We start from the raw sequence: 72,089 nt of genomic DNA, 5'->3' as shown, positions 1-72,089 counted from the left end.
TACCCAATGTCCCACCAGACCACATCTCAAGGCGCGAAAAGGAAATAGGGTGGATAGTCTTCCTAAGTCTTTTAAACATTTCTTATATAACTATACATATAGAGGCATGCAATTTATAATAAAATAAAAGCATAAGTAAGTTTTGTAAAACATTTGAAACAGAAATATTATTTTAAGAGAAGATCGACTTGATGTCAATCTATAAAACAATTTGAAGGCATAAGTATAATAAAACAGTTTTGAGTATAAAGAAACATTTGTTTGAAACACAGTTGTAAATAAGTTTGAAGTATGATAAACAGAGTAAGAATTACAGTGTAAGAAGTAGTTTGAAAACATATAAAATGTTTATAAAAATCATTTGAAGGAAACTGTTTGGTAAAACGGCTAATGAGTAGCCAAATCTTTTGAATGTTGTATATTAATCACATGTGATTGATGTAATAAGTAATATAATCCTACTTACTAATCACATGCGATTGACATAAGAAGTAGCATGATTCTACTTGTATCCCCCCCATAAAACATTTAAAACAGTTTAAAACATTAGTTAAGGGGTATGAACTCACCTGCAGTATGTGACTGGAATTGAACGGCTGTTATCGTATGGAAGGATCGGACAAGTGCTTGGTGTCAAGTGGAGACTTAGACACACACAATGATCCTAATTACATATGAAGACATATGTATATAAATAATTAGAGATTAAATCACTAATTATACAAGTATACACATTTAAGCGCGAGGACAACACTTTTGGTCAAGTGCTAGGAGGCTAATGGGTTGCAACAAAGGAGTGCAATGCCCCTAATGGAAGTTTAAGGTCAAAAGAACATATTCTTTAGAGTTTACGGCCCAAAGACCCTTTTCCCTTGGAGTCTACGGCCGTAAACTCCCTTGGGAGGGTTCTTATTGTCCTTTCAAGTCTCTAATATTTCTAGGAACAAGTCTAGGCTTCAACCATTGGCTTAAGGAAGATTTATGGCACTAAATGGGACCATTTGATGGAGTTTACGGCCATAGAACTCTTTGGGCTGTAAACTCCCTCACACATGAGGTCCTAAGAATTTTAACTAGTCCATATCTCATCTAGGTACTTGCCCTAAAAGTCTCTTGGCCTAAGGAAGTGTCTAGGGTGTCCTTTGACCCCATTAAAGGAGTTTACGGCCCAAGAAATACTCTTGGCCGTAAACTCTTCAACACTTGAGCTTTTCATGATTTTTCTAGGTCCTAAACACATTAAGGTACTAGCCAAAAATGAAGACTAAGCCTTAGGAAGAGTTTGAAGTGGTTTTGGCACTTAATCTTGGAGTTTACGGCCTAAGGAGCATCTTGGCCGTAAACTCCCTTCCAAAGTTGGTTTCTAATTGTTTTGTGGGTCTAAAACACTTGCTTAAGGCTTCTAGGTTCTTGTTCTAAGGCTAAAGGATCACTAGGCAATCATTTGTGCCCTTTACTTGGAGTTTACGGCCCAAGAGGTTGTTCCTTGGCCGTAAACTCCTCAAACTACTTGCTTTTGATTTGTTTCTAGCCTCTAATGATCATACACTAAGTCCTTAGTTAGATGCCTAACACAGAAATGGGACTAGGTGGCCTTTAGGCTTGATTTTGGAGTTTACTCCCCAAGAACGTTCTTGGGCGGTAAACTCCCGGGTCTTGTGTTTTGGACATGTAAACAATGTTATAAGGCATATAACAAGTATTAAAACACATTTAGAGAAGTAGACTCACAATCTGGGATGAAAACCCGAAGATCCGTGAGAGAGAAATTGACTTTTCTCTATTTGGAATTCAACTAATGAACCAATTTGGTTCAGAATTCTATTTATAGTCCTGAGATTTTTGGCAGAAAATATTTCTTTTCTCGGAATGGATTCTAATGACCTAGAGTAATGGAATTACAGTGTTGCACAAAATCCTAGTGCACCCACTCTCCTAATAACTCCTTAGGTGTAAAACCCTAAAACTGCCAAACTTATTCCAAGAGTTTGAATTTTCACTGAAACTGCTCTACTTCTATTGGATTGATGTGGTTTGATTTAGAACAGAAATTTCGGGTTGTCACAATATATATATATATATATATATATATATATATATATATATATATATATATATATATATATGTCTTCATATGTTATTAGGATCATTGTGTGTGTCTAAGTCTTCACTTGACACCAAGCACTTGTCCGACACTTCCATCCGATCCGCTCACTGCAGGTGAGTTCATACCCCTTAAATTACCCTTTTAAATGTTTCTAAATATTTTAAAATTCTTTATGGGGGGAATACAAGTTGAATCATGCTAGTTATTATATCAATCACATGTGATTAATAACAAACATGCAAATGGATTTACTATACGTTAACTGTTTTACCATATAGATTTCTTCAAATGATTTTCTTAAACGTTTTTATATGTTTAAAACACTTTATTAAACTGTCTTACATACTGTATGTATAGTTTAAAACTCTGTTGCAAATGTGTTTCAAACAAAGGTTTTTCTTATACTTAAACTGTCTTATCAAACAAACGGCTTTCAAACCATTTTTATAAACTGACATCAAGTCAATCATTTCTTTGTTATTAATCTTTTCAAAGGTTTTATAAAACTTCTTTTATGCTTTTATATTATCAATTGCATGCCCATATATGTATAGTTATATAAGTAATGTTTAAAGGACTTAGGAAGGCTAACTCACTTTATTTCCTTTTCCTCGTTTGGATGTGGCTTTAGGTTATCGGTTAGTCGTCCGAATGTCGTCTAAATATTAGTTATATATCATGTATACATATATAGACATAAAAGTTCCCTCAGTCAGTTCAGTACCTTTGGATAGCAAAGGCATACTTTCGGTTATACACGTACATTATTAGTGAATATCATAGGTATATTTAGGAGATACTACTTACCATTCCAAGTATAAGGAATCACACAAGAGTCAGTTCATTCATGAGTCTATACTAATACATTACATGTTACATGATTACGCTTACATGATTACGTTTACATAGATACGCTTACATGAATACGTTTACATAAATACGCTTACAATACACGATAACAGAACAGACATAACAAGGTGCTATAGCATGGAACAATTTCAGGATCTAACTATACCAATGAATCACTAACGCATTGTGATAGTTATATTGGGTATACATGATCATAGTAATGTGGATGTTCGCGGCTTGCAATCATGCAGGGGTCACGTGTGGGTCCCAAAATCTTTTGACAGGGGAGCGTTTAGCCTGGGATCTAGCCATCACATTATGCGTTAACCCTCAATTAAGGCAAAATAGTACAAAAGTAGTCACTTATTACAAATACTACAGTACTTACGACAGTTACAAAAGCATATAAAACTCCAGTTTATATATTATTAATACCTTTACTATGTGTCATATTCACATAATCGATGAGGTAGACTAGATAATAATAATAATAGTCGTACAGTCAGGTCTTGGTAGAAGGCTACTTTCAAAACAGTCGGGTCTTAGTAGAAGACTACTTTCAAAACAGTCGGGTCTGGGTAGAAGACTACTTTCAAAATGGTCGGGTCTTGGTAGAAGACTACTTTCAAAACAGATAGGTCTTGGTAGAAGATTACTTATTATACTAGTAGGAAATATGAGATTTTCTAGGGTTTTCAAACGTTTACAATTACTTACAAACATTTTCATACTTATACAAACTTCCTTTCAAAACAATTTCAAGTCTTTCATTACAAGTTTTACAAATCAATGACACTAAAATACTTATGAATTCACCAGCTTTTTCGCTAATACTCGCTTTCAAAATAACTTGTATTCTCAGGTCACAGTTAGACAGGTACGACGACCATGTTTTGTGAAGACGGAGGAGTCAAGACTCGTCTTTTATTTTGATTATTCATTATGTTGTTTATTGCTATGAAATAACACACTTGTAATTAAAATTATACTATTAATGCAATGGATGATGTTATTGCTTGTTTACTACTTTACATGTTGTGATACTTTACATGACGTCTTCCGCCCCAGAACATTTCCACCGTTCTCGGTTTTGGGGTGTGACAACTTCCTTCTTCACTTTTTCTTTGATTATTAAAACATCAATATGTGACCCAGTCACATCATGTAATAAGAATCTCAGAATAGAAACTTAACAGAGTTTGATAGTGAACATTACCTGAAGATCTTTCAAGTAAATTTGGCAGCTTCCTAACCAATGCCCCTTACCATGTACCATTGTAAATGTCCATGGAAGTTTGGGAAGTTGATCTTCTAATCAAATTTGCTTTAATAGTCCTCCTAATCATTTCTGATTTAGAAGCACCAAGCAAATAAATAAGATCATTAAGGATCATGTCATAGTTTGTTCCATAGTAGTCCCAAAGGAACTCACTATGTGACATAGAAAGTGATTGAACATCCAAATTTCTCAAGACTATGACACCCAACTCTCCCGGCTTGTCAATATGTGACTTTATCTTCAAGATGTGAGCACACATAGACTTTGCTTTCCAGTAGGGATTGAGTGACCTTGAACTTGTAGGTTAGGGAGAATATTTGGAGGAGATGGAGGAAGCGAAGTTCCAAAAGATTTGGGAAGATCATAGATGTCTGAATTCGACATCTTTTAGGAGATATTCAAGATAATTGATTTAAAGTCCTAATATAACACCCAATATGAAATATTAAGGCTAGGACCCAACAAAATATTTTATAACTTAGAAGAGGGATGTCATAATCCAAACTATAAAATATTTGAAGGTAAGTGAATGACGATTCACCAATTTCCACCAAGATAAACGAAATGTATTATTAGGTTTTAATTGGTTTTGAAACTCCTAGATTCTTTTGAGACTCATTGAACTTTTCAATGGCATGTTTCAATCTTGAGTGTGCCCTTCAGGTTTTGTGACTGGGATGCCGACGATCACAAAACAAGGTGTGAAGTAACCATGCAAATTACTTGGTACCCTTAAGTGTTTACCCCTCAATCGATGTGTCGGTTAACCATACACGATCCCTCGATACTATGATAAATATTAAGTTACCCTTTGCCTACCTTGTTAAATACGAGTTAGTGTGCCGGTTAACCACACACGCTCCACTAACCGACTTAAACAAAGTGAAAAGTGTAATTTCATGGATTAGCACCTTATTCACATTTTCCTAAAGTAACTAAGATTGGGAATTATAAAACATTTTAGTTACTTTATATTTATCATTAATACTTTTAATGAAGGGAGAATTATAGTCTTTGTCCTACCCGTTCGGCTAACGACCCTCCACCAGTCAAGGAAGCGGTGGGTGAGAGTGGACACCCATTAAACTGTCATTTTATAGGAAGTAACCTTATACCCCCCTTATAGACCGGCTTCGTGAATGAGACCTACTAATGGTAAGAAGACTTGCACTTATACATATATATAAATATTATTAACTTATAATATTATAAAGTATAAGGGTTGAATTTTAACTTTTAATATTCTAACGGATTAACTTGGAATTAAAGTATTCATGGGAAAACTTTACAAATTCCAAAACTTGAGGGCAAGTTTTGAAACTATTCAAAACTTTTCATTTCATAACTTATGAGTTTAGTGGTTCATTAAAATGAAGACTCTTCATTTTTTATGTAACCTCTTATTATTTAATAACACTTTTAAAGAAGTGACTCTTAAACATCCACAACTTGAGGACAAGTTATGGAGTCATAATACTATTTAATGAAAAAAACTCTTCATTTTTATGTAACCTATGACACTTTTATGAGTTTTAATATTCATAAATGTGACCTTTTATGTAAGTTGAGGACAAGTTACAAAAACACATTTTATGAACTACCTCTAGATTAATTGGGATTGAAAACAACTAAAAAACATTTTTTTTTTCCATTAATCTAAACTAACTCATAAACCAAGGAAACATAAAACTTTTGGTAATCCATAACCTACGGAGTAAAATGCTTGTTTTATGATGAAACTTTTCATGTTCCATAACTTAAGAATAAGTTATGGAATTCTTTAAAACATTAACACCAAATTTTGTAACTCCATAAAAAAACTTTGAATCAATTTTCTTTAAAACCTTTTCATATCCATAACTTATGGAGGTTAAAAAAAACACTCTTTAGATCAAACTTTTAAAACTAATAAAATAATCATATCATTTTATCTTTTACTAAATTTGACCTAATTCAACTCATATAGCAAATGATTCAAATTTTACAAATAATTAGTTTTTCACAAAAACAAGTAATTATCTTAAAATTTGACAAACATCATGTTTTTTTTCCCTTTTTTTCAACTTTGAAAATAAAACATTTGCATCAATATAACAGAAAACAACTCATGGCTATGATACCACTGTTAGGTTTTTTGAGCATTCTAACACTCCTAAGTGTACATGCAACCCTAAATACCTTGGATCTATGTTTTCTCTATTATACATACAAATATGAATATCCAAGGTATTATCCTAGCTAGCATACCAAAAACATTGATACTAGGGTAATAAAATAGATAGAATACATACCTTGTTGTTGTAACTTGTCTTCATGAAACTTGAGTGCCTAGTGCCATAAGTGTGACACCTCAAATGGTTCACACAACACCATGAACACTTGGAATAACCTTGAGAATAAGGATACTTGGTTCTCTCTAGTGAAATCGACTAGCCCTCTTAGTGTACCCACACTTGTGTGTCAATTTCACCAACCAATGACATCTTTATATAGTGTGGAGATTAGGGTTAAACCCTAATACCCATGACTTTTCATTTCTTATGATCCATGGGTTAAACACTCCATGGACTATCCATGAAAGCTTAGCCCAACCTAAATGAACTTGGCCCATCACATATATATATCTAAGAGTCCATATTTAATTAGTTCCTTTTGATCACTTAATTAATTCTAAATTAACTCTTGATCAATACTAATTAAATAATATGATTATATATTAATATATTAGAACTTATAATATATTAATATAAATCACTAGTATCCTTTTTCTTCATCTTGTCTATCCAATTGTCCCGATGCCATGCAACCCAAATGGACCATGTCAGGTCGGGTCAAGTCTTACCAATTATAGTTATGGACTTAGACATTAATCCAACAGAAATTCCCTCTATCGGGGGGGGGGATGATGTGACAACCCGAGCCTTTTTCCGTTACCGTTAGCCAATTTCCGTTAATAAAATTTGAATTTTTATTGAGTTCCGTCAAATTCCTTTGGTTTGGAAAATCGTTTAATTATATAGTTAAAACTTTATATATATATATATATATATATATATATATATATATAGAGAGAGAGAGAGAGAGAGAGAGTCGGGACCAAAACCACGCGAAATTCCGAGTTTTCCTTCGAACAAAACAACCGTAAACCCATTCGCGGCCGTAAACCTGTTTACGGTTGGTGACAGGTGGCCCCCACCACCGACCATGGAAACCCCCTATAAATATGAGCATCTACCCCTCATTTACACTCTTATGGCCGAAAACTCTCTCAAACTCTCTCTAACCTCTCAATTGTAAACACCAAAAACACCTTCTTTTCTTTCGAAAATCATCAAGAATCATCCTTGGAGGTTGTTTAGGAGCATCTAAAACACGTTTTCATCGAATCCATCATACTTTTTCTTGAGTTTACGGCCGTACACACTTCAAACCTTCAAATGTCGTAAACCCTTCAAGAGACTGTTCATGGCTATAAACAGTTCACGACTGTAAACCCCCTTCACGGCCGCAAACCCTCCCTAAGTGGTGAATTAGACTGAAAACCCGTTTTCCCCGATTCAATCAAGTCCCGGTAACATTCCTTAACCGAAAGCAAGTGTTTTTCTAACACTTTATCTAACAAAATCGCTAATTTAGATAAATATATGTATTTAATTGTTATTAGAATTCCGTTAAGTGCCACATACAGCAACTCGAGGGTCTTCATTTCCAATTCATTGATTCGACGTTTGCACACAACTATCAGTGAGTTCATACCCCTACACTTTTATGAATTTTAACGTTAGGGGGAATGCAAGCCAAATACAAATGATTTTGTGAACCAAATCAAAAGGATTTCAACGAGTTTAAAACTTATGCAATTGATACAGTCAAACGATTTCCCACATTTTATAAAATATTTAGGTATTTTATCCATTTTGTACTATGCTGAGCATAAGGGACACTTTCAACTTGAAAACATAATTGCATAGTTTTCAGAACAATTCACAAACCAAGTACATAACATTTCAAGCAAACTATAATGGGAATAGTTTGAGGAATTCATTACACAGTTTTTATTGATTTAGACTATATACATGGGTAAACATATAAACTATGACAACTTTAAATTATGCTATACATTACTACTTTCGGATCTCAAGGGTACAACATTAGATAATTATTTAATTATAATTATTGTTACATTACAAGTATACAAACGGATGCAAATACAAGAGAATAATTCAGAACCACGCGTAAACTAGTTAATACAAGATTGTGAGACATCTCTTCAATTGTACCCTTCGAGGTACATAATAAATCTTATCATTTAGTATAACCAGAGTCTCCTGGAGGGAGAGCGTGAGATTTGTGAATAGATATATTCGGGACTGACAATCCCACACATGAACTGCTAGCTACAGTTAGGCTGTAACATCCGGATCCCCAAGTATATTATTTTATTAATTTATTTTGGAGTTTGTGGAGGGACTCGGCGAGTTGGTGTTCAGACTCGCCGAGTAGGGTCGCGAATTCTTATCCGGATCATGACCGGACTCGGCGAGTTCATGGGTGGACTCGGCGAGTCCGCGCTGTTTAATGAAACCCTAATCTCTCGGGTTTGGGACCTATTCAAAGGCCCGTATGGTCGTCATTTGCGGCCATCAGCCCCTTGATAGAAACCCTAGAGTGCTTGAGCGTTTTGAGAGAGAGGGAGGGAGCCATTGTTGACCCTTGAAGTGTTTTTTAGCAAGAAGAAGGAGGTTCTAGCCAAGAGGAAGCAAAGAAGGTTGCCATTCTGTGGATTTGGAGCTCAGGATATCACATTTGAGGTAGTAATTCGGCTTCCCTTCTGTTGTTATGATGATCAATTGGATTTAGGGTTCTTGGACCCTTTATTGGTTAGATTTGATGTCCATTTAGTCCCTTATTGTGATGAGGCTTCAGATATGGATCAATAGAGGTCCAGAGAGCATTACTCATCAAGCCTTATGAAGATCAATGGGGGTTTTGACCTTGGGTTATGACATTTGGGGCTAAAGCATCTTATAGGATCATATAGATGTTGCATGTGCATCAAGATATGAACTTTACGTGATTATCATGCTTGGGAAGGTCGGATATATGGATTAATGGAACAGATCTGACCTCAGGAGGTAATTTGGGTTTATACATGACATGGACTCGCCGAGTCCAAGAGCAGACTCAACGAGTAGGGTTAGGGTTTCCCTGTGAATCACACAGTTAGTGACTCGCCGGGTTGGGGATTGACTTGGTGAGTCAGAAGGGATCTAGAGGTCGAGAGTACACGGTTGAACTCGTCGAGTCCATGGCATACCAATGCTTGAATGATGGCTATTGTTGTAGGAAAACTCTGCCAAGGTCAAATACGTGTCCCAACTCCCGCCGAAATCCAACACACATGCTCGTAGCATGTCCTCGAGTGTCTGAATCGTCCGCTCGCTCTTCCCGTCAGTCTGTGGGTGGTATGTGGTACTAAAATGCAGCCTCGTACCCAATTCCTCATGAAATTTCTTCTAGAATCTGGAAGTGAAATGCACATCTCGATCTGAGACAATTGAGATCGGCACTCCATGCCGCGATACCACCTCCCTCACGTACATCTCTGCCAACCTCTCAGCGAAAGAGCTCTCACTGATAGCAAGGAAATGAGCGCTCTTCGTCACCCTGTCTACAATCACCCAAATTGCATCGACGCCCCTCGCCGTCTTCGGCAATTTGGTGATAAAATCCATAGTAATCTATTCCCACTTCCACTCGGGAATCTCTAACGGTTGCAGCTTACCATGTGGACGTTGGTGCTCGGCCTTAACCCTGCGATAGGTCAAGCATCTCTCTACAAACCATGCGACATCCCTCTTCATACAGGGCCACCGATACTCTCTCTTCAGGTCCAAATACATCTTAGTGGCCCCGGGATGGATCGAGAACCTCGATTGATGTGCCTCTTCCATCAAAATGGTACGCGTTCTGCCCACAAACGGTACCCAAATCCGACCCTGAAATGTCATAAGCCCCTGACTATCGGTAACGCACTCTGATACCTGCCCAACAACTCGCTCTCTCTTCTGGTTTTCTGATCTCACGGCCTCAGCTTGGGCCCCTCGAATGGTGTCCAACACCGGAGTCATCACAGTCAATCTCAAAAAAAAACGTCTCGAATCAGGGCACTTTCTGCCCTACGACTCAGGGCATCGGCTACCACATTAGCCTTGCTCGGGTGGTACAGGATCTCACAATCATAATCCTTTACCACATCCAACCATATCCTATGTCGCATGTTCAAGTAGGGCGAATCCATTAAGTACTTCAAACTCTTGTGGTCCGTGTATATGGTACACCGAACCCCATACAGATAGTGGCGCCAGATCTTGAGGGCGAACACTACTGCCCCCAACTCCAGATCGTGAGTGGGATATATCACCTCATGAGGCTTCAACTGCCTCGATACATACGCTATCACATGCCCCCTCTGCATGAGCACTGCACCTAACCCGGATATAGATGCGTCACAGAAAACCACGAAATCATCAACTCCCCTAGAAGGGATAACACCGGGGCTTCACACAACTTCTAGCGAAGAGTCTCAAACGAGGTCTGCTGCTCCGGACCCCATGAGAAAGCAACACCCTTCCGGGTCTAACTAGTGAGTGGCACTGCAATCCTGGAAAAATCCTGAATAAAAATCTCCGATAATACCCGGCCAACCCCAGAAAACTCCTGATCTCGGAGGTAGACTTCGGTACCTCCCAGTTCATCACCGCTTCAATCTTGGCCGGATCGACCAAAATCTCATTCTGGTTAACAAGATGTCACAGGAACTAGACCTCTCGTAACCAAAAATCACACTTGGAGAATTTGGCATAGAGTCTCTCTGATCTCAAAACCCCGAGGATCTCCCTCAAATGCTCCTCATGCTGCTCTCTAGACATCGAACACACCAACATATTGTCGATGAACACGATCACCGAGCGATCCAACATCGGTCTGCACACTCTGTTCATGAGATCCATGAACGCTGCTGATGCATTGGTGAGCCCGAAAAGCATCACCACGAACTCATAATGCCCGTATCGTGTCCCTAACGCCGTCTTCTGGATATCCTCATCACGCACCCTTATCTGGTGATATCCAGACCTCAAATCAATCTTGGAGAACCAAGATGCCCCCTGAAGCTGATCAAATAAGTCATCAATCATTTGCAGCGGATAACGGTTCTTCACCGTTAATTTGTTCAACTCCCGGTAATCTATACACATCCGGTGTGAACCATCCTTCTTCTTGACGAAGAGAATCGACGCTCCCCACGGTGAGCTGCTCGGACGAATGAACCCCTTCCCCAACAGCTCCTGCAACTGTGAGGATAACTCTTGCATCTCTGGCGATGCTAGGCGATATGGCGCCTTAGCGATAAGCGCAACCCCGGGAATCAAATCAATGTGAAATTCCACCTGCCTCTCGGAAGGCACACCCGACAAATCCTCGGGAAATACGTCTGGGAACTCACGCACTATCGGAACATCATCAACTGAGCTCGGCCTCCCAGTGGCCTCACGCGTATCCATCACATAGGCTACGAATCCCTTGCAGCCCTGCTGCAAACTCTGTCTCGCTCTGGCAGCCGAACAGAATGCTGAATCACTACAAGTCCCCTCACCATAAACTTTCAGCACTCCCCCACTAGGATCTCGGATCGTCACCAGCTGCTGCTCACAGTCTATACGTGCCCCAACACAGCTCAACCAATCCATACCCACGATAACACATACGTCCCCCATCGCAGTCGGGACCAGATCTATCGGAAACCCAACGCCGAAGATCTCAAGTACACATCCCTAAATCACATATGTGGCATACACTCCTCGCTCGTCAACTATGGAAACACGCAAAGGTCGACTCATCACCTCTCGCTGAATACCGATGTGCCTACTGAAAGCTAATGATACAAAGGATCGACTCGCACCCGAGTCAAATAACACCAAGGCTGGTACAGAATTCACAAGGAAGGTACCTACGCACATCATGATATAAGCATAATATCTCAACATAAAAATAAATACATGAAAGAATACATACCAGCCACGACATCAGGTGTTGCACGGACCTCCTCCGCTGTCAGCTGGAACGCCCTCCTTCGCGCCTTCGGCGCCTCGACCTTCACCGTCCGACTCTCACTAACTCTCGCAGCAGCAGGAGCAGATCCCTGAGATGCTCCCTATGCCGACCCTCGTAACTGTGGACACTCCAGCTTCCGGTGCCCAATCTAGTTGCAATGAAAGCAGACCATGAATCCCTTGGGGCAATCCTTGGCGATATGCCCCTCCTTGCCACACTTGTAGCAAGCACCAGCCCTACAAACTCCATCATGACCCTTGCCGCACTTCCCGCAAGTACGGCCCTTTTGACCCCCAGACCTCGAATCGGCGGGCTTGGCCTGCTTGGCTGTCGGCTGAGACTGTGCCGGTCGCCGATCCACCCTCTGAGACTCGGCCTCCTCCCTGGCCTGCGTCTCCAACTCAATCTCCCTCTTCCGAGCATTTGCCTGAAGCTCGGCAAATGTCCGGTATGATGAGTTCGCCACAAACACACGAATGTCTCTCCTCGAAATGCTCAGATATCGGCTCATACATGACTGCTTGGTCGACACGTGCTCAGGGCAGAACATCGCCCTCTCATGAAACATTCGGGTAATCGCAGTAACTGACTCAGTCCCCTGCTTGAGGGTCAAGAACTCCTGAGCCAAACGCTCCCGTTCCACCGGGGGAACGTACTCATCACGAAACACAACGTTGAACCTTTCCCAGGTCACCGCAGCAAGCTCTGCTGGAGAATAGTGCGCCGTCACGAACTTCCACTAGTCCTTAGCCCCCAAGCGAAGCTGGTTCAGCGCGAACCGAACTCTCAGATGCTCCGGACATGAACATATGTAGAAGCACCCCTCTATGTCAGAGACCCACCTCATCGTGGCTATCGGATCCTGTGTCCCGTCAAAATCTGGTGGCTTCGTGTTGCTGAACTCCCGGTACAACAACGAGTCACCCCCTGCGGCTTGGCAACAACAATGGCCGCAGTGGCTGCTGAAACAGTAACATCAGAAAGAGCAGCATATCGCTCATCAAAAGTCTCAATCAAGGTGGTCTTAATAGACCCGAACATCTCCGGAATCTCAGCCTTGATGGCCGCAACCACCTCATCGTGGATGATCCTACGGATCTCCTCATCACTCGTCCCACTGCTCTTTGGTGTGTGGCGTGTCCCAACCATGATCTACCTCTGAAATACAACATAAAAATATCAGGGACTCTCTCGAGTATACTTACACTCGATAAACCCACCCTACTTGTTCCTTTGGTACCCTAAGGATTCTTACATAGACTGTGCACTGACTCGGTGTCTTCGATAGTACGTGCCCAATACTACCGTCCACACTGCATCAGCATCCACCCCAAGTCCTCCTCCGAGGATCCCAAATCACAAGTACTTTATCTCTTTTCACACATAAACTACCCTTCGGTAGACTCTCATAGCACCTCACTGCTACCTACTTACTCTAAAGCATCTCATGGCAGCAGAAATCTTCCTAGGCTAAGGCATCACAAATCAGGCCACTCTAGTCCTAATATGAATACCTAGCCTACTCTAGCATGCATATCACAATTCAATATATCTCATAACACAAAATGTAAGGGTATTTTGGGAAATCACCGTTCGGGCGCTGGTTGATCGTACACACTGCTTCCTTGCGTATCTCTTCAATTATTTTACTTTTCAGAAAAAATGTTTATCTTATGAAAAATTTCTCAAATCCTCAGTTTGAGTTCAAATACACCCGAAGGTGAATCCGATCCCTCAAACCATGGCTCTGATACCAATTTGTAACACCGAAAATTTAAAACAATTTTTCATTTAACTTTTAGCAAAATATTTCATTATTATTTCATCCAAAAATCAGATATCCAATGTTTCCTCAAAATACATAACATAATCCATAACCCCAGATCTCAAAAACATGACATCTGTAAGTGTGTACTGATCAAGCTGGCGCCTTCCCGCGATCCTCGCTAGTACCAGAAACAAGTAACACACAACACTATAAGCACGAATGCTCAGTGAGTTCCCCAAAATATCACATATCATACATTCGCCTTTCCAGGCCATAGGATCTTCTGATCCAAGTGTCTCGGGGGATTTCCATCCCAGACTCCGTTGACCTTCCGGTCTATACCATCTTGACCTTCCGGTCCACACCATCATACTCATATCACAACATATTACATATAGCACACATCACATATACATTATACACATAAGACCTTCTGGTCACACATAATTACCCCATCGGGTAAGGCATAGTGAGAAGACTCACCTTGCTGATATCGGATAATCACTCGTGCCCGATCTCCCGACCTATCGTCCTCCTATATCATAAGTATAACCCTCATTAATACTTTCCTGACTTTGTTTAACTGACACTATCAGGTCAACACTAGTCAACCTTGGTCAACTCTGGTCAACAGTCAACCCTTTGACCCGACTCGTCGAGTGCACTCGGGCAACTCAGCGAGTTCACCCGTGTCTACCCGAACCCCTCTAGTCCTGCTTAACACGTCGAGTCTTTCCCCTACTCGACGAGTGACACCTGACTTGAATCACGGGGCCACCCTGACTCAACTTGTCGAGTCCAACTATGGACTCAGCGAGTTCAACCGTGTACTCTCGACCTCTAGATCCCTTCTGACTCATTGAGTCATTCCCCAACCCGGCGAGTCACCAACTATGTGATTCACAGAGAAACCCTAACCCTACTCGTCGAGTCTGCTCTTGGACTCGGTGAGTCCATGTCATGCACAAACCCAAATGACCTCCTGAGGTCATATCTGTTCCATTAATCCATAGATCCGACCTTCCCAAGCATGATAATCACGTAAAGTTCATATCTTGATGCACATGCAACATCTATATGATCCTATAAGATGCTTTAGTCCCAAATGTCATAACCCAAGGTCAAAACCCCCATTGATCTTCATAAGGCTTGATGAGTAATGCTCTCTGGACCTCTATGGATCCATATATGAAGCCTCATCACAATAAGGGACTAAACGGACATCAAATCTAACCAATAAAGGGTCCAAGAACCCTAAATCCAATTGATCATCATAACAACAGAAGTGAAGCCGAATTACTACCTCAAATGTGATATGTTGAGCTCCAAATCCACTTATTGGCAACCTTCTTTGCTTCCTCTTGGCTAGAACCTCCTTCTTCTTGCTAAACAACACTTCAAGGGTCAACAATGGCACCCTCCCTCTCTCTCAAAACGCTCAAGCACTCTAGGGTTTCTCTTAAGGGGCTGATGGCCGCAAATGATGACCATAAGGGCCTTTAAATAGGTCCCAAACCCGATAGATTAAGGTTTCATTAAACAGCGCGGACTCGCCGAGTCCACCCATGAACTTGTCGAGTCCGGTCATGATCCGGATAATAATTCGCGACCCTACTCGGCGAGTCTGAGCACCAACTCGCCGAGTCCCTCCACAAACTCCAAAATAAATTAATAAAATAATATACCTGGGGATCCGGATGTTACAATTCTCCCCCACTAGAATCAGACTTCGTCCTCGAAGTCTTACTCTGCAAATAACTCTGGATGCTGCTCAAGCATCTCACGCTCCGGCTCCCAAGTCGACTCTGACCCCTTACGATGTTGCCACTGGACCTGCACCAGAGGCACTTCCTTGTTCCTTAGAACCTTGATCTTCTTATCCTTAATAGCCACCGGCCTCTCAACATAGTTCAGGCTTGCATCCACCTGAATATCCTCTAATGGTACCACTACCGAATCGTCGGCTATACACTTCCTCAGTTGTGACACATGGAAAGGTGTCATGAATCTGGCCCAACTCTGCAGGTAGTTCCAACCGGTAGGCTACCCTGCCTATCCTCGCGATCACTCTGAAAGGACCAATATATCGGGGCCCCAGCTTTCCCCTCTTCCTAAATCGGATCACTCCTTTCCAAGGAGAGACTTTTAGGAGTACAAAGTCGCCGACCTGAAATTCAAGCTCGGACCGGCACCTGTCCGCATAACTCTTCTGGCAACTCTGAGCAGTCAACAGCCTCTGCATAACACTCGAGGACATGCTCCGAGCATGTGTGTTGGATTTCGGCGGGAGTTGGGACACGCATTTGCCCTTGGCAGAGTTTTCCTACAACAACAGCCATCATTCGAGCATTGGTATGCCACCCTTTGAGCTGTTGTATGGGAGGAGGTGTTGGACCCACATTTGTTGGGGAGAGGTAGGGCAGCGTGTGATGGGTAGTACAGAGATAGTTCTTCAGGCGACAAAGCAAATACAACAGGTCAAGGAAAGGCTATTGACCGCTCAGAGTCGCCAGAAGAGTTATGCGGACAGGCGCCGGTCCGAGCTCGAATTTCAGGTCGGCGACTTTGTACTCCTGAAAGTCTCTCCTTGTAAAGGAGTGATGCGATTTAGGAAGAGGGGCAATCTGGGGCCCCGATATATTGGTCCTTTCAGAGTGATTGCGAGGATAGGCAGGTTAGCCTACCGGTTGGAGCTACCTGTAGAGTTGGGCCAGATTCATGACACCTTCCACGTGTCACAGCTGAGGAAGTGTATAGCCGACGAGTCGGCAGTGGTACCATTAGAGGATATTCAGGTGGATGCAAGCCTGAACTATGTTGAGAGGCCGGTGGCTATTAAGGATAAGAAGATCAAGGTTCTAAGGAACAAGGAAGTGCCTCTGGTGCAGGTCCAGTGGCAACATCGTAAGGGGTCAGAGTCGACTTGGGAGCCGGAGCGTGAGATGCTTGAGCAGCATCCAGAGTTATTTGCAGAGTAAGACTTCGAGGACGAAGTCTGATTCTAGTGGGGGAGAATTGTAACATCCGTATCCCTAGGTATATTATTTTTTTAATTTATTTTGGAGTTTGTGAAGGGACTCGGCGAGTTGGTGCTCAGACTCGCCGAGTAGAGTCGCGGATTCTTATCCGAATCATGACCGGACTCGGCGAGTTCATGGGTGGACTCGGCGAGTCCGTGTTGTTTAATGAAACCCTAATCTCTCGGGTTTGGGACCTATTTAAAGGCCCTTATGGCCATCATATGCGGCCATCAGCCCCTTGAGAGAAACCCTAGAGTGCTTGAGCGTTCTAAGAGAGAGAGAGGGAGCCATTGTCGACCCTTGAAGTGTTGTTTAGCAAGAAGAAGGAGGTTCTAGCCAAGAGGAAGCAAAGAAGGTTGCCATTCTGTGGATTTGGAGCTCAGGATATCACATTTGAGGTAGTAATTCGGCTTCCCTTCTGTTGTTATGATGATCAATTGGATTTAGGGTTCTTGGACCCTTTATTGGTTAGATTTGATGTCCATTTAGTCCCGTATTGTGATGAGGCTTCAGATATGGATCCATAGAGGTCCAGAGAGCATTACTCATCAAGCCTTATGAAGATCAATGGGGGGTTTTGACCTTGGGTTATGACATTTGGGACTAAAGCATCTTATAGGATCATATAGATGTTGCATGTGCATCAAGATATGAACTTTACGTGATTATCATGCTTGGGAAGGTCGGATCTATGGATTAATGGAACGGATCTGACCTCAGGAGGTCGTTTGGGTTTGTGCATGACATGGACTCGCCGAGTCCAAGAGCAGACTCGACGAGTAGTGTTAGGGTTTCCCTGTGAATCACACAGTTGGTGACTCGCCGGGTTGGGGAATGACTCGGTGAGTCAGAAGGGATCTAGAGGTCGAGAGTACACGGTTGAACTCGTCGAGTTCATAGTTGGACTCGATGATTTGAGTCGGGGTGGCCCCGCGATTCAAGTCATGTGTCACTCGTCGAGCTGGGGAAAGACTCGACGTGTTAAGCAGGACTAGAGGGGTTCGGGTAGACACGGGTGAACTTGTCGAGTTGCCCAAGTGCACTTGACGAGTCGGGTCAAAGGGTTGACCGTTGCCCAGCATTGACCAGGGTTGACTAGTGTTGACCTGATAGTGTCAGTCAAACAAAGTCAAGAAAGTATTAATGAGGGTTATACTTATGATATAGGAGGACGATAGGTCGGGAGATCGGGCACGAGTGATTATCCGACATCAGCTGCCTTACCCGATGGGGTAATTATGTGTGACCAGAAGGTCTTATGTGTATAATGTATATGTGATGTATGCTATATGTGATATGTTGTGATATGAGTATGATGATGTGGACCGAAAGGTCAAGATGGTATGGACCGGAAGGTCAACGGAGTCTAGGATGGAAATCCCCCGATACACTTGGATCGGAAGATCCTATGGCCTGGAAAGGCGAATGTATGATATGTGGTATTTTGGGGAACTCACTAAGCATTCGTGCTTAAAGTGTTGTGTGTTACGTGATTCAGGTACTAGCGAGGATCGCGGGAAGACGCCAGCTTGATCAGTACACACTTACAGATGTCATGTTTTTGAGATCTTGGGTTATGGATTATGTTATGTATTTTGAGGAAACATTGGATATCTGATTTTTGGATGAATTAATAATGAAATATTTTGCTAAAAGTTAAATGAAAAATTGTTTTAAATTTTCGTTGTTACATAGGCAAGCATGTCTAGTGTGACAAATGTCATATATTCGACACTTGAAGAACGTTGTGAAGGTCACTAGGTCATATCAAGCATGGTTATATGACTCACAATAGTATAAACTTACCTTTATTTACGGGATTTAATTTTTCATTAGTTTTATTTTAATTAATAGAACTACTATACATTACACTGGAGGATTTCTAGGGATGCAATACTTGATTTTATTTTAAATAATAAAACTATTATACATACTGGTGGTAGCCAGGGTTTTCAAACAGAACATACTATACATATTGGTGGTAGCCAGGGTTTCCAAACAAAACGTACTATACATACAAGTGGTAGTCAAGGTTTTTGAACATAATACAGTAATAAACATACATGTTAGAAAATATTGGATTTTCGTAGGAAACATGCATTCATTTTTATAGAATTCAATGTCTGGTTTACACTACAAAAACTTTTTTATGAACTCACCAGCTTTATGCTAATACTCTTTCAAAAATCGCTTGTATTCTCAGGAAATCAGTAATCAGGTCCGCCTGCAACATTTTGAGAAGACGGGGTGTATGGAGCCATGTTTTTTACTTATTTTGTCATGCTTTTGATGTATATAATCTATGTATCAAACATATGTAATTATTCATATCTTAATGTAATGGTTGTGTTTACTTTGATTACTAAAATGCAATTGTTGTGATACTATACATGACGTCCTCCACCCCCGAACGTTTACATTGTTTCGGTTTGGGGTGTGACAAATATCTTTTAACTACTCGCGGTATGGGAAATTTGGTTTGAAGGGCCGCATAGGGTTGTTGGATTTCACAAGTGTTATAATGCCAAAATGGTCCTGCCCTCCGGTGTTTCATGTTTGGCCCTTGTCTGTACATAGTGGTTGAAAAGTATTGTTTAACACTTATAAAATAATAACGCTCAATATTAGACTAAAATCTAGTGGTAATAATACTATGTTTCGTCGAAGGAAATTGTATTGTTAAGAAGCGAAGCGTTATCCAAGTTGGAATCACCACTTTAACAAGTGTGTGCATAGTTACTTTCATCTTACACATAGATATGAAGTATTTAATATAAAATACACACTATGTGTGCATATTATATGTGTTTATGATATCTATGCTGGATGAACAAAATATACATGTTTTATTCGATTTAAACTGTATATATATTTTATACCTATAAATTACAATGGGTAAAGATGGGTAGATGAAAGATGAGACGGGTGATGAGAGATGAAAGGTGATATAGATCATGAGATGAGGGTGAGAGGTGAAAAAAATGATGAGAAGTCTTGACCCAAGCGTTGGCCCCTTCATCTAGCAGAGTATGGATGACAACCACGGACTATTCTATACGGTCCGGTGGAACACAAGCAGGCTCGCAACATGTAGGTGTTGTTAAAGATATGTTCACCCGGTGTGCTCTAAAAACCTTGGTAGCTATGGACTTACTGCCTCATAAACAAACATTGGCAACTATGAATTTAGTGCCTTACAAATGAATGTTGGTAGCTACGGATTTAGTACCCTACAGATGAACATTGTGTTGGGTTTTGAGCAAACTAACACTCCTAAGGTGTTCATGCAACCCTAAAACCTTGGATCTATTTTTTTTTACTATGAATACATGCAACTTTGACTTTTCCAAGGTTCATAACCTATCTAGCATGGCATGGGGAACATTAAACATAATGGATAGAATAATTACATACCTTTTGATGTGAGTTGATTCCTTGGAGTTTGAGAGCCTAGCACCAATAATGTGGATGCCTCAAATGGAAATCACAAATCACCACAAACTTGGAAAAACCTTATGAGAGTGTATGTAGCTTATAGAAATCGGCCACCACTTTTTTCCACACACAACGAGTGCCATTTCAAGCATCACAAGCTCCTTTATATAGTGTGGAGGATTAGGGTTAGATCCATGTAAACCCTAATACCCATGACTCTTCCTTTCCAAGGATCCATAGGTTAAAAACTCCATGGACTATCCATGGACTCCCATGCATGCCAATCCCATTCCAAATGAGTAATAGCCCACACTTATATAAATACAAGAGCCCATATTTAATTAGTCATCTTTTTGATCACCAAATTAATTCTAAATTAATTTATGATCAATCCTAATTAAATAATATGATTTCATATTAATATATTATAACTTATAATATATTAACAAATCATAAACATACAATTCTCACAGGTTTAATCATAAATAGTTTGGGTGAAGTGCAACCCAAATGGACCATGTCAGGTCGGGTCAAGTATATACCAAATAAAGTTATGGACTTAGACACCTTATCCAACACATTGGTAGTTATGGATTTAGTACCTTACACTGGCAGTTATGGACTTAGTGCCTTATAGATAACATCGGTAGCTATGGACTTAATGCCTGTTAAATAAACCCTGGCAGCTTTCGTGGCTATTCCTTAGGACAATCCTTATGGAATGAGTGGATGGTAGGTGATTCATAGAGTAGATCGTTAAGAACTAAAGAAGATAATGGGAATGGGTAATTGAGTTAATTGTTTGCAGATAAAACAAAATAACTTTATTATAGTGGGATGAAAACCCTATGTACTCACCAGGTTTCCCAACCTGACCCACTCAGTCTATTTGTATCACAGGTGTCGATATGAAGCTACATTACACTGAGAGAATAAGGAGATCACTAGTGTAAATAAATGCAAGGTTTGTTTATGCTTATGTTCCTGTATTGACGATGACATCCCAATGTTTTAAAATGAATAAAATACATTTCTTCAAAAATGCTTTGATAACATATTTATCGTGTTTTTCTGGGAACAAATTCTGTAACATTTTTCTTTAAAAGGATAATTTGATTTTAAAAATAAAACATAAACAAATCAGTCTTTTCTGGTCGTGGAAACGAGGATGTCACATTTGGTACCAGAACATTAGTTTAAGCGAACTAGGAATATGGATTTATTTCTAGACTTAAACATAAAATGCTAAGCGATGATCGTGAGGAGTGTGTCTAATATATTTTAGGAAGTACACTTGAATATACATGAGCACTAGCTCATTTAGGGAAGATACCTAAATTGCTTTATGTGCTAAATGATTTGTGATTCTTTATGATGCCATTATTTAATTGGATCTATGGTCTGTTACCGACTGGATCTGGAAACTTTATGTGTTCAAATTTCTAAACGTTTAATTACGGTATTAGAACTGGAATTTAACTTTTTAGAGTGATAAGGAGATTTATACGTCTGATTCTCGTATCTAAACTCTCGTCACTACACACCGAACGTCTAATTTGGGTGTATAGATCGACATGGTGAGTACTCAAAGCGGATTCGAAAACGGTAACTCGCACCCTGAGCCACAAGTGATTGAGCGTGCACCATAAGCAGCGGTTTCACCCAAGCCAATCACGATGGCAGGAGTACAAGCAATGATGCAGATGATGTTGGATCATCAGATAGAAGAGACAAGGCGTTTACTTCAACAAAATAAGGACGGACTTACTGTGCAAGGGATCAGGATTAATGATCTATATATCTGAAAATCAAGATATAAAGTAGCCATATAGATAGTTCTATGTGGTGTAGCCTAATATAAGAGGCATAGTGTAGGGTGAACTTGAATATCTATGTAATCTTTTCAAGAAATAATATAAACCTTAGTTATGTTATCTGATGTGTTAAATGATCATGTGAAATTCTTGTATGGTGACTTGGACAACTGAGAGGCAATACTTGGGACGAATATGAGTAGGTGTGAAAGGTAGTAGAGGCCTATACTACCGAAAGCACATGACTCACACTTGGATCAGGGAAAGTCACAAGGTTACCAAGGCTAGTAACTGATTCTGTTTTGTTCATGTATGTCATTATTGTTACCATCATTTCGGTAATGACTAAGAAGATGATTGTTATTCCGACCCTAGTGGTCATATCAAATCTAATCCGGATAAGATAAGTATGTTACGTGGTTCAGAGAACCAAGTTCGATGTAACATCTAATGTAAGCTAGAAGATTGAAGTAAAAGATAATCAAAGCGATCAACAGAAGTATCGCGATCATCGTTAAAATAAGAAGCTTATAGTTATAAGTGCTACATGCTAGAATGCTTCTAACTGATCCGGAGCAATGTCAGCCCGGAAAGCCATGAGTCGCTCCTCCATATGCTCCATAATACCCTCCTTGATGGTATTGAACATCATAGGAGTAGGATCCAAGATACCATGAGTAACCTCAACTACTATGAGCTCTCGCAGCCTCCCATTAATTAGTCATGCGCCAAAGCCAAAACCATAACCTAAATTTGAGCCATAACCTATTCCTCGGGTGATCACAACCATCCTTAAACTGAAATACAATCATATAAATAGTCAGCACAAGACTCGAGGGAACTCTCAATATACAAGTCTCCTTAGAGTCTTCAGGTCTTTCTTGTCTCAAGTATAGATCATGTGCTTCCAGTAGTATGGGCCCAATACTACCTTTCACATCTATATGTACCTTCCTCAAGAGCTGTCACGATTCCCCTAAGTCACCATACTATAACTATATACCAATTCTATGCTAAAAAGCATACATATCCTAGACTTTCTCAAGAATCCTCAATTCCCACCGCTCGTAATACTGAGAACCTCAATCAACACCGTTGGTTGCCTTATGCATGCAAGTTATACACAAAATGGGATCACATAGACTGTCAAATGAAGATTCTGCCCTAAATCCACAACCAAAGGGAACAGGAAATGAGGCTAAATCGATCATTCTAGAGCTATATGATCCTAATTGTATACAACTTTGAAAGCATACACTTAGCAATTAACTGAGCCGATATCGATTCCAAGTAATACATAACATCCAATCCTCTTAGGATATATGGCATCACACAAATAAAGTAATTCTATCAAATGATTCCTGAAGGTATCCTTAGCCATAATATAGTATGCAATTCACATATCAAGCATACTAATGACAATACATAGGTATGGGTAATTTGGGAACCACTTACTTGAGCTCGGCTGATTACATGCATCATACCCCCTTTTAATTAGTAAAAATCTTTTTAAAAATCCATTTTTTTTTCTTTTGAAAAGATTATCATTTCCTTAGTTTGAGTTCTAACACACCCAAAAGTATACCCGAATCCCTTAAACCAAGGCTCTGATACCAACTTGTAATGTAACGTCCCAAAATTCAAGACTAAAAAATTTCTTTTAATAAAGTATCACTTAAAGTAAAATCATCATTTCAAAACATAAACAGAGTATTAGTTTTCAAAACACATGTTCATTATCAGAGTGAAACATTCCCAGGCTGACTAATCTATGGTGTGTGCCATGCGATCATCCCGAGCTCCATCATCCGCTACCGGAAGTACCTGAAACCAAAACTGAAAGTCATAAGCACGAAGCTAAGTGAGTTCCCCAGATACCACATACCATACAAACCATTCATAGCCAAGAACCATACATAACCGACTTATCCATAATCAAATAAGGTGCTATGTGCCAAACATAGTCTTGCCATTATGCCACGGGCCGCGCGTGGTCTTCCTGGTCAAGCCTGGGCCGCTCCCTGGGTCTTACAGACAAGTGCCAAGGGCCACCCCTGGTCTTACAAACATGTGCCAAGGGCCACCCCCTGGTTTTTTATGCAAGTATCATAAAGACAACTGTACATACTACTCTACTTAGCTAAACAACATACAGTGTGCCAGAAGCCACCTCCTGGTCTTTCATATATAATAGCATACAATGCGCCAGGAGCCACCTCTTGGTCTTTCATACATATTGCCTAGGGCTAACCACAGGGTCTTCTTATCATCCATAATAACATACAGTGTGCCAGGAGCCGCCCCCTAGTCTTTCATGCATATTGCCTAGGGCTAACCCCCGGGTCTTCCTACCATACATAATAACATACTGTGTGCCAGGAGCCGCCCCCTGGTCTTTTATGCATATTGCCTAGGGCTAACCCCCGGGTCTTCCTACCATACATAATAACATACTGTGTGCCAGGAGCCACCCCCTGGTATTTTATGCATATTCTAAATGGGCCGACATTGGTGCCTTAGATCCATACAAACAGTGAGGAGACTCACCTCGCACTGCTGAACTCTGCTGATAACCTCTGACTGCTGACCGAGAACTCTCTGAACTCCTGCTCCACTCGCTCCCCGAGCTACCAATGTCAAAGCAACACTGAGTCTAACTGACCCCTGAAAGACAACCAAGTCAACTCAGGTCAAAGTCAACCTTCCAGGTCAACCCTACTCGTCGAGTCACCCTACTGACTCGCCGAGTTCATAAGTCTAGAGTCCTTCCACTCGCGACTCTACTCGCCGAGTCAGTCCATGACTCGCCGAGTCTACCGATTTCCGAGTCCTGACCTGTCCAACTCACCGAGTCTCTAATCGACTCACTGATTCGAGTCTAAACTCGAAGGGTTTGGGGGTTTCGCGACTTGACTCGCCGAGTCCAAGAACAGACTTGCCGAGTCCAAGACAATCTTCATCCAACTCGCCGAGTTCATGCCCAACTTCATCCGACTCGACGAGCTGTTCATCCCACTCGTCGAGTTCTTCCTCGTCTTCAAGCTACTCGCCGAGTCCACTCAAAGGACTCGCTGAGTCCATCCGGTCCTTCATACATGCAGAGGACTTTTGAGTCATGCAGGGACTCAAATCTGTAGATCTACCCTTCCCAAGCCTATTCCTCACGTAAAGTTGCAAACTTAACGTGTAGAGAAAGAGATCTAAGCAAATTACACCATAAACTAGGGTTTAAGGCCAAGGGGCTTCAACATTGACTCAAGGGTTGATACTTTATGCTTCTCTAGTCCATAACACACTTGGATCTGAAGTAGCAACTCCAGATCCGACTTCTAACTCGAATGGGTGTCAAACCATGGCTTAAAAGCCCTAATCTCACAACCATGGAAGATCTAAAGGAGAGAGAGACGACTTATTACCTTTAATATCTCAGAAAGGCTCCACAAACTCCAGATCTATAGTCCTTTCTTGCTCCCCCAAGTTCCTTCTTCCTTCTCCAAGCTTTAATGCACCTTCCAAGGCAACAAATGGCTTAATCAAAGGTTATGACGGCTAGGGTTTGGTATCCAGGTCTGAAGAGGCAGTAAGGGAACCCTAGGAAGAAGATTAAGACGTTTATATAGGCTCCAAGTCCCGAATTTAGGGTTTTCCACGCGCAGACCAGACTCGCCGAGTCACCTTGGCCTACTCGCCGAGTCGGTCACTTACTCCTCGGCCCGAATCTCGCTTGGACTCGCCGAGTCGACCCCTAAACTTAGGGTTTTCTTTCCTTTCTTGGCCTTCAAAACTTTGGGTGTTACATGTAACAACCCAAAAATCGTGATAAAATTTTCCATTTTAAAAATCAATAGTTTCGATCATCAAATTGTTCCAAAACATCCACAAAGTACAATATCAAAATCATCAGAGTAATAGTATCGAAAATGTGCAGAAATCATGAGGGGAAGATGTTGTGCCATCACATCGGGCTCTTCCCATTTGTACCGGAAGTACCTGAAACCATAAACATAAATTGTAAGCACAAGGCTTAGTGAGTTCCTCTAAAGTACCACATACAAAAATATACAACTGGGCCTAGCCTTAGGGTATATTTAAACCCAATAAAAAAATATGGGCCCTGCCCTGGGGTATATTTCAACCCAAACATGTCATAGTTGGCCTCACCCTCAGGTATATTTCAACCCGACATGCAATAGTAGGCCCCACCCTGGGGTGTATTTCAACGTTGTGAGGCCTTAGATTTCACATCATGACTTCAGTCTGAAGCCAAAAGTCAAGGTTTTAAGTCCTTATTCCATTAAGCCATTGAATCCATCTCATCCATAAGCTAAAAGGACCCTAAGGCCCATAAAAATGTTTGCTTTATGGTCATGCTTGCACCATGCATGACCCAGTCCATTATAGGTTAAAAAGTGGAAAAATATGCACCGAACTCTCAAGCATGGCTCTTATACCTCCCGACTTCCAGATCCGGACAACATGATGATCAAGGAGCCCTTAGAATCCATAAAGTTGCTAACTTTATGGATTTACTTTACTCAAGCATGCTTAACATGAAGAAATATGGACAAAACCCTAGATCTATCCATAATATGCAATAAAGTTTGAACCTTTGATACTTACAAAGGTCCAAAAACAAGACGAGATGATGACGATGATGATGCTTTGCCCACTCCACCACTAGAGCACGTCTTTCCTCGTCTTTTCCTTATTCAAGCTAGAAAATGCACCAAAATTACTAAGGACCTCAAGGATGATTGATATCAGGGTTTCTGGAGGCTTAGAGTGCTAGGGAGGCTAATGATGGACAACCCTAGCCCTCTTATTCCATTAAATACCGAAAAAATTAGGGTTTTGGTCACTGACCGCTCTCACGTTGTGAGCAACAAGGGATCACGTCATGAGACTCAAGGAATGCAGGTCAACAAGTCAACCATGGCTCATGACATGAGGGGCATTGCTCACGTCATGACCTCATCCAAATGCTAAAGAAAACATTGAAATCATGTATCCATGTCTCGTTTCCATATAATATCTTAAAGAAAGAAGTGATAGTTGACCACTTATTATAGCGATGACGCCTGATTTGATAAGAGTTTGACCGTGTCTCTGGAAATCAATATTTACTGGTTATTCAAAGTTATACTTGCAAATGTAGTTGGCAACTTATACAAGTGTGAGACTATTGGATTAGGGTGTCTAAGGTCTTAACTAAATTGATTTAATTTACAAAATAAAATTAATTGTTTTTTGGATTGCATTCATAACCAGGAAATAGCTTGGATTGATCATGAGAGAGAGAGATAAAATGATTTATTAATATATTGTATGATTAATATATTAATTAGAAATAACAATAATTAATTAAGAATTAATATGAAATTAAATTTGGGTTAATTAGAATTAATTAAAGGTATAAGTACTGGACTATAATTGCTCAAAAGTTGAGCAAATAAGAGAATTCATAACCTTCCCAGGGTGGCCAATTTTGGAGCTCCTCCAGAAGGGTTATAGAAGCCTCCTAGTCATATAAGGAATCTAGATATGTATTAGATTACAATATTATTATTTTAAATTTAAATATAGGATTTCATGAATTATCTGACATCTATATAAAGGGCCATAACCCCTCATGACAACCGATTCTACTCCTCACATATATAGAATCTGGATTCCCTACATCTCTCATCTCCCTTATATTAGATCCTAGGGTTTCCTAGGCTTTTGGTGTGATACATTAAATGTTACCACACTATTGGAGCTAGGCTTTCCAAGGAGATTTCAAGAAGACTTGTTTGGCTTAATTCAATTTAAGCAAATGTATGTTTTCTTACTTGTAATTTTCGATTACAATAGGGTTAAAAGTTTTGTTTCATAAAGTATGTTGCTATAATAATAAAAATGTCATAAATCCTTTTAGGTTGCATATACCTATAAGTGTTTATGTGATATTCTGCAAATACATTGTTTTTGTAATTTAGAAAACCCATCAGTTTCTGTCCTTATGTGTAACTCAAAAGGATTTTGTTGTTGTTATTATTATTATTAATAGTATAACCAACTATTATAGATGTGGACATTATGTCCAACAATTGAACTCATTATGACTAATGTATTTCCTTCACCTGATGTATTGTAGTTGGTATTACAATTAAATGAAATTTATATTAGTATTAAATATAGTTGGTATTATATTATCATAGTGCCTAATATCAATAGTACAATGCTATTACCAAAACCAGAGCAAGTAACACATGATTTCAGTATTCAGACGACCCACGTATGAAAACACATCATTAATTATTATTCCACGTAGAATGTCACATTAGCAAACCTGAAGAAACTTATCATAATGACTGAATATATACAAAAACAACAAAGACTTATTTTGTATAAAAACATTAAAGATTAAATGTATACAAACTAACAACCTAACATACAGTAGTCGGTCATAATGACTGAATGTGTACAAAACAATAACTTAAAGAACTTATTTAAAAAAAATAATGATGACTAAACATGTATAACAACGGAATATGTAAAAAACAATAAACTAATAAGTAAAATATAAAAACCTAAAACTATGTTACTTTAAAGATCATTTTCGGTATTTAGGATTGTGAATCTACGTTCTAACGCTATCAGCCACCGCCCCTATACATGTTACATGTACACGTTTGAAAGATGATTAGAACGTAGTGCTTGAAAAAGTAATTATTAGTATTATTGTATTTAATAAAGTAATCCCCCAAATTGAAGAGAGGAGCTCTCTTCAATAATCCCAAGAGCTCCTCTTGATCTTCATCGTCTTCATCAGTTAATCACTTACTCCATCCAGTTAGGGTTTCATTTTCCCTTTTACCCTCATGTTCTTTCACTTTCTCTCTCACTTCCATCTGCAGCAACTTCCCAAATTTCACCAGGTGCTGTGTTTTTCTTTCTAGGGTTCTTCGATCCGACTAATTACTATAACTTCTAGTAGTAGTTGTTACTCAATAAAGAAATCAAAAAGAAAAGAGTAAAAGAAATGTCGTCAGCTGGGCTTCCTAGATCTTCGAGTGCTCCTTTGAAAGACGGCATCCCTCCTAAAGAACTCCTCGACGATCTCTGCAGGTATCCATGTTAATATATGTATGCATATAGTTTGTTTCTGTATCAGATTGAATTTATGCTGTGGAATTGAAATTAGGGTTTTGAAAACTGATACCCACCTTTAGGATTTGTTTCATTTTTTTTTGTTTCTTACACTTGTAGCGTTGTTTGTTTCAGTTAAGTTATAATTCACGCATTCGACTTTCTTACAATGAACCCTAATAATCTTTTCTCCTGAAATTACAGTCGCTTTGTTCTGAATGTGCCCAAAGAAGATCAACAATCATTTGAAAGGATCTTGTTTCTTGTGGAGTATGCACATTGGTTCTATGAAGACAATTCTGTAGAAAATAATCCATCTTTGAAGTCATTCACTCTTAAGGAATTTACATCTTTAAGTATCCTTCATTACTAATTTTTTTCGTTCTTAATGATATTAATCTCTATGACTTGACTTCCTTAAACCTGCTATAGTGTTCAACAGTTGTGATGTTCTAAAGCCTTATGTCCCACATATAGATGACATATTCAAAGATTTCACATCATACAAGGTTCGAGTTCCTGTAACAGGGGCAATTATTTTGGATCAAACATACGAAAGGGTATGTTTATGTTTTATAAATTAATCTTTTTTTCTTTCTTTTTGATATATCTTGTTCTTTGATCCTTGAATCTTGATATTTGTTGTGTATGCAGTGTGTACTAGTAAAAGGATGGAAAGGAACAAGTTGGAGTTTTCCAAGAGGGAAAAAGAACAAAGATGAGGAAGATGATGCTTGTGCTATCAGAGAAGTAAATAAAATCAAATAATCATTGTTTCTTGCATAATATTAATATAATCTCTTTTCAAGATTTGAAGAATGTTTCTTTTTGATTGGATGTAGGTTCTTGAAGAAACAGGATTTAATGTTTCAAAACTTATTAACAAAGATGAGTTCATTGAAATGACATTTGGGCCCCAAAGGGTGCGACTTTACATAGTTGGAGGTGTGAAAGATGATACAACATTTGCCCCTCAAACCAAAAAAGAGATCAGTGTAAGTAATCTTTTGATTTACATAACAAAAATAAATGAAAAATAAAAATAAAAATAAAAAACCCTTTTTATTTTGAATGTGTTGCAGGAAATTGCATGGCAGAGGCTTGATGAACTTCAACCAGCAAATCGAGATGTAATTTCACGAAGTGTAGCTGGTCTTAAGCTTTACATGGTTGCTCCATTTTTAAAGTAAGTAAAAAGTTTTAAATTAATAATGTGTTCAATATGTTATAGATTATATGTTTACATATATATTTCATGTAACTAATTTATGAAAATTGGGTTCAATCAGATCTTTGAGATCATGGATTTCTTCACATCAGCCTCCAATTGCACCAAAACCAGATACACCTGCTAGAGGTTCATTTTCTCTCCACAAGTTTTCCAAATATACCCTTATATGCTCATTTCCTGCTAATGTCTTTTTATGTCATTCTACATTTGAATCTGACTTATTAGTTAGTTTTTACCAAATGTTGTTACTTTGGCTATGTTTGGTGTTATAGCTGAAAAGCTAGCTGTTAAATAAAAAACTAGCTGATAGATGAAAAGCTAGCTTATAAAACATGGCGTTTGGTAAAACTAACTGAAAGATATAAAATGACAAAAGGGCATTTAAATTTAAAAGAATATGTTTCCTTAATTAATTAAGGGGTATATTTGGAAAATTAAAAAAAGACTCCTAAAAAGCTAGTCTAAGGCTATGTTTGGCGTAATAGCTGAAAAGCTAGTTGTTAGCTGAAAACTAGTTGATAGCTGAAAAGTCAGCTGATAAATAACAAGCTAGTTGATAAAACATGTCGTTTGGTAAAACTAGTTGAAAAATATATAATGACATAAAAGGACATTTAAAAGAATGTGTTTCTATAATTAATTAAGGGGTATATTTGAAAATTAAAAAAAAAAAACTCCTAAAAAGCTTGTCTAAGTAGTTTTTTAAAAAGCAGCTTAAAAGCTATTTTTTGTCTTGTCAAACATGACAACTTAAAAAAGATGGCTTATCAGCTAGCTATGACACACCAAACATAACCTTTATCAGCTATCAGTTAGGTTTTCAGTTAGTCTGTCAAACAGAGCCAAAATGAATATAGAATTATTTTATATATTGACTTGATGTTATTTTGTGAAGCAATGAGTGTGTGGAAGGCAAGGGGGAGTTCTTCGGGGACCAATTTAGTGATGACAGAGACTCCATCAAACAATAACCCGGTTTCGGTTTCGGTTTCGGTTTCAAATTCATCAGAGAAGGTGGGCCCGGGTCGAAGCTTCAGGAGCTTTCAATTCAATAGTGGGCCCATATTGCAAGCGATTGAAAGTGCCTTCTTGTGAATTGGTTGGATTATTTTGTGCTAAAATTGTTAAGGTGTAAATTGCAAGGAGTATGTATATTTTGTATAGACTATTAGTCTATTATGGGGAGTTTTATTAGCAAACTTGCTTTATGAATGGATATGTTGTTTAGATTCTGCTTTTATATGAACTCAAAATATGGTAATGGTGGAATTGAAGCGTAGGTAATGGTTGTGTTGTTGTGGTCTTCAGTTGATCAACTAATAGGTAACATATGAAGTGGGAAATTGTTGATTGTGATCAGAACGAGTGTTGTCAACGTTAAAAACACAGGATTTTTTTAATTTTTATAACGTAAATGAACTGTATTTATTATACACTTATAATTAAAAAAAACATCAAATACGTATAAGTTCCAAAAAAAAAATAAGTTGCAAGTTTTGAGAATTGAAACTGAAACAACACATTTTTAGTTTCCAGAACACGTAATGGTTCTAGATCCAAAGATGGATATCTGGTTCTGATGGCCACACCTAAAATTTTAAAATAGGGTTGTTCATTATTCGGTTAAAGCCGAATCGTTTAATTAGACAATTTGGTTTAAATATTCAGATTTTTAGATTGATTTTAAGCTAAACCAAATTATTATTTTGGATTTCGGATTAATTTTGGTTTATAAAATAAGAACCGAATAGTAAAAAAAAAACTGAATAACCATTATTTATTTTTAATATATGTCTTAAAATATTTATAAATTTACTAATTATTTTTTAATTATTAGAAACTTTCATCCAATATAATAACTTAATACTAGCCAATATACACTGACGAGTACCATTTTCCGTAAAATTATCCAAGATATGGAAATGCATCTCGACATGACGACTTGATATAACGGTTTTTCAGTGCTTACGTGTATCACAGGCTCAAGATTTTCTTATAGCTATCCCTATAGATGTGTTTGACCAACATATGTCTCTTGTGGAGTATCGTACTATCCTCAAATATCAACCCATGATTCCAATATTCCTAGCTGATGAGATATATCTGATGTGTCGCAATGCATGTTTGGACTCTTTTGGAGAGCATGCAGTTCACTGTATAGAACTCATTGAGTTTAAATACAAACACAATATGGTTAAGGATGTTTTGTTTGACATATTTAAGCATTCCAGGGTTTTTGCCAAGAAAGAGGCATCTGTGAATTTTTTGACTGACCCGGTAGAAGGAAAGTCAACCCTTGGACCGACTGACGTTTTGATTTTTGGATGGGTCGGAGGGAAATACACATGTGTGGACCTTACAGGGGTATCCCCTCTTGTGGGCTTGAGGACTAGGGGTTTCACGGAGGGGCAGACTGCTTTAAAAGCTGCTACAGTCAAAGTCACCAAACATGAGAAATCGTGCATGTAAAATCAACATGTGTTCATACCATTTGCATTTTATATCTTTGGTTTCCTCGCACCGGATACGGTAAAACTTCTTAATAGAATACAACGGATTATGCATAACAATGTTATATTCCCTATATCTATGGATGTATTCAAAAGAATTAGCTTTACCATAAAAAAAAGACTTAACGACACAACTTATTGTCCGTTTGTTATCTCACTCGTTATACGATGATAATTAAATTAATGGAAACCAGTAAATTGCAAATAATTAATCTATAATCAATTTTTGTTAATAGTTGTTTATAATTATAATTCATAACTAAAAGGTTTTTGTAGTTACTTTTATAGAGTTGACTAAGATTTAAGTTATATATTTTTTCAAATGTCTTGCCATTTTAAAAACCATCCAACCCGGATCAAATTTGAATTTAGTTTCGATTATTCAGATCTATATTTTGAAAACCAAAATTTCTTTGGATTTACTTGTTCGGATAGAATCAAACCCAATCCATCAAAACGAACACCCCTAGCCCAAAATATCCCTAAACCAAAATGAGGAAAGCGCACGTGATGTAAATCCTTGGGGGATATGGGTACTTACTTGGTCCCCTTAAGGGATGGTTGAAATTGAAAGGAACATGTTTTGAAATTGAAAGGAAATGTTTATTTATGATACACATTTTGCCACTTTAAAATCATAAAATGATTATTCCTATGTCTTCATATTGATAGGCTTGGGGTGTGTCATGAAGCCAGAAATTTGATTTTTTGGTTACTCGCTACATTATGTGTAGCTTACATTTCTAATGATTACAGGTACACATAAGCATTAGCATTAACATATCCCGTTGGTCAATGAACCAGATGCTGACCACTTGTTTTAATCGATCCAAATATGAACTGTAATCAGCTTAATTAACACAAAAACAAGTACCCCCAAAATATCCAACGAAAAAAAAAAAAAGGTAACCACTACAAAATCCTAAAACACATTCCTCCTTTTTTTTTTTTTCTTCAAATCTGTAGCCCCTTAAATCCAGGCTCTAGCGACTTGCTAACACTAGCCTCTTCATTTCCTGTTGGAGCTTCTCCTAATTTACTTTTACTCTCTTTATCTTCTGTCACTAATGCTGACATGGCAACCGGCTTCATCACAGAAGCTCCAACATTCTCCTTCGATTCACCCGAGAACGCAGGAACCGCCTGTCGGATGGTGACCGGCGGTGCTCCACCTCCACCGCCACACATAGCTGGCGGCCTCCCAAACTGCGGCGGTGCTCCGGGCATACGTGGCGGCGGAAGCGGCGGAGCGGAGAAGACGGGGATCGTGTTGCGGATAGTCACCGGTGGCGCGATTCCGCAATGAGTCGGCCGGAAGTGACGGACAGGGATATACGGTGCGGCTCCGATCGCCGGAAACTTGTGCACGCGGTGGTCCGGTGGCGGTGGCGGTGATGGTGACGGTGACAGTTCGTTGGTGGTGGGAACTCCAAATTGCTTTTGAGGGGCGTTATTGTCTTTTCGACGGGTTTGAGCCATTTTGGGGCAAATTAAAGGAAGGATTTTTGAAGTTGTGGAGGGAGGAGGTTGTGTGGAGTGTGTTTTTGGTTTTGGAACTGGAAAACGGATTGGGAAGGGTATATTAGTCATTCTAGCTTTTAATCTGAATTTTTGTAAAGCACGTGCCACAATAACATGCTCTTGCTCTTCTGTGTTTCCTTTTTGCAATGACAAGCTTTCTGATTGCTGTGTTACTGAAAGAGGATAAAATATAGAGGGTTAAATAGGTAATTATGCATATGATATGAAGAATTAAGAATAGAAATTGGATGACTTACAAAGTTTTAGAGAAGACCATGCTGACATGGCAGCATTCTTTTCAGCTTGTTTCTTGTTTTTGGCTGGTTCTCCTGTAAATATACAGCCAGCCAATTCTACAGTGCAGGTGAAAACAGGCAAATGGCCAAGGCCTGATCTAAAAGTTGTGTATGTTGGTAATGACGCCCCTACCCTTTGAGAAACCTCTTGCAAAAGATTCTTGTACACTCCGGTTTCATCCTGCAACAACAAATCAGTAAAGGGTAATTACGTCATTTGCCATTTCCATCGTTTTTTTTCCCCTTTTATGTCATATAGATTTGCCTAAGAGTATTCGTTCAGAAATGGTTGAGAGTAGCAACAGATAAATTTTGATTTTAAAGTTCCTAGATTGACATTAAAAGTTCCTAATTTGATGTTCAAAATCATATCAATCATGAAAACCGAATGCCATATGATACTCTCTATAATCCCTAAATGCACACCACATCACATTTCTAACATTTTCCCCATGTTCAGCTAATATGGCCTCTGTAACATCCATAAATTAGAAAATCAATGGTGGTCGAGAAAGACGGGTTCTCATATAACAAAAATCAACTTGATGATGCCCAAATCTAAAATCGCAAGTTTATCCTATCGGAAGCCAACTAAAAAAGGAAACCCCCAAGAGAATTTTTAAAAACAATGATAGCAACACTCCTCTTCGCAGTTGAGTTTTTCTTTCTAAATTGAGAATAATTTCAAACTTGTAAACCTTCCCGTCATCATGACTAGAAACATCGATTTCAGAAATAGAAATTGAAGAAAAAAAAAATCCAGAAGTTTAAAACTTACAAACCCTAGAAAGTGTTGAAGACTCACCAGTATCCTAGCAGCCAAAGAATTAGAAGGACCTCGACACGCAAGTTCATTAAGAGCCACCTCCGCGGCAGAGTGCTCCGCCTGCCTCAAAGTCGTGCAGTAGTTAGGGCTCTCATACGTCTCGCCGTTAAAATTAACAGCCGCCTTGAACCGCGGTGCGTGATCTGGACCTTCTCTTATGCAGGTATACGACGGCAAATTAAAGCAGCTCCTCTGGGCCAGCTCTTGCAGCTGGTTCTTATACATCTCTCCCCTCTCTGAGATCAAACGCCGTTAAAGCTACGAAAACAAGTCCGATTAGCTTCGACCAAACCGTTGATTGATAATGCCGATCATAGATTCCGATTCATAGATTCTCCAAACACGATCCAATGTGTTCTAGGGTTTTGATTTCACTAACAATGCATGTATATTCATATATCTGTATGTATATGTTTGGTGTAGAGAGAGAGAGAGAGAGAGAGAGAGAGAGAGAGAGAGAGAGTAAAACAACGATGTGATGAGAGAGAGTGGAAGAAGTACAGTGTGTTGTAAATTTGGGTAGGAAGTGGTCGCCCTCATGATAAGATAATTGACTGCTTGACTTGGGGACCTCGGATTTTCAAATGTTTGTGCATTTGCTTAACCACTGTCATTTTGAGGATCTAATCTGAACCGCTGGTTACTTCTAGGATGCAGGAATTTTTCATTATACACACCATTACTTTGACGTAATTGACATTTTTATTCCATAATTATAGAACTATTCACTAAAATATAGTCATTACAATAAATTTACAAAAATAACTTATAGCATATTTTAATAGAGGGTGTACTCTTCGTTGCTTCTCATTTTTACTCACTTAAGTGTAACTTAATGGGATAAGAGTGTCTAATTGGAGGGGTGAATGAATGGAAACGTCTAAGTTAAAGGGGTGAATGAGTAGGAGCGGCTAATTTGGGTTAATAAGCAACTATATGTGAAATATAGATGTAAAAGAAATAAAAAGTAATTTACTCTTTATTGATAAAAAGTGGAAGAACTATACTAGACTTATATATCCAAAATTATTCTAGAAAAAAAATAAATGAAAAATAAAAATAAATAAGTTTATCCTAATACTTTATACAGAAAGTAAAAATCTTGTAAAACAGGGAAATTGGGAAAGGACACAAATTATGCTCCTCAACACTCCTTCTTAAGTTGGACTGTGGAGATTTCGAACATCCAACTTGCTACGTAAGTATTGGAACTATTTTGCACCCAATGCTTTGGTTTAGGGTCATTTCTAATTTGTTGTGGATTCATTTATGGTTTTGGGCATGATCTAAAGTTATAACTTCCTCTAGCACCTTATAGTCATAAAGTTCTAACCTTTAGCAAGTTATGGCCCTCTCTTTACCTAAAACTTCTTCTTTAGCTTGGTTTTGACCTTTAAGACCTTGCATGCACGTAAAGTTTGCAACTTTACGTGGTAACTATGCTTTAGGAAGCTAGATCTACAGTTTGGAGCTTTGGGATGGCTTAAAAACGTCTGAATGAGAAATGGACTGAAGGGGCTCGACGAGTTGCATGGTCAACTCGACGAATCAGATGAAGATTGGCTGTTTTTGGTTCTGCATGGATCGGCAAGTCGGTGAGATGACCCAACGAGTTAGTTAGGGTTTTTCCGACATTATGGACACCACATGGACTCAAGGAGTTGTCTGGAAATTTGGTGAGTCAACTGGAGTTTTCACGGTTTCCCGAGTTCTGAAGGAACTCGACGAGTCAGTTACTACACTCGACAAGTTAGGTCAACATGGATTGTTAACCTTGACCATTGACTTTGACTTTGACCAATGGTTGACCGGTTTGACTTTTGGAGGGTATTTTAGTAATTTAGAAATTTATGGAAGTGGATTATTGGTGGATGTAGGTGTTTGAGTTTGGAGTTGTGCTTGGGAAGTTTGACATTTATCATCCCGAGCTACTTGTGAGGTGAGTTTTCCTCACTATACTCGAGGATTTAAGGCATCAATGCCGACCCTTTTTGGATTGTTATCCTGATATGTTATATGCTCGAGTATCGTAGGATCTGTTAGATCAGTATCCTTGTAGATAGGATGTTATTATGCTTTTATGATCTGTTAGATCAGCATCCTGGTAGATATGATGATATTATGTTATTATGATATGTTAGATCGGTATCCTAGTAGAAGGATGATATTATGTTGTTATGATATGTTAGATCGATTTGTCTGTCTATAGACTGTTATGTGATTATCTGATATATGTGCAAATGTTTGATTGGTGGTTGAGGCTTATCTACTTGTGCGAGAGCTAACAGACCTGGGCATTCCAACCCAATGGTTGTAGGTTGTGAGTATTCCATCCCGATGATGATTGGACTCATAGTATGTGGGCATTCCAACCCGATGGTTATGGGCCGAGTGTATACCATCCCGAGGATGACTGGACCCATAATATGTTGGCATTCCAACCCAATGGTTGAGGGCCTGGGGCATTCCAACTCGATGGTTGATTGGGCCCATAGTATGCTGTCATTATATGCGTGTTACTTGTTGTGCGGGTATTTTGGGGGAACTCACTAAGATTTGGGCTTACATTTTTGGATTTTGTTTCATGTACTTCAGATGATTGCGGGAAGGCGAAGGCGTGATCGTGCACCTCCTCACATTTTTATGATCTTGATTTTTGGGATACTCTGATGTCTTAACTATTTTGAAAACACTTTGTAATAGCTTAATGGTTTTGAATGGTTGAAAGAATTTTAAATTGGTTTGATTTTTATGGGTGTTACAAGTTGGTATCAGAGCGTTAGTTTTAGTGAATTGGAGGAACAATTGTGTGAATCCAGTCTCAAAATAAGGAAAAGAATTTCAAAATGGTTTTCAAAATAATTAAAGGAGGATGCAGAGTGTATGATCAGCCGAAGCCAATAAGTAGACCCCAAAATACCATGCAATTATTTGATACTGTGATATATTATAACAACATGCTAGTGATAGGCTAGGGATCTTCAAGAATTGCATGATAGAATTGCCTGATTATATGATGCCTGATAGCCTAGGATTTCTTTATATGAAATTGACATCTTTACTGTAGTTGCTTAGTGTATGCATCATAGTTATACATAATTAAGATCTTATAGCTTGAGAATGTTTGGTTTGGCCTTATTTCCTGTTCTTGTCTGATGAAGGGCTTAGGGTAGGATCAGGTTTTCGAAAGTCTATAGGGTCCATCGTTATGTATGACTAGCATACACTAGTGCTGTAGGGATGGTGGAAGTTTCATGGGTGAGTTGTGCGGGGTTAGTCGGCCAGTTATGATATACTTAGCCTTCCTCTAGGAGTGAGGATTGAGTGCTCACCATACATATGTATATTGTTAGGGTGTTGTGATGATACTTGAGACAAATATGGGTTGGTGTGGAAGGCAGTATGGGTCCGTACTACTGAAAGCACATGACCCATACGCCTAGCAAGGAAGTCACAACCCCTAGGGTTTAGTTGGGAGTTGGTTCCCTGTTATTTATGCGGATTATCTAATATCTTCCTGGTGTATTTTCAGTATGGTGCAATTTGTGACTGGATCCGGATCGAGATCAGGATAAGGCAGTTAGGGTGCCCCGACAGTGCGCGAGACTATCGGCCAAGATAGGCCAGCATTGACAAAGGATTGTGTCAGGGAGATCATCCACGAGGAGGTGGTCGAGATTGTCCGAGGTCAGATTCCGAAGATGTTTGAGTCTATTAAGACCGCCATGATGGAGTATTTTGATGACATATACGCAGCCAATGCTGAGACTGCGGCTGCTGCAGCCTCTGCAGCAGTGGCGGCTACGGGTACAGGGACAGAGCGAGCTTTTCAATACCGGGACTTCGATAACACGAAGCCCCTGACCTTCGATGGAACTTAGGATCCGATCATAGCCATGAGGTGGTTGTCTGACGTGGAGGGATGTTTCTTCACGTGCTCATGTCCTGCTGACCAGAAGGTCAAATGTGCCCTGAACTTGCTGAGGTCCGGGGAAAAGGACTGGTGGAGGTTGATGAGTGGGGTGTATACTGATGATTAGAGAGTTGCGGTTACTTGGGATCAGTTCATGGAGATGTTCCACGCTCTCTACATTCCACGGGTCGAGCACGAGCGACCGTTACAAGAGTTTTTGGATCTGAGACAGGGTACGAAAACGGTGATGGAGATCACCCGCATGTTCACTGAGAGGGTGATGTTTTACTCGTAGTTTGCTTCTGAGCAGGCTCAAATGACACGTTATATGAGCATGCTCAAGACCGATATTTTTCAGTTTGTTGATACCCAACATTATGATACATTACTGGAGTTACAGGAGTATGCTAAGTGGTGTGAGCTTGAGATCGAGCTATAGTTACGGGAGCAGAGGCAGGCCCCGATGCAGTCACAGCTGGTGCCAAAGCGATCCAAGGCCGCTGATTCCAGGTTTGGAGGTCAGTCGGGCCGTACTTGTGGGAATCTGAACTTTGGTAATGAAAGTCAATAAGTATTGATTTCTAGAAGTCTACCTGATTTATGGGTACATGTCAAAGCTAGTGGGAGCATAAGTGTTATGCTAGTAAGATAATAACTATTATGCTAGTGGGAGCATAATTATTATGGAAAGTGTTGCAAGTTAGCAATGTTAATTATAGAAAAAAAAAGTTTCAATTTGCAAAGATGCAGGGTTTGAAAAGTTGTTTTGCTATAATTAAGGGAGAGGACTTCATACTTCATTTTAAATCTAAAAGCTTAGATTGAGTTTTTAATCAAAGTTAGTCAAATATATATGAATGCTATGTTGGAATGGTTCAACATAAGGAAATTCTATATATATGGAAATGTTAATTGCGTTCTCAAATTCAATTATGATTACGACATCCCTTTTCATAGTTCAAATTATGAGAACATGGAAAATAAAAATATTATAGCAAAAGACTGATCAAGTATCGTGTCTTTATGTTAAACATTATGAATCGCACCCTATATGCTTCAGGTATAGGATTGATTGCATATGCTATAATATTCTCATGTTCCAATTTTCCAAATGCCTAGGGCATTAAGAGGGAAAAAGGAATAGAACCGGATATAACTAAAGTGGTTAAACAACTGTTAAGGACAATCTAAGGTTCGCCAAGGATTGGTCGCCTAAGGACAGTTGAAAGTATAGTAATGGATTGACCATATTGACATTATTATGAAAAGACAAAAGTCTATTAATAACGAGTTGTCGTATGACAAATATGGAATGTTTCCATATTGGGAGTTGAATAATAGATGAAAAAGTTAGAAACTTTTATGCAAGAAGGATGTTCAAAGGAATGCACTTTGAATTTGAGACTTCATTTCCATGGAATTGTCTTGTAACAATCTCCAAAGGAACATTTTGTAATATCGTTGGTCAAGTCTCTATGACTTTTGGTACCTAGACATTACAAAAGAATCATTACATCAGAGTTTAGAATCTAACACTTTCTCGTAGTGGCAAGAATTTGGAATTCTTACACTTTCAATAAGGATTTGGAATTGTGAAATGAGCATCATTGAAATGTTTTTCAATTGATCTATTTCACGAAGTCAGGACCATAGACAGACATAGTGTGCATGCTTGGATCATGGCATAGCTGTTGTTTTAATTCAAGTATTAAGTTGATAAATCAAAACATTATACAATGAATAATGAGTAATCAATATGACGTTAAAAAGTTTTGGGGCCATATAGGATTAGTTTTATTCTTGTGTTTCACTTTGCATGTTTTGACTACCCGAATAACTGCGTTATTCAAACCATCCATAGTCGATCATACTTTGGAAGTAGATATTGAGGCAAGACTGTCATGAATGGGTCTGTAGAGGTGTTTTAGTCATAGCACAAGTTTGCTACAATGTTCATGAGTACTCCTGGAATAAGATTCGAGTAACCCACGCTCATCTGAATCACTTCATGGATTTTATCACGAGTGATTGTGAGACGATAATATCTTATATTTTTCAAACAGAGACATGTGAGTTGTAGTTTCAAGTCGGCCGCACATTGACATATGTAAACGCACCAGTAACTTGGTGTTATAAAACATATCGTTGTGTGTGATTTGATGAGTAAGTACAAGCGAGCATTGGTCGAAGTTTATCCGTTCCTTTTACCCTATGTGGATAAAAGCGATATTTGTGGGCCCCTAGATGATTTAGTGATGACCACCCGAAGTGCTTGGCCAAGCCTGGACTGATTTGATTTGTTCAATTAGTCAGTCGTCATAAATCAGAAATCGAGAAACAACATATGGACGGAGAGAATGACTAAAATCCATGTCTCAGTCCATGTGATATCTAGAATGGAGGAATATATGATGCCTTATCTAATGGACGTGTCATTGACTAGGTCAGAGTTTGACAACAGCTTTTAAGAGCTACAACTGCTAGTCGAGATTTTGGAGCCGTACTTGCAATAATAGTAATTAGACTTATCCAAGTGGGAGACTGTTGGATTAGGTGTCTAAGCCCATAACTATAATTGGTATGTACTTGACCCGAGAGTAGCAAGGTCCATTTGAAGCCTTTAATCCCACATGGAATTGGGGGGTTAATGAAAAATAGCAGAGAACAAGAAACTTGATCCTCTATACAAGTATCCATGATGTGTGCAAACTCACTTAGTTTTAAACCTACTTTTAATTATCAAATAACACACAAAAGGCAGTGAACCTATCAATTGTGATATAGTTGAATAAGTAGGGTATCGAACACAGGGAACGACAAATTAAAACTAAAAACTAATTTTATCTAAATTAATTAATAAGTAGGGGTTTTCTCTAGTTTTACAAGACTAGAAACTTACTAACTATTACTTACTTAAAAACTAGAAAGCAAAGGACTAACTAAATTCAATAGCGGGAAGGAACTTCTATTTAGTTCAACTCAATTGATCCTATGGTTGATTACAAGGTAATGGTGCAATGGATTAATTCTTTTGTCGGTTACCGATTCAAGTGATTAGTTTCGCATTCACTACACTAATCCTTAGCAAACAAACTAACTTAAACAGTGGCCAGTTGTCTAATTTAATTAAATTTACTAGATTAATTATTCGGGTTAAGTTAGACTTACAATAGTTAACTAATTCATTCTTTTAATTAACTTCTTGTTTGATGGTCATCTCACAAGCTTGCACATGAATTTACTCAATTTTCTTATTAACTCTAGTTTCATATTCATTAATACTAGACATATGACAATAGTGATCAAAAAGCATATGATATTGATAATCAATAGATGTTCATGCTAATCAATTATCTCCCTATTAACAGAAAATTAATTATTATTCACACACAAGGTTCTTTAGCACGCTAAAATAACAAAATTCATCAACTTAGAATTAATCCTACCAACAATCAAACCATATTATCAATTTTGTATCCCCAAACAGAAGTCTAAAGGTTTTAGCTCATAATTGAAGTAAATAACAGCAAACAAACAGATTCTAATTGTTTAACCATAATGACAAAACAAAAGATTAAGTGGAATGATGAAATTTGCCTCAATTCTCCTTCGGGATTGAATTCTAGCTTATGACTTCGTCTTCTAGGGTTTTTCTGACTTCTTAATCGCAGCAAAACTCTTCTGAATCGTCCCAAATTTTTTTTCATATCGTTCTGTGGAGTTATCTTTATATATACGAATCAACTCGTCGAGTCAGGTGGCGACTCGTCGAGTCCATCTCACATTCCCTGTATTGTGATAACTCTCTGGGATCCCGAGTCTTTATCTTCTCGATTCTCCGATCGGACTCGCCGAGTAGTCGCCCCTACTCGCCGAGTAGGTGCTTTTTTCAATGTTTTTTCTTCTTTGTTCCATTCTCGAACTTCTAACTGTTTCTCCCGCCTCCTTTCGCTTCCAAGCTTCATTTTTGGACTAAAAACATAATTCAAACACTTTTAAGTACCTTTTGTCCATAAAATGCAATAATTTAGCTAATAAATGAATAAAAATGTATACTTAATATGAACTAATTATGCACATATCAAAATACCCCACACTTGTCTTTTGCTTGCCCCCAAGCAAAATTGAATTTTAAACATATTAGAATTACATATGACAATTCCAATCTAACCCAACCATTATGCCAAGACCGCAACGCATGCATTTGTGTCTAAAATTGTCCTAAGTACCCCCATACTCCAAATACTCACAATCCTCATAAACATTCGCCCACTCACCCCGAACTATGCTCATTTTATGCAACCCTCCGAATCCATCCGCAGAAAACCTCTTACCCTCAAAGTATTTTTAATTGAGCAACCCAAGCATACATAATCTAGAATTGCAACTTTTCGATACCACTATGGAGCTCTCTTGAATTATTTACTTCCTTGATAATTTGATCTTTGATTTCTTTGAATTCACCACCTTTATTGTTCGATTTCTGGTATCTTCAACTTTTTGAATTTCTTGGAATTTTGATCTTTTGATCTTCACTTTATTTGCTCCAAAATTCTTCAACTTTTCTTGTAATTCTCTCTTTTTTTTACATGTACCTCACTTTTTTTCACTCAAAACCTTACATGCTTAAGCAGGGGTGCTCAATCTCAACCTTTATTGGCTAACGATAATAATTTTCCTGGATACATTTTAGGTTTAGGCTGCTAAACATATTGCATCCCTCAGGCTGAGCGGGGTCATGTTTTTGTCTCATGATTTCACTGGAATAAGGAAACCACAAATGCACTAGAACGTATATAGGCTCAACTAAACATTTGGGTTTTCATGCAATCATCAACACAATTTTAATATGGAATCCTAATTTGCTTTTACCAAAATTTTCTAATTTAAATCCCTAAGTAATATTTTTGGTATGCAACATTTTTTTTTAAATTAGCCTAAATTAAGATTCTAAATTTTCTAATATGTGACCAACCCCCTACCCCACACTTATTTTATGCAATGCCCTCATTGCATATTATGCATGATAAAAAACATAAAAAGAGAATAAAGAGGGAATTGGAACAAACTCCCCTGGGATAGCAGTCGATAGGTTGATCACTTTCATTTTAGCTCCAACTTTAATTGACTTTAGACATGGGAACAGCTCATCCATGTCTTGGGTGTCAAATCTCGTGTGGGTCGCTCCAAATACGCGGAAAAACAGTGTAAGATCTTCAAGAATCAATATGGAAAGAATAAATGGTCAAGTGGTACTCTTATCAGCATCAAATCAGCAACCCTTTTGGTATCAAACTGAACGACTCGTCGAGTATATACGAGACTCGTCGAGTAGCATCGCGAAAATCTTCGAATTAATGAGAATTCAAGGCGACTCATCGAGTCAGCTTAGTGCACTCGACGAGTAGGTCACTGGATGAAAAATAATGATACTCTGCATTCGTTCCAGCCTCCAATAAATCCTCAAAACTTTCTACTCACTTCTAGACTCCCTCGCTAATGTCTCTAAGGACTGGACTCAACACTTTAACTCTAACGCTTCCCTTTCTTGACTCTCTCTTTCACTTTTTAACTTCCTTGATTCTACGATTCTAAACCCTTCGACGCAAGCATTCCTAATTCAATTCTGAAAAATTATCAAAGCATCAAACATCAAGTAAACAGTAAAAGTCTTAACACATTCAAACAAACCAATTAAAAACAAAAAACATAAAAAATAAAAATTGAAAATTGTTCAATAAAAACGCAAAGAAATTAATTCTCCTCATCGTCATGATCCGACGCTGCTCTACTTCCTCCCGCACCACTCCTTCTTGTACTAATCACCTCTTCCCACGATGGAATATACGGAAAGTTACCACCATCGATATGCGGAATGTTGAAGTGGTCGAAAAGCCGGATATGTGATTGATTGCTAAAATTGATGCCCCGCGCCATTTGATCTTGTAACCGCCTCATCTCTACATTGTACCAATCCATTGGCACTTCTTCATTATCAACCGGAATCACCGACGGATCTTCCTCCACATCCCGCTCCCTCCTCGATCGGACCCTCCTTCCCGGTGCTTCGGGACCAACTACCGGATCATCATGCGGGATAGCATAATGACCACCACCATAGTCTTCAATAATCCTGGCCCGCCGGAAAAGAATTGGATTGAATGGAGGTGTAGGAATCATCGTCATAAAGTTCCATGCACCACGGGTCATCAACCCAAATGAGTTGGCTAGCCGGGTGACAAACATACCACCATTAATTCGAGAAGTTTTGCGATCCTTGACCGTACCCTCCGATAGATATGAAGCCAAACACCAAGGAATATTGCAAAAAATGTCGGGTGTGATAATGCTCCATAAGTAGAAGACATCAAGGTTAGAAACGTTGTCATCATCCTTCCTTTGGTTAATAGTGGATGAAATGAGACGATGAATAAGGCGGCGTGTAGGCGATCGAATGCTCCCCTCTTGTGCCGATTTCGGAATATAAACTTTGTTGCCAATCATGTTCCACCAACCCGTGCTCGTCACTCCATCGGGAAACACCATGTGGGATTGCTCCAAAAAAGCCCGAAAGATAACTGTTGAGACCAAGGGCTGGTCATAAATTCCTAATCGACAGGCAAGGTCGAGCACAGAACATTGATGAAATTCACCCCCAAGGCAGAAACTAAAACTTGCTGGGTGATAACAATCCACTCCCCCGTGAAAGATACCGTGGAGAAGAACTCTAGGCATAACTCCAAAAACACCGGCTCTTGAATTCGAAAGACCCGGCTCCACCCCTCACAAATCATCGTTTCTCCTTCATGGGTAAACTCCTTTAAAAGATAAGGAGCTAACTCTTCTTCATAGCGTACACTTTGCAACCAATCCCAATCTATCCTATTGGGCACGTAAATTTCTTTCTTCCTTATGTCGGCTAACTTCTTCTTCCACTTCCGCATCGTTGAAGCGGACTCGATTTGTGGGGAATTCAACCAAGGAAAGTCCCCTTGGCGTCCACTAGAACTTTTCCTCCTGTTGAACATTATTTCTGCAAAACAAAGATACAAAACCCAGAAACATAGATTATAATTAAAAGAAGTCATGCACGTGTTCCCCGACTCGACTCGTCGAGTCCATGGACGACTCGGCGAGTCGCAAGAACTGCACGAGTCAGTCGGCGGGTCGGTCTAAATTGGACCATGAAATCTCAAAATTACTTAAAGGGTTTTGTCTAGGCACATGTTTATAAGGTATTAGGCAAGAATAAGCATGCAAAACATCATAATTCATGAAAAATCGAAACCCTAGAAATTTACTATTTTTCAAAATCGGGTTTTTCTATGCAATTTCCATCATAGATAATCTTAGAATCATGCTTTTAACAGAAAAGAGGAAGAAATTAGTTACCTTTTGCAATGGAACTTGAAAAATTTGAAGAACAATGACGAGGAAGATGAATGCTTGAGAGAGAATTTAGAGAGAGGCACACGGCGAGTGGGTTTAAAAAAAACTGATTCTTTTAGGGTTAAAACCCTAGTTACCAGTTGTAAAAGTAATTCTTATTATTATTTTTTTTCTGTGAATAGTACCGACTCGTCGAGTCAGGGTCAAACTCGGCGAGTCTGGTCGCGATGCCATTTTTTCTGAAATCTATATGGACTCGTCGAGTCATGGTCAGACTCGGCGAGTCTCTTGCAAACAATTCAAAATTTTTAAAATTTTGTCATTTATTTAGAAAAGAAAATTCATTTCACCCCACACTTAGTCCATGCACACTCTCAAGCAGACATGTTCGATAATTCGAAAAAAAAATCAAACAAAACTAAAATCTAAAAAGTAAAAGAAAGCAAACTCTAAACAACGGGTTGCCTCCCGCCAAGCGCTTCTTTTTAAGGAGTCATTAGCTGGACTCCTTCCCATCTACGTTTGTCATCTTCCAGTATCGGGAATGCACACCTAATCTTTTGTGGTTTGTACTTTGTCTTGTAAGCGTGAATCTTCTTTTTATAAGCTCTTTTTAATTCATCTCTCTTCTTTTTCACAGCATCATCCTCAGCTGCTTGGGCTTCCCTTTTTCTCTTCTTCTTCTTCACCCCATTCTTTTTCACCTTCTCTTGCACCTCCTTTTCTTTAAACTTAATTACTTCATATTTTGTGAAAGTTTGTGCTCTAGGTTTGGTAATGAATGGTTGATAAGCTTCCACCCTCCTTTCCTTTGCCTCCTCCTCTTTTTCTGTGCTTACCCCATCTTCAAGCGGGATTGCATCAAGACATGCTACATCGGCGTGTTTAACTTCCGTTTCCATTTCTCCTCCTGCTGTTTGTTCTTCTAAAGAATCATGAAAAATATCCAAATCCAGAATATGCAGAGAACTAGCAACAAGCAGATCTAAATCGTCCAAGTTGTTATCAAATTCGACTGGACTCGTCGAGTCCAGTAAAGTGACTCGGCGAGTCTGATTGTATTCCATCATTTCTTGGGTGTTTTCTGAGTCGGCTCCTTCCAGTAGCTTTTCTAACTCCTCCAAGTCCTTGTTAACATCTCCATCCTCTCCAGAATGTAGCAGAAACTTGCTTGGATCTTCTTTTTGCAAAAGTGCAAGTTCTTTTTTTAATATCTCATCATCCAAATGGATAAATGAGATCTTTTCTTTTCTTTCCTCTTCTTGCTTGGCTTCTGGTATAGCTTTAAATATTACGGACTCGTCACCCACCCTCAATGTTAATGTAGACTCACATACATCAATTAAAGCACAAGCGGTGTTTAAAAATGACCTCCCCAAAATAATTGGAATTTCGGGGTCTTCTTCCATATCAACAACCACGAAGCCTACCGGAAATATAAACTTGTCGACTTTAATAAGGAGATCCTCACAAACACCTTGTGGATGAATTAATGTCTTGTCTGCCAAATGGATCTTCATATTTACCAGTCTTGGCTCCGGTAAATTCAACCTCTTAAAGAAAGAGAAAGGCATCAGATTGATGCTTGCACCCGAGTCGGTCAATGCTTGGGTGACAACTTCATTACCAAACTGACACGGAATTATAATATTCCCCGGATCGCCCTTCTTTTCGGGTAGCTCACTCAATAGTATCTCCGCAACTTCATCCAAATCTTTCCTAGAAGCAAAAAGACCTTTTAGCAAGTTGAAGTATTTGGGTGTCTGGAGCATCGTTTCCACAAATGACACATTAACTTGTAGGGCTTTAACATGCTTCATGAAGGTTCTATATGCTTCAACTTTTTCCGCAGGCATGGCTTTGTTTGGGTATGGCAAAGGAGGATTATATGGCTTTAAAGGACTGACAATTTTTTCATTTACGCATGGACTCGTCGAGTCCAATGGAGTGACTCGGCGAGTTGGATCGGGTTTTGCTGGAGCCGCTTCTTCTACCTTTTCTGCCTTCCTCTTGGAGATTCTTAGTGCATCTGTGAATATTTCTTCCTTGCTGGAGGTTATTACACTAACATTCTCCATTATTAGATTGGGTTCGGTGTTACTTGGAAGTTGACCCGGTCTTCTATCATTCACTTGATGCGCAAGCTGTCCCAGCTGTTTCTCAATGTTGACAATGGATGTCTGCTGATTCCTTAGCATATTTCTGGTCTCGTGTATTGCAGCATCGTGATCACTGTGTCTCTTTTCGGATGCGGCTATGATCTAGTGAATAATTCTTCTAAATCGGTTTTCTTTTCTACCGGTTCTTCCTTTTGATATAGTCCCCTCTCATTCTGCTTGTATTTTTCCTCCTTAGCCTTCTTATACTCTTCGTATGAGAGCCATTCCTTCTTAGGTTTTCGCTAATTTTCGTCGTATCGATCGCCACTTGAATAGAATACTTGAGCTTTCTTATTTCCATTCTCATCCAAATCACAATCCTTTGTGAGATGGGGCCCTCTACAATTTTCACATCCCACCCTAATAGCATGGATTGTTTGATCCATTTTTGTCATTCTTCTATCAAGACTATTAAGCTTAGCTATCACCGCCGCCATGCTATCATTTGCCGAGTTCACTACTCCCCGACTTACTTCGTTTCTTGGATTGTGGTATTCTCTAGAGTGCTTAGAGAATTCTTCGATTAACTCCTTAATTACCGGGGGCGCCTTCTTCGTGAGCGGGCCTTGGGAATCGAGCAATTGCCTTGTAGTGACATTGACTCCATCATAGAAAATGGAGACCTCTTGTTGGCTATTAAGGTCATGGTGTGGGCAATTTCTAAGCAAGCTCTTGTACCTTTCCCAAGCTTCATAAAGAGATTCTCCGGGTTGTTGCTCGAAGTTGGCAATGGCTTTCTTTAGCTTGACTTTTTTGGAGGGCGGGCAAAAATGGTCTATGAATTCTTCTTTCATCTTGGCCCATGTGGTGACCGATCCGGGAGGAAGTGACTTTAGCTAATCTTTTGCAGCCCCTTTAAACGTGACTGGAAGCATGCGAAGAAGCTGGGTCTCGCGTGGAACATTCGGTACATTGAAGTAGTCGGCCACATCATTCACTTCGTCCAAGTGCTTGTAGGCGTCTTTGTGATCCTTCCCGTAAAAAGGAATCTCCTTGAGTTGAGCGAGAATATGGCCTTTTAGTTTGAAAGTAGCGGTCACGGGAATTGCGGGCTGCACAAGTCCAGGCCCGGTGTCATCGCGCATCCTCTTCTTCCATTCCCCTATGGGGACTTCATGGATATTAGCCATAGTGATAGCTAAATCGTCTTCCAATCCGGAGTCGTGCTCGTATGTGGGTTCTTCTTCTTCCTCGGTCTCGTACTCGATTTCTTCTTGAATTGGGTCTTCAATTGTCAACGAGGCACTGGATACTCCTATTTTGCTGCTCCTCTTCTTGCTGAAAACGGACTTTAAGTTTTTGAGTGGTGAGTTCTTTGAAGAAGTGGATTCTCCAACGGTTTTGCCTTTGCTCCTTCTTAGTGCGGATTCCGGGTCTTCAAAAGGAGGGACCAGAGGTGTATCAGATCCTCGGGTCATGAAACAACTGTAAACAAAACAAAAAAAATGCGTAAAAAGAACAAAAACAAAATAAAAAATTTAAAGCTGAAACAGTGATGTACTCGCCGAGTCTGCACGAATGCACTTGGCGAGTTCAAGGCAAAAACTAAAAAATTTTCTAGTTATTCTAAAAACGGAATTTTATTGAAACTAATTCTACTTACTGAATTACTTTTTAAATAACTTTGTGCAAGATAAATCCCACACAAAGGATCGATTAAACTAGAATTTATGTAACGACCGAAAAACACAACCAATTTTAAATTTTCCAAAAACATCTCAATTCCAATAATTCTTTACAAAAAGGTTTTCAATACAAAATATTTATCGTATTCCCAGAATCATAACACCACAAAAGTATGAGGAGCGGTACGATCACGCCTTCGCCTTGCCACGATCTCCTGAAGAACCTGAAAAACATGAAACCACAACTGTAAGCCCGAAAGCTTAGTGAGATACCCCCAAAATACCAACCACAAATATCATACACGCATAACATGCCATAATATATCCGATCATAGAACAGCCAAGCTCTCCGGGTCTACTGTGTGACTGGTCCGCTGCACCGGCCAACAGTCCACATGGTCCACCCTATGAGTCCATCCACATCCATCGAGTCTGCAGTGTGATTGGTCCGCCCGTTCCCGGGCCTTCAATCTACCTGCTCCACTCTCTGAGTCTACAATATGACTGGTTCGCCCGCACCGGGCCTTCAGTCTGTCTGGTCCACTCTCCGAGCCTTCGGCACGTCTGGTCCGCCCCTACCGGGACCTACAGCCTATCCGGACCGCTCGCTGGGCCTACGTGACAACCGGTCCGCCCTGGGTATCTTGGCCTACTGCACCAAGCAGGACCCGCCTCAACCCAACTCCAGTCCAAACATCCATGTGCACATAAACATACAATCATCTAACAATTCACAGATAACAAGCAGATCAACAAATCACATAACATGCCACTATCCTAGCCAGGATACCGGCCTAACAGGTCACTAACATAGCATCTCTCTAACTCTCTGGATACCGATCTCAATCAGGTCTCTAGCATATACCATCCTAACTCACAGGATGCAAACATGATAAAACAGCAACATAAAAACAACTACCCGGATCTCAATCCGATAAGGGCCGGCCTTGGTGCCTTAGACCCCATTGATATAGTGAGGATAACTCACCTCGAAGCTGCCGACTGAATAGATAATCCGAGCTACTCCGATCACTGATACGATCTCCACCACTGGTCAACCACCAATGCGCTGAACTCAAAACAACAAACAATAATTACCAAAATGCCCTTAGACACCATTGGTCAACCCTTGGGCAAAGACAAGGTCAGAGTCAACTCCTGACTGACCCTACTCGCCGAGTCAACCCTATGACTCGCCGAGTTCCCATACTCAGACTTCACTCCATCCGCGACCTAACTCGCCGAGTCACCCCAAGACTCGCCGAGTCCAACAACTCAGAGACCACTCGCACACAACTCACCGAGTCATCCCTTGACTCACCGATTCTCGACTCAACCAGAGAATATCGGAACTCTTCGACAAGACTCGCCGAGTCCAAGAACAGACTCGCTGAGTCCAAGGCTATCATCAACCTACTCGCCAAGTTCAAGGCTATCTTCATCCGACTCGCCGAGTTGTTCTTCAAACTCGTCGAGTCCCAACTCATCTTCAAGGAACTCGTCGAGTTCACCCATGTGACTCGCCGAGTACCACCAATCTGAATCCATTCAGAAGCATTCCAGGCCATGCAAATGATCCAAAACATAGATCCAACCTCCTACAACTCATCCATCACGTAAAGTGGCAATCTTTACGTGAATCCATAGAGATCTAGGCCAAATTCACTCATAACTAGGGTTTGGGACTTGCAAGCTTCACTAAACACTCCAACACAGGGACTTTCATGCTCTCTGATTCTCCTCCTTTCCAGATCTGAGGTAGCAACCTCAGATCTACCCTCTAGACATCCATTTACACCCTTAAACATGATCCCACAAACCCCAAAATGAAGAAACAACATACAATCAGTCCAAGAACGAGATATTACCTCCAATGGATGCCCCCAACTGCAACGAAGTTGATTCCAAGCAAAGCCCCTTGCCCCAAGCCTTCAATTGCCACAAATTCCTTCAAAGATTAGTTCTCCAAGCTTCAATCCACTCAACAATGGAGCTCCTCTGCGATTTAGGGTTTCTAGCACTCAAGAGGGAAGTAAAGAGGCTGGGGAAGGAACATAATGTTCCTTATAAAGGGCTCAACCCCGAGAATTAGGGTTTTCTCCACCCAGCGCCTACTCGCCGAGTCCATCTCATCGACTCGCCGAGTCGGCTACTTAACACGCGGTCAAGCCGCGACTCTACTCGCCGAGTCCATCCATGGACTCGCCGAGTCACTCTTTCCCAATTAACACTTTTGGCCCTTAAATTCTACTCTCGCTATTTCGGAATGTTACAATTCTCCCCCACTTATATTAGGCTTCGCCCTCGAAGCCTATAGCAGATCAACTCCAAGGATACTCTCACAACGCGCCACCTGGCCCCCAACCAGACCAGGTCCCACAAGGCATACCCAACGAAACTCGAACACACTTTCCTTTCCTCATGGTGTCCTGACCACCGTCTCAAATAGGGCACCGGATTCACCCTCTAATAACTTCACTTAACCCCTGAGAATTACCCATACTGAAACACTGCTCCAAATCACAACCATCACTCGACTCATAAAGGCTAGAAAACCATGAACCATCGGATCCCCGATCCGAATCCCACTCTATCCATTCCGTGACGACGAAAAACCCATTCTCTATCGCAGAGCACTCCCACGAGTCCTCCTCTTACAACCGCATACACATGCTGAACTAGTTCCAGCATCCTCAGGTTTGGAAAACCCGACACACTGATGACACCCTCAAACATCCCTCAGGATGAACCACTAATACATAACCAATACCCTGAACAGAATCATACCGAGAGTCCAGGACTCTCCCCCCTGCATCCTTTCCAAGCCTCAGGGCTCTACACCTGCGGAATTCCCTCCGCAACCTCAGCAGACATCCCAAACCGGATGAGCTCCTACTTCACTGCCGTGAACACGATGCTCAAAACCATACCCGAAATACTCTAATCATAACTCTGCTCTGCAGCTTTCACTTTCGCGAACTTGCACTCCCCTTCAGAGTTACACAACTTTCTCTCTTCCTCTTCCAAGGAATCCACTTGGCCACATTGCCACTCCAACACGTGCCACGGTGCTCGCCCAATGCGACACCACCCTTTTTGCGTAACCGCGATTCACATACTCTGGCTCTCATTGCAGGGGCTCTCAAGCCCATGCATTCTCTCAACTCCTCAAAATCACTACCCGGGGCCAGACCTTCCAATGCAATCACACTGCAACATACACAATCCGCAATCTCAAACTGATCTAACAATACCCGCAGAGTCTTCAACATGATTGGACCGCCTCATCAGGCCTTCAGTCCATCTGGACCACTCTCTCAGAATCTTCAGCCAATATGGACTGCTCTCAGAGCCTTCAGTTTGGCTGGACCATTCTCCGAGCCTTCGGTCTGACTGGTACGCCTTCCGGCCTTCAGTCTATCCGGACCGCTCAATATCAATCAACAGTCCATGCTATCCCCCTCGGAACTCCTCCCATGCATACTGTTCTAGCCCTCTAGGGGTTCCGAACTCTAGCTACATCGACATACTCGATCCCGGCCTGCTTCCAGGCCTCCACAACCAGTGCCCTAGGTCTGTATCCCGCCCCGTATGTCCGACACTCGCTCCTATCAGCCTATACTCTAGGCTGACAGAACACTACTGAATCCCAACAGCTAAGCACCCTCAAATACTCATCGATCTCCCAGAGAATTCTCCAATTCTCCCCCACTATAGCACTGACTAACAACCGCCAGCCGCCATCAACGACCTTCCAAAACAACCCTGCACCAAGAGACCACTTACACACGGACCGCTTCCACAAGCAAAAACAACCCTTAGCAAAACACATCTCCTCACTGATCAATCCGCTCAAGAAGAACCCGATCTCCAATTATCCCTTCCACGAACGAAGATGCTACCTGACGTATAACCCAATGCCGCATCTCCACTCACAACTCTTACGAACAATAACCAACGAAAGCACCGAAACACTAACCATAATCATATCAAACCCTCAAGGAGCAACGGATACCAAGACGAACACCCGAAACACAAATCCATAACCTAAACCACAACCCGAAAAACGAAGAATATCACAACGAAAACCAAACAATTACCGGCTCATGAACATTACACCACAATAATCACAAGATAACAAGACATCAAGAAAGAAACATACCCGCAGCTGTCTCTGGCACTGCCCTGACCTCCTCTGCAACAAGCTGAAAAACACGACCCTGAGCCCTTGGGGGCTCCGCTCCACCCTGACCTCCACCTGTGATCCTCAAAGTGGCCGGTGCTGGAGCCTGCACCGACCCAACAGCAAACTGTGGACAGTTGGCCCTCAAATGTCCAACCTGATGACAATGATAGCAGATCCTCAAATCACGAACTGACGCTGACTGCCGATAATCCCTCGCATAGTGCCCATCCCTTCCGCACTTGCGGCATGCACCACCGGTCCTACAAACCCCGGTGTGACCCTTCCCACACTTCCCACAAGTGTGGCTGCTCAAATCCCCCATTCTAACATCAACGGTCTTGGACCGTTTCGGTGCCGGCTGCGACTGCACCGGAGCCTGCCTCAACTCACGCATCTGCAACTCAATCTCTAACTCACGCCGCCTAGCGGCCTCCTGCAACTCCAACAAGGTCTCGCACCTCTGCGCAGACACAAACTGCCTGATATCCCTCTTGAGCATGCTCAGATATCGAGACATCTGAGCCTGCTCTGAAGCGAACTCTGGGCAAAACATCGCCCTCTCAGTGAACATCCTGGTGATCTCAGTCACCGACTCCGAGTCCTGCTTCAGCTCAAGGAACTCCTGAGCCAATCTCTCCCTCTCAACCTGCGGAACATAACGAGTACTGAACATTTCTCTGAACTGATCCCATGAAACCGCAGCCCTCTGCGCCTCCGAAAATGACCCCGTGGTCAACCTCCACCAATCCTTCGCCCCGAGCCTCAACAGGTTCAGAGCACACCTCACCCTATGATCAGCAGGGCATGAACACGTGAAGAAACATCCCTCCACGTCGGACAACCACCTCATGGAAACAATCGGGTCCTGAACTCCATCGAATGTGGGAGGCTTCATCCTATCGAAGTCCCGATACTGAAAACCCCGACTAGCTCCTCCCCCTGCTGCTGCTACAGCTGCTGTAGCCGCCGCGGTAGCCGTCTCGGTGAGAGCCGCATAACGCTCATCAAAATACTCAACCATGGCGGTCTTAATCGACCCAAACAGCTCTGGCAACTCAGCCCGGAACAACTCCGCAATCTCCTCACGCAGGATCTCACGAATCCTCGCGTCCAACTCGCTCGTGCTCATCTGACCGACAATCTCGGGCGGCACCGATTCGCCCGGAACCCTCTCTCCAGCTCCCGATCCTGACCCGGATCCACTCTCATCATGCCTCGGAATCTCCATACTGAAAGGAAACACCACACAAAATCTCAGACTCTTCCCACACCCTGGGATCCAACTCTCTCTCAACCCACCCTAGAGATCATGGTTTCCCTGATACGCGTATGGGTCCTGTGCTTTCAGTAGTACGGGCCCATACTACCTTCCACACCTACCCACATTTGTATGAAGTACTACCACAATACCCTAGAGAACAAGCATAACAATAATCAACCCTCACCACTAGAGAAACACTAAGAATCTCCCATAAGGGACCCTAGGCTACAGGCATCACAAATCAAGCAACATATCATGAAATCCTGAAGATCCCTAGCCTAACACTAGCATGCTGTTCTATCAAAGCTCAAAAACAAATAACATGCATGGTATTTTGGGGTTACTTACTGGCTCCGGATGATTGTACCTCCGCGTCCTCCTTTACTAATTTTTGAAACCGTTTTTAATTACTCTTTCAAAAACTCTCCTCGATTTGAGACTGGAGTCACACGAGTGTTCCTCCAATTCACTCAAACCAAGGCTCTGATACCAACTTGTAACGACCGAAAAACACAACCAATTTTAAATTTTCCAAAAACATCTCAATTCCAATAATTCTTTACAAAAAGGTTTTCAATACAAAATATTTATCGTATTCCCAGAATCATAACACCACAAAAGTATGAGGAGCGGTACGATCACGCCTTCGCCTTGCCACGATCTCCTGAAGAACCTGAAAAACATGAAACCACAACTGTAAGCCCGAAAGCTTAGTGAGATACCCCCAAAATACCAACCACAAATATCATACACGCATAACATGCCATAATATATCCGATCATAGAACAGCCAAGCTCTCCGGGTCTACTGTGTGACTGGTCCGCTGCACCGGCCAACAGTCCACATGGTCCACCCTATGAGTCCATCCACATCCATCGAGTCTGCAGTGTGATTGGTCCGCCCGTTCCCGGGCCTTCAATCTACCTGGTCCACTCTCTGAGTCTACAATATGACTGGTTCGCCCGCACCGGGCCTTCAGTCTGTCTGGTCCACTCTCCGAGCCTTCGGCACGTCTGGTCCGCCCCTACCGGGACCTACAGCCTATCCGGACCGCTCGCTGGGCCTACGTGACAACCGGTCCGCCCTGGGTATCTTGGCCTACTGCACCAAGCAGGACCCGCCTCAACCCAACTCCAGTCCAAACATCCATGTGCACATAAACATACAATCATCTAACAATTCACAGATAACAAGCAGATCAACAAATCACATAACATGCCACTATCCTAGCCAGGATACCGACCTAACAGGTCACTAACATAGCATCTCTCTAACTCTCTGGATACCGATCTCAATCAGGTCTCTAGCATATACCATCCTAACTCACAGGATGCAAACATGATAAAACAGCAACATAAAAACAACTACCCGGATCTCAATCCGATAAGGGCCGGCCTTGATGCCTTAGACCCCATTGATATAGTGAGGATAACTCACCTCGAAGCTGCCGACTGAATAGATAATCCGAGCTACTCCGATCACTGATACGATCTCCACCACTGGTCAACCACCAATGCGCTGAACTCAAAACAACAAACAATAATTACCAAAATGCCCTTAGACACCATTGGTCAACCCTTGGGCAAAGACAAGGTCAGAGTCAACTCCTGACTGACCCTACTCGCCGAGTCAACCCTATGACTCGCCGAGTTCCCATACTCAGACTTCACTCCATCCGCGACCTAACTCGCCGACTCACCCCGAGACTCGCCGAGTCCAACAACTCAGAGACCACTCGCACACAACTCACCGAGTCATCCCTTGACTCACCGATTCTCGACTCAACCAGAGAATATCGGAACTCTTCGACAAGACTCGCCGAGTCCAAGGCTATCATCAACCTACTCGCCGAGTTGTTCATACAATTCGCCGAGTTCAAGGCTATCTTCATCCGACTCGCCGAGTTGTTCTTCAAACTCGTCGAGTCCCAGCTCATCTTCAAGAAACTCGTCGAGTTCACCCATGTGACTCGCCGAGTACCACCAATCTGAATCCATTCAGAAGCATTCCAGGCCATGCAAATGATCCAAAACATAGATCCAACCTCCTACAACTCATCCATCACGTAAAGTGGCAATCTTTACGTGAATCCATAGAGATCTAGGCCAGATTCACTCATAACTAGGGTTTGGGACTTGCAAGCTTCACTAAACACTCCAACACAGGGACTTTCATGCTCTCTGATTCTCCTCCTTTCCAGATCTGAGGTAGCAACCTCATATCTACCCTCTAGACATCCATTTACACCCTTAAACATGATCCCACAAACCCCAAAATGAAGAAACAACATACAATCAGTCCAAGAACGAGATATTACCTCCAATGGATGCCCCCAACTGCAACGAAGTTGATTCCAAGCAAAGCCCCTTGCCCCAAGCCTTCAATTCCCACAAATTCCTTCAAAGATTACTTCTCCAAGCTTCAATCCACTCAACAATGGAGCTCCTCTGCGATTTAGGGTTTCTAGCACTCAAGAGGGAAGTAAAGAGGCTGGGGAAGGAACATAATGTTCCTTATAAAGGGCTCAACCCCAAGAATTAGGGTTTTCTCCACCCAGCGCCTACTCGCCGAGTCCATCTCATCGACTCGCCGAGTCGGCTACTTAACACGCGGTCAAGCCGCGACTCTACTCGCCGAGTCCATCCATGGACTCGCCGAGTCACTCTTTCCCAATTAACACTTTTGGCCCTTCAACTCTACTCTCGCTATTTCGGGATGTTACAATTTAATGCTAATTTTAGAACCGTTCCCCGGCAACGGCGCCAAAAACTTGATGTGTGCAAACTCACTTAGTTTTAAACCTACTTTTAATTATCAAATAACACACAAAAGGCAGTGAACCTATCAATTGTGATATAGTTGAATAAGTAGGGTATCGAACACAGGGAACGACAAATTAAAACTAAAAACTAATTTTATCTAAATTAATTAATAAGTAGGGGTTTTCTCTAGTTTTACAAGACTAGAAACTTACTAACTATTACTTACTTAAAAACTAGAAAGCAAAGGACTAACTAAATTCAATAGCGGGAAGGAACTTCTATTTAGTTCAACTCAATTGATCCTATGGTTGATTACAAGGTAATGGTGCAATGGATTAATTCTTTTGTCGGTTACCGATTCAAGTGATTAGTTTCGCATTCACTACACTAATCCTTAGCAAACAAACTAACTTAAACAGTGGCCAGTTGTCTAATTTAATTAAATTTACTAGATTAATTATTCGGGTTAAGTTAGACTTACAATAGTTAACTAATTCATTCTTTTAATTAACTTCTTGTTTGATGGTCATCTCACAAGCTTGCACATGAATTTACTCAATTTTCTTATTAACTCTAGTTTCATATTCATTAATACTAGACATATGACAATAGTGATCAAAAAGCATATGATATTGATAATCAATAGATGTTCATGCTAATCAATTATCTCCCTATTAACAGAAAATTAATTATTATTCACACACAAGGTTCTTTAGCACGCTAAAATAACAAAATTCATCAACTTAGAATTAATCCTACCAACAATCAAACCATATTATCAATTTTGTATCCCCAAACAGAAGTCTAAAGGTTTTAGCTCATAATTGAAGTAAATAACAGCAAACAAACAGATTCTAATTGTTTAACCATAATGACAAAACAAAAGATTAAGTGGAATGATGAAATTTGCCTCAATTCTCCTTCGGGATTGAATTCTAGCTTATGACTTCGTCTTCTAGGGTTTTTCTGACTTCTTAATCGCAGCAAAACTCTTCTGAATCGTCCCAAATTTTTTTTCATATCGTTCTGTGGAGTTATCTTTATATATACGAATCAACTCGTCGAGTCAGGTGGCGACTCGTCGAGTCCATCTCACATTCCCTGTATTGTGATAACTCTCTGGGATCCCGAGTCTTTATCTTCTCGATTCTCCGATCGGACTCGCCGAGTAGTCGCCCCTACTCGCCGAGTAGGTGCTTTTTTCAATGTTTTTTCTTCTTTGTTCCATTCTCGAACTTCTAACTGTTTCTCCCGCCTCCTTTCGCTTCCAAGCTTCATTTTTGGACTAAAAACATAATTCAAACACTTTTAAGTACCTTTTGTCCATAAAATGCAATAATTTAGCTAATAAATGAATAAAAATGTATACTTAATATGAACTAATTATGCACATATCAATCCACCATCAAGAGTAAGGCACAATGGAATCATAATTCCCTTCTTGTATAACTTCTTTAGCCTTTAAGTGCTTAACACAATTAAGCACTAAAGCAGAAGCACTTTTAAGCACCAACACTTGCAACTACCTTCAAAAGGGAGAAAAAAGAGAGGAGAGATTGATGCTCTCAGATTTTTGAAGAAACAAAGGAACAAGAAGTGTTCCAAATGCAAGAATTACACTTCCTTTTATACCCGCATGCAAGATTCAATGCACATACTTCCAGTTAATGCAAAGTAGTGGTATCTTGCAAGTAAGGTGTATGTAAGAGGGATATTTGCAAGCAACCTCCCATTCCTTTGACATTTTCGGCCCATGAGTGTGTGTGAGAGAGATAGATAGATAGATAGATAGATAGATAGAGAGAGAAAGAGAGAGAGAGAGAGAGAGAGAGAGAGAGAGAGAGGTGACTAGTTACTCAAACTAGATAAAATAATAGGACTAGTTAAGGCATGTAGAATCCAAGTGTCCAAAACTTTGTACATTACTTATTAAATAAAATTATATGATATAATAATTAGTTTATACTCTCTTAAGTTAGTATTTTCACAAACCAATAATTACTCTCTAGTTAAATAAAAGAGTTGATAATATCTATAAATAATCATATTAATAATAAATATTAAATATGTGCTAATTTGATTAAGTTGTGACCCTATATGATCATATATTATTAGCAAATGTCATTCAATAATGACTATTGAACATATAAATGTAACAATAAAGTATTCATCAGTGGTGGGTGCATTGTGTAAGAGGGAATCAAATGTGAGAGATGTGGTGAAGGGATGGGGTGTTGTGTGTGGAGCATTTATTTTTATTTTTTTATTAATAAAATTGTATATGTAAAATATTTTAAATGGCAAAATAGGAGTTTCAAGTTTTTCAAGAAGGGTTAATGACCTAGGAGGGTAATAAAGTTTCAAATTTGTTCACATTAGGTCCTTAAGATATTTTTTTTGTATATTACACCAACATGGTTGTTATAACTGTTTAAATATCGTCCATTTAAACGTTAAAGGGACTCCATTTATATGGTTATAACAACTATGTTGGTGTAATAGGTACAAAAAAGATCTTAAGGACTTAATGTGGACAAATTTGAAACCTTAAAGAGATTGGAGATACAAGATTTGTCGGGGATACCCGCCACTGGCTGATAAGCTATCTGAAATTTATATAATGACATAAAAGGGCATTTAAAAAATATGTTTTCTATAATTAATTAAGAGGTATATTTGAAAAATTAAAAAAAAAACTTAAAAAACTAATCTAAGTAGTTTTTTAATACGCTAGCTTATAAACTACTTTTTGGCTTGCTAAACGTGACAACTTACATAAGATTCAAAAAATAAGCTAACTTATTAGCTAGCTATGGTGTGCCAAACATAACCTTAATTATTAAGATTTTGATTATTATTAGTTTTTTTTTAAATGAAAAAAAATTGTTATGTAACCTTTCAATTAAAACGTTGGTTGTGGTGAATGGACGGTTAAAATGAGAAGACGAAATGATGAAGCCATCTAACTAGATACTAATATAAATTATAAAAGAGTTAGATGAAATGATAAAAATATTAAAAATAAGGATCTAATGTGGACAAAATTATAACCTTATTACCCTCTTTAAACATTTATAACAACCATGTTGGTGTAATATGTATAAAAAAGACCTTAGGGACCTAATGTGGACAAAATTAAAAATGTATTATCCTTTTTAAACGCTTATAACAATCATGTTGGTGTAATATATACTAAAAAAAGACTTTAGGGATCTAATGTGAACAAAATTAAAAACTTATTACCCTCGTAGGTCATTAACCCTTTTCAAGCGGAGAGAGGGATGGTCACCGGCCCACTGGCGGGCGGACGGAGGTCCGCTGGAGGAAATCAAATGTCAGAGCACAACAATTTAATGCCCTCACAAACTATTTTGTGGCGGGATTTCCATATGATACCAATAATGAGGAGTTGAAGAGACCTTTCTAAATATATGGAAAAATGGTCGATGTGTATTTTGGGTGGAAGAAGGATTATCGAAAGAAGAACTATGCATTCGTCAGATTCATGTGGGTAGACGACGCCAAGATATTGTAGTCAAGACTACAAGGTATCAAATGCGAAGAAATGATACTAGAGGTTAATATATCTCAGCATCATAGAAAGGAAAAGGTCAATCAACACCAACGAAGTGCCAGAACCTGGAGGAATCCACACTTGCATGAAATCTCTCCTCTCAAATTAGGTGCTAGAAGTAACACTACATTTGTTCAGGTCATGGCTGGACAAAAAAAATCAGCAAGCGAGTAATTATACCCCCTCTATCACACTAAACTCTAACACTAGTATGAGTAGATGGATAAGAAAGAAATATGTCATAATTAGTGATGCTCACAGTCTTGATCCAATGGGTACACTCCATGCCTTGGGATAATAAGGGAAGAAACCAAATATCTTGGGGTTTAAGAATTACTATCGACTTTAAGTGCTCCATAAGTGCAAAGAAATTCCTAGAAGATGAAAGTCGATGGAATGATTGGTTTAAATGGTTGGGGAGAGCTAATCAACATGATGTTCGTTACGAAAGAATTGCTTGGCTTAAGATTCTTGATGTTCCCTTGGAGTTTTGGGATGAAGAAAATTTCTCACTCAATGCAAGTTGTTAGAACGTAGGTCTTTCAGGATCGATTGATTCTAAGCATGCAAACAAATAAGTACGTAAATGTAAACACAAATATGGATTGAATACTTTGAATGATTAATGCTTCAACACCTCAGAAGAGCTCGATTAAGAACTTAGACTGTAGAGGTGTTTTAGGGTTACAAAACTCAAGCGTAATTAAAAAGACGTCTGACAATAATGCATACATGCATGCATATATATAGTTTAACCCTACGAGATAATCACGGATGGACAGGCCCAATCCGGATATATACAAAAAGCCCTAAGACGCAACATAATAAGCCCCAACTATCTCCCCCTTTGCGTCTTTGGGACCGAGACTTCAACTCTGTTTAGCAACTGAAGGCTTCTTCACCGTTTTGAATACTCTCGGAATGATAGCTAACAGATGGTACCGAAAGGTAATATACCACCGAAGCATATCAGTAAAAATTTTCTTGTCAGCATCCGAGTTCTGCTTGCACCGATGTATCAAGTTGATAATGTGCTCCAAGCAGTCAGTAGAAAACAACAAAGAAAACAAAAACCTGTGAGCTTCACCTTTCGTAAATATCACAGTCAGATGTGTTGAATCAGTTTGCCCTATCTTCATCTTGTTCACATCCCCTGGCTTTTGAGTAGTCTTGACCGTCGGCTTCTTATTCATTACTTTTGCTATCTCCTGATCCATTGTTGCAACTTCATAGATATAGGAGGCCAACATTCTCTTTAAGTGCTCCAGAATCGACTCATACTCCTTCGAATTAGTGAGCAGAATGTTGTATAGAAATATCCAATCATGAGGATTGAGATTGGGAAGATCTGCTAAAGATATCATCGAAACAGAGTTTGCAGACCCTCGTGTAATCTTGAAATGCACGTTTATAAATTTACCAGTGGGAGTCGGTTTCAATACCTTGACAGTTGTAATTTTTTGCGCACTCCATGTCAGGTATTGAGGTTGGCCATACTTTAAGTAAAAGTCGATAAGCTCTCGGTAAACCTTTGGATTTGGAAAAGGAACCTCAACAGTTGAATCAAAACAATGAAATGTAAATGCTTTCCTTGTAATTGGCATATCAAACTGTGAGTCCTTTGAGTTATCACATTCAAAAGAGGCAATCGGTTCTAACCAATAAATACTTGGTGATTCAATTGCTTGACTAATCAGCACCTCTCTAGTCCATTCAGGAAACAGAGCCTTCTTACACTTCAAGATATCTTCTTCTTCTTTGTTACGCCTCTCTATTTCCTCAACCTCCTTTGTTATTTTTAGATTGTCATCTAACTCTTTATCTCTCTTCTTTCGTTTAAGGGCTTCAAGAATAGTTTCTTCAACATCACTATCACTGTCATTAACAATCTGTTTCAGCTTATCTTTTGGACCAGAACCTGAAGCTACATTAACCTTCAGTTCTTTTGTTACAATTACTTTCTGTGGTCCCTCTCCCCCTTGTTTTGGAGTAACGAAAGGCTCCGAAACACCTTTCATTTCATGAAGCATGGCAAGAGCAGGGAGCAGTTTGCTAGTAAGATGATTGTGGATGGTGAGAGTGAGAATCGGATCATGAGCACCAAGGAGATTGGTCAACATGTCCTTGACATCGTTTGCACAGCTTCGGAAGACAGCTCTCTTGGTTTTTAACAAGGAAATCTCCTTCTCTACATGAGCAAGTTGAACTTGCTGAACTACAATTATAGAGGCTTGACGAGCTATCTCTTCTTTCAAAGCACTCTCTTTGGCAATGTCTGCATGTAGTGAGTCTAGTCGAGAGGATATTGAACTTATCAGAGAAGTGTTGTCAGCTTTGATGGAGGAACGAACATCATCAAACTTCTGTTGTTCTTCCTTTAAAGACTGCGAAAGAGATTCAACTGATTCACGAAGTTTGGCAGCATTCTTATCAGCATGCCCTTTTAAAGAATCCAAAAATATCTGCGAGGTTTGAATAACTTCAGCAACATCGGCATAGGATTTACGGCAAGTAGAAGTTGATTCTTTGATTGCATCAGTGGATTTATCCATAGCCGTTGTATATTGCTCGATGCCAGTCTCCACAAAAGCTTTGAGAACCACCCCTCCATAAGCTTTGTTATCTGCAAGCAACTTATCCAGCTTTTCATGAATGCTCTGTAAATGTTGGCAGTTGACAGGAGCATCATTGTCGTCATCAGATTGAATCCGATAGGGACTAAAGTATGTAGAGTCACACTCATCATTGTCTCCTCCTAGAGTAGCACCTGACTCGGTTGAGTGGGTTAGAGAGATAGGTTTAGAGATGACTGGGGGTTCGGTTTCTATAGGTGCCCCCGTATCAGATACGTTGACCCTGTTGGGTTTTGAGCATTCTAACACTCCTAAGTGTACATGCAACCCTAAATACCTTGGATCTATGTTTTCTCTATTATACATGCAAATATGAACATCCAAGGTATTATCCTAATCTAGCATACAAAACAATGAATATAACAAGATAGAATACATACCTCTTTGGTGTAGAATGTTCTCAAGAAGCTTGAGTGCCTAGTGCCCCAAGTGTGACACCTCAAATGGTTCACACAACATCAATTGCTTTTGGAATAACCTTGAGAGAAATGTAGAACACTTGAAATCGGCTAGCCCCTTCTCTATCTTACATAGTGGCCGATTTTGTCAAAGAATATGATCTTATATAGTTGTTACAATTAGGGTAAACCCTAATTGTCATGGCTTTTCATTTCCTTGGATCCATGGGTTCAAATACACCATGGAGCATCCATGGGGCATCATATGGGTTTTACCCCAACTTGATAATCCATGGAGCATTAGCTCACTATACAAGTATGGATGATTTACACAATCAACCCATATATTTAATTAGTCTTCTTTTGATCACTTAATTAATTCTAGATTAATTCTTGATCAATACTTAATTAAATAATCTTATTAATATACTATAACTTATAATATATTAGCTAACCTTAAGTGTTATTTCTCTCATTATAGTCTATCCAAATGCATGATGCCATGCAACCCAAATGGACCATGCCGGGTCGGGTCAAGTCTTACCAATTATAGTTATTGACTTAGACATTAATCCAACAGTTTCCCACTTGGATAAGTCTAAAACTATTATTACGTATGACTTCAAGAACCAACTGGCAATCGTAGCTCTCAAAAGCTTCCGTCGAACTCTGACCTTGCCGATGATCTCTGACCTTTGTCAATGACTTGTCCATTAGATAAGGGATCATATATTCCTCCATTCTAGATATCATATGGACTGAGACATGGATTATAAATCATTATCTCTGTCCATTTGTTGTTTCCCGATTTCCGATTTATGATGACTGACTGATTGAACATATCAAATCAGTCCTGGCTTGGCCAAGCACTCACATGTGTCATCACTAAATCATCGAGGGGCCCACAGATATCGCTTTTATCCCGAAGGTAAAAGGAATGGATAAACTTCGACTCATATGGCTTGTTCTACTACTTGTTGAATCATACACAAAAACACGTTTTAAAACATCGAGTTACCAATGCGTTTTCGCGCAATCAATGTACAATCAACTCATAGTAACAACTCATATCTCTAGGTTTGAAGAATATAACATATTATCGTCTCATGATCACTCGTGATAAAATCCATGAAGTGATTCAAATGAGTGCGAGTTGAATCCAATACTCAGAACTTATGAGCACTCATGACTGTTGTAACACAACTTTGTCCACCAACTTGGACCTCTACAAGCCAACCCATGACAGTCTTGATTCATATCTACTTCCTACATATGACCGACTGTGGAAGGTTTGAATAACTTAGTCATTCCGGAAGAATAACCTAGTTATTATGGAAGTCAAAACATGCAAAGTGAAACACAAGAATAAATGAATCAAATATGGTATCAAACCCTATGAATATAAATAGACCACTTCTATTTATCACTATACTGATTACTCATTATTCATTGTTTCGGGTTTATCAACTTTATACTTGAATTAAAACACTAGGTATCCCATGCTCCAAGCATGTACACTATGTTTTCCTAAACAATAGCTTTTCCATACACCAAGTATGCACTCTATGTTTATCTATGATCCTTACTTTGTGAAATAAACCAGTTGACCAAACTTTCAATGATTCTAATTTCACACTCCCAAATCGAAATCTGTTAGATTTTAAACTTAAATGCACCACCCTCTTGCAATGAGTGTGTACAAAGTTACAAAGACTTGTCAAAAACCATTACATGGTATTCCAATGAAGACCTACTCCATGGACACAAAGCCTTATGTTCAAAGTATGCATTGCTTTGAACATGCTTCTTGCACTAAGTTCTTTCTAATCTTACACATATTGCTTTTATCTATAGAGACAACTCTATATTCCCATTTTGACTACTACTTCTAAACAAGAGTTGCCTTTTTTCAGACTATGTCAATATGGCCCTTCCAAAATTCACACTATACTTCCAACTGTCCTTGAGCAACCAATCTTTGGTAAACCTTAGATTGTCTTCGACAATTGCTTAATCATTTTAGTCATATCCAGTTCTAGACCTTTTCCCTTCTTAATGCCCCAGGCATCTGGAAAATTTTAGACAGGATGAATATAGCACATGTAATCGATCCTATATCCAAAGCATATGAGACACGATTCATGATGTCTCCCATAAAGACTAAACCAGTCTTTTGCTATAATAATTTTTTTGTTTGCCATATAGTCAAAATTTTACTATGAAAAGGGATGCCGTAGTCATAATCGAATTTTGAGAACGCAATATATAGAATTTTCTTAAGTTGAATCAATCCAACATGAAATTCATATATATATATATATATATATATATATATATATATATATATATATATATATATATATATATATATATATATATATATATATATATATATATATATATATATATATATATATATTCTTGACTAAAGGTGATTAAAATCTCAATATAAGCTCTTTACAATGATTATAAACTCAATCTAAGCTTTTCATAATTGAAATGAAGTATAATTTCCTCTCCCTTAATTATAGCAAAACAACTTTTTCAACCCCTGCAACCTCACGAATTGAAACTTATGTTTTCTATAATTAACATTGCTAACTTGCAATACTTATCATAATTATCATGCTCCCACTATCATGATGATTATTAGCATAACACTTATGCTCCCACTAGCTTTGACATGTACTCAGAAATCAGTTATTGGCTTTTTTTTTACCAAAGTTCAGATTTCTGATACTAGATTGCTTTGATAAGACTTTATCAAAATCATACACCTTATCTTAGATAGCTCACAGGCGTGTCTAAACAATTTCAGAACTATGAAAAGGGATTCCGTAATCATAGTCTTAATTGTTTAGACCTTTGCTATTTCTCACAAGTCCATGTTAGTGTTCCTACTAACAACTTTGAGAATGCAAAGATTACTATCTACTTACAAATCTACTTAGCGGAAGTGTTTCCTCACCATCATTTTCATGAATCGGAGAGAAACCTTATGACACTTAGATTTTTATGGTGTATGAGTTCCTACCCATATGAATTTGTCAAAACCATAATCACAAGACAAGGTTAGTGACAAATCTAAACTCATATGGATTGAACTTGTGCAATCTTAAGTTCTTGCCATTTGGTAGCACAAGGGTCTGCCATAGCTTCCAAGTAGCTGTGCAACCAATTGAGGACTCTAAGAACTCATATGGAAAGCCAACTTTCACTGGAATGGACACAAAATATGTCAACACGATAGGTTATACACCTCAAGTTGTGTGCTAGTGAATAATTCCAGGTTTTATTAGATCTTGAGATTTTCAAGACCTTTAAGACTCCTACTGTCCTCTTGACATACAAGACTCTCTTGTCAAACATCCAAGAGATAGTGTGGATTCTAATAAAGACAAACACTTCACACAATTGGTCTAAGTTGGTCTCTGTTTTATCCAAAACATCACAACTTACTAATTTCAAATGTACAAGAGTAGATAACCTTTTACTCTTACATTTGACTAGTGTTAATAAACCTTCTTTAAGATATGTCACTCACGCTACAATCTTGGAGTATGACTCTAAGAGATGTTTTGGAACGAAGTAGGACTCATCTTCTTAATTTGACCACTTCAACAACTCCCAGCTCCTCTTCTTAGCTATCAGAATGCACTTAGAGGATGAATTATGATAAGGTCTCTTAATCATTAAGATGATCATATAACATGATACTCAAGTACTCTCCCATCTTTTCAGATTTGAGAAACTTTTATCCTTCTGCCTAATTTGATTCTTCTCATTCGTTCTGCCATACATCGAGACTTTTCCAATGCTTCAGAATTATACTTAGACTTATAAGTATAACCATATTTACTAAACTTTAGTAAATCATGACGAATAGTCTTATCGATTATTTGTGGTGGGCTTGATCAGTGCACAAGACTGTGTACTCGATCTCTTAGTCCTTTACTTGACTCACACATCCATGTGAACAAGTAATTAGTCTTAATTTTCCAATGCTTGAAAGTTCTCATTCATCATACTATACAACTTGCATGATTCCAAGTTTCGGTCCAATTGAAACTTGGGTGATGAGAAACTTTCTTTATTTGGTAAATTTAGACACTACCACAAATGAAAGAATCAAAACCATTTTCCTATATTACTAGCAATGGAATCATATAAACAACAATTTTTTTCACAAATGTCATTGTAAGGATTCTTAAAATAAATAAAAATAAAAAATTTCCTTTTATTTTAAAAACTTTGCGGAAAAACTTATCCTTACAATCCATATGAAAACCTTGTTGTTATATATTCCTAAGCAATGTGTCATAACTCCTACGTAACAACTTCAAAATTCTGATGTGATCGAAGTCCATCTTCGCGATCAGAAGCAACATATACTTCCTTTAAGCTTTCTCTCTTTTATTTGATTCTTATAACATCACCATGTGACTTAGTCACATTATGTAATAAGAATCACCAAATAGGAGCTTAACAGAGTTAGATAATGGACTTTACCTGAAGTAGAGTCAAACTTATTGACTTTAACATCCTTAGGTAAATTTGGCAGCTTCGCAAATAGTGCCCCTTCCTTTGGCAATTTTAACAAATGGACCCTTTGGTAATGGTACATGGGACTCTCATAGACTTAGCTTTTCTCTTTACCATTTGGTCAACCGAGTTGACTATGGCCGATCCCTTTCCATTGGGAAGAGAATGCTTTTTCTGGATTTCCAGTGTCACCATTGTCAATGTCCATAAAGTTTTGGGAAGTCGATCTTCTAATAAAATTTGCTTTACTAGCCTTCCAAATCATTGCTGATTCAGCAGTACCAAGCAAATAGATAAGATCATTAAGGGTCTTGTCATAGTCTGTTTCATAGGAGTCCCAAAGGAACTCGATTTGTGACTTAGAAAGTGATTGAACATCCAACTTTCTTAAGACTTTGACACCCAACTCTCCCGACTTGTCAATATGTGACTTCATCTCCAAGATGTGATCACACCTAGACCTTGCCTTGCCAATAGGGCTTGAGTGACCTTGAACTTGTGGGTTAGGGAGAATAATTGGAGGAGGTGGAGGAAGTGAAGTTCCAAGAGATTTGGGAAGATCATAAATGTATGAACTTAGACATCTTTTGGGAGATATTCAAGTTTAGTTGATTTAAGTCCTTAATATAACACCCAATATAAAATATTAAGGCTAGGACCCAACAACCTATTTACAACTGGAAGAGGGATGCCGTAATCCAAGTTATAAAATAGTTGAAGGTAGGTAAATGACGATTTACCAATATCCATCATGAAAAACGAAATATAATTAAGTTTTAATTGGATTTGAAACTCCTAGATCTTTTGATATTCATTGAACTTTTCAATGGCATGTTTCAATCTCGAGTGTGCCCTTCAGGTTTTGTGACTGGGATGCCGAGGATCACAAAACAAGGTGTGAAATAACCATGCAAATTACTTGGTACTCTTAAATGTTTATCACCCAACCGATGTCCCGGTAAACCACACACACTCCACCGGCCTATGATTAAACTTTAAGAAACCCTTTGCCTACCTTGTTAAATCAAGCTAGTGTGCCGGTAAACCACACACGCTCCACCATCTGACTTAATCAAAGTGCCAAGTGTAATTTCATGGGTTAACACCTTATTCACATTTTCCTAAGTAACTAAGATTGGGAATTATAAGTGTTTAGTTACTTAGTATTTAATCAATAATTCTTTTAATGAAGGGAGAACTTATAGTGTTTGTCCTACCCATTCGGCTAATGACCCTCCACCAGTCAAGGAAGCGGTGGGTGAGAGTGGAAACCCATTAAACTGCCATTTTATAGGCAGTAACCTTATACCCCCTTATAGATCGGCTTCGTGAATGAGGCCTACTAACGGTAAGACTAACTTTTACTCTTATATATATATATATATATATATATATATATATATATATATATATATATATATATATTATTGACTTATAATATTATAAAGTATAAGGATTGAATTTTAACTTTTAAATCCTAAGGGCTTAACTTGGAATTAAAGTATTCATAAGAGAAAACTTTTCAAATTCAAAAACTTGAGGGCAAGTTTTGAAACTATTCAAAACTAATTAATTCCATAACTTATGAGTTTAAAGTAGTTTTAATTAAAAGACTCTTCAAGTTCCATAACTTGAGGACAAGTTATGGAAGACTTTAAACTATTAAAGAATGTAACTTTTCTTTATTTTGTAACTTATGGAACTAATTAAGGTTACACTTTTATTTATTTATTATTTGATGGAGA

At 39.6% G+C, this 72,089-nt stretch overlaps 2 protein-coding genes and 1 non-coding gene across 3 annotated transcripts; 2 read left to right on the top strand and 1 right to left on the bottom strand.

Annotated features, from left to right (window-relative positions):
- Window positions 1-29,062: 29,062 nt before the first annotated feature.
- Window positions 29,063-32,018, top strand: LOC111915063 (mRNA-decapping enzyme subunit 2). The gene is made up of 9 exons (XM_023910767.3): window positions 29,063-29,221; window positions 29,329-29,497; window positions 29,723-29,874; window positions 29,951-30,078; window positions 30,173-30,268; window positions 30,361-30,513; window positions 30,601-30,704; window positions 30,808-30,875; window positions 31,645-32,018. The coding sequence occupies exons 2-9, from the start codon at window positions 29,412-29,414 to the stop codon at window positions 31,842-31,844; spliced, it is 987 nt and encodes a 328-aa protein (XP_023766535.1). The 5' UTR covers window positions 29,063-29,221; window positions 29,329-29,411; the 3' UTR covers window positions 31,845-32,018.
- A 1,998-nt stretch (window positions 32,019-34,016) lies between these two features.
- Window positions 34,017-36,401, bottom strand: LOC111915064 (double-stranded RNA-binding protein 6). Its single transcript, XM_023910768.3, has 3 exons — window positions 35,882-36,401; window positions 35,038-35,257; window positions 34,017-34,953 (listed from the first exon to the last, which is right to left on the bottom strand). Exons 1-3 carry the CDS (start codon window positions 36,125-36,127, stop codon window positions 34,214-34,216), a joined length of 1,206 nt encoding a protein of 401 aa, XP_023766536.1. The 5' UTR covers window positions 36,128-36,401; the 3' UTR covers window positions 34,017-34,213.
- A 13,601-nt stretch (window positions 36,402-50,002) lies between these two features.
- Window positions 50,003-50,109, top strand: LOC128129393 (small nucleolar RNA R71). The gene has a single exon (XR_008227303.1). It is a non-coding gene; the product is annotated as a small nucleolar RNA R71 (small nucleolar RNA).
- The last annotated feature ends 21,980 nt before the right edge of the window (window positions 50,110-72,089 follow it).

This window comes from Lactuca sativa, chromosome 9 (genome assembly GCF_002870075.4).
Source record: "Lactuca sativa cultivar Salinas chromosome 9, Lsat_Salinas_v11, whole genome shotgun sequence".
Lineage (NCBI taxonomy): Eukaryota > Viridiplantae > Streptophyta > Magnoliopsida > Asterales > Asteraceae > Lactuca > Lactuca sativa.
This window is presented reverse-complemented; position numbering and strand designations above follow the sequence as displayed.

Excerpts from the sequence above, each read along its gene's own strand:
- LOC111915063 (XM_023910767.3), top strand. The coding sequence starts at position 29,412 with ATGTCGTCAGCTGGGCTTCCTAGATCTTCGAGTGCTCCTTTGAAAGAC. Across the intron at positions 30,269-30,360 it reads ATGCTTGTGCTATCAGAGAA|GTTCTTGAAGAAACAGGATT; the intron begins GTAAATAAAATC and ends GATTGGATGTAG. Across the intron at positions 30,705-30,807 it reads ATGGTTGCTCCATTTTTAAA|ATCTTTGAGATCATGGATTT; the intron begins GTAAGTAAAAAG and ends GGGTTCAATCAG.
- LOC111915064 (XM_023910768.3), bottom strand. The coding sequence starts at position 36,127 with ATGTATAAGAACCAGCTGCAAGAGCTGGCCCAGAGGAGCTGCTTTAAT. Across the intron at positions 35,258-35,881 it reads CTTTGGCTGCTAGGATACTG|GATGAAACCGGAGTGTACAA; the intron begins GTGAGTCTTCAA and ends TTGTTGTTGCAG. Across the intron at positions 34,954-35,037 it reads ATGGTCTTCTCTAAAACTTT|TAACACAGCAATCAGAAAGC; the intron begins GTAAGTCATCCA and ends ATCCTCTTTCAG.